The 60,948-nt window shown below is 44.7% G+C and overlaps 4 protein-coding genes across 4 annotated transcripts; all 4 read right to left on the minus strand.

Moving 5' to 3' along the window:
- Positions 1-23,086: 23,086 nt before the first annotated feature.
- LOC102563934 (olfactory receptor 6C74) lies at positions 23,087-29,772 on the minus strand. Its single transcript, XM_059731345.1, has 6 exons — positions 29,703-29,772; positions 28,613-28,692; positions 27,888-28,067; positions 26,480-26,483; positions 24,330-25,241; positions 23,087-23,190 (listed from the first exon to the last, which is right to left on the minus strand). The coding sequence occupies exons 1-6, from the start codon at positions 29,770-29,772 to the stop codon at positions 23,087-23,089; spliced, it is 1,350 nt and encodes a 449-aa protein (XP_059587328.1).
- A 6,349-nt stretch (positions 29,773-36,121) lies between these two features.
- Positions 36,122-37,060, minus strand: LOC132251515 (olfactory receptor 6E1-like). The gene has a single exon (XM_059731346.1). It carries the CDS (start codon positions 37,058-37,060, stop codon positions 36,122-36,124), a length of 939 nt encoding a protein of 312 aa, XP_059587329.1.
- Positions 37,061-50,082: 13,022 nt separating this feature from the next.
- LOC132251516 (olfactory receptor 6C74-like) lies at positions 50,083-51,039 on the minus strand. The gene has a single exon (XM_059731347.1). The coding sequence runs from the start codon at positions 51,037-51,039 to the stop codon at positions 50,083-50,085; it is 957 nt and encodes a 318-aa protein (XP_059587330.1).
- A 7,139-nt stretch (positions 51,040-58,178) lies between these two features.
- Positions 58,179-59,135, minus strand: LOC102558895 (olfactory receptor 6C74). The gene has a single exon (XM_019496707.2). The coding sequence runs from the start codon at positions 59,133-59,135 to the stop codon at positions 58,179-58,181; it is 957 nt and encodes a 318-aa protein (XP_019352252.2).
- Between the last annotated feature and the right edge of the window lie 1,813 nt (positions 59,136-60,948).

A 60,948-nucleotide genomic window follows, 5' to 3' on the forward strand; every position in this document is an offset into this window, starting at 1 on the left:
TGGGTGGAATGTAATAAGATGCAATTCAACAAAGATAAATGTAAGGTACTCCACCTGGGAAGGAGGAACCCCCAGCACATCTACAGGTTGGGAGATGTCCTCCTCAGCAGCTCAGAGGCTGAGAGAGATTGTGGCATCATAGTTGACTCCAAGATGAACGTGAACCGGCAGTGCAATGAGGCCATCAACAAAGCCAATCGCACCTTGTCATGTATTAGCAGATGCATGACCAACAGATCAAGGGAGGTGATGCTCCCCCTCTATGCAGCACTAGTCAGGCCGCAGTTGGAGTACTGTGTCCAGTTTTGGGTGACGCACTTCAAGAGGGACACAGAGGATCTGGAAAGAGTTCAGAGGAGGGTCACCCGCATGATTAGTGGTCTCCGTGAAAGACCCTATGAGGAGAGGTTGAGAGATCTGGATCTCTTCAGCCTATACAAAAGACGGTGGAGGGGTGACCTTGTAGCTGCCTATAAATCTATCAGGAGAGGACAGCAGGAAATTGGGGATGCGCTGTTTACCAGAGCACCTTAGGGAGTAACTAGGAATAATGGGGGCAAACTAGTGGAGAGTAGATTTAGGTTAGACATTAGGAAGAAATTTTTTACAATAAGGGTGGCCAGAGTCTGGAATGGGCTTCCAAGAGAGGTGGTGCTATCACCTAACTTGGAGGTCTTCAAGAGGAGACTTGACAATCACCGGGCTGGGGTTGTCTGACCTCGGTCCTCTTTCCTGCGAGGGGGAGGGGTTGTCGGACACGATGATCCATTGGGTCCCTTCCAACTCTATAATCTATGAATCTATGAGTCTTGGACTAAGTATTCTTCTGAATACTTTTGAACCATTATGATGGTGAAGGAGGTTGCGATCAATGCAGGAGAGAGCTTTCTCTGTAGGGTTTAAACAGGAATATATGAAATACCAGATGGATTTTTAGACTTGCTGGGAGTTGCAGCTTGAATATGACTGGATTAATTTCTCAGGCAATATGGAAGAGGTTGATGTACCTGTGATCACATTTCTGTGAGAGCCAGTGGGTGTGGAGGTGTTCTGTCAATAGCCATACCTTTTAACCTACTGAGTAAGCAGGCTCTGCTGATAATGTCTGTCCAGTGTCATATGTATGATTCTTTTGCCATTTCTGGATGGACTTTTAGTTCTTTTAAGACATTCTGCACAGGTTGTACGCAGTCCCTTTCGCCCCTACCCAAAGCCTGTCCTTCACCCCCTGACACCTTCATTTCCATTTTCACTGCCTGGCTTTCCTGCCTGCATTGTGGGCCAGGCCAGCCTCTGGCTTCTTTACTATTCCTTCCATCCAGGACCACCTGCAGGTATTTCCTCAGCCTGACAAAGGGGTTTTCAACCCTAAAGCTTCCAAAGATACATTTTTTAAGTACTCCTTTTTTTTCATGATACACATATAGACATAAAAACACAAGATAATCCATCACACACCATGAGTAACATCATATGTCCAAACCAACACAACACAACATCTTCACTTCTTGTTGTTAATTCCTTTATAAAATGACAGGCTCTGTAACAGTTCTGTTTGGGTACCTTTGATGCTGCTGCTGATGCTACTGGTGTTGAGCCAGCTAAATTATTGTACCTGTTGTCATGTAAAGTGGAGGACCAGGCTTGAGGCTATAGAGGAAGAGAAGGCCTCACTGGGGCACACTGCCCTGTTGTGCAGAGACCCCAGCACCAGGAAGGGTGCACCTTAACACACACACAATATTACCCACCCACATCACGAGTTTTGCCTGTCAGCAGCTTGAGGTGCAGTTCCTCCCAAACCTCTGCATCTATCTTCTTGAAGCTTGGCAGAGGCTACCACCCCTGGAAGTTTCACCCAAATCAGAGATAAAACAACAAAGTTATAGATATTTAATTGATCCCCCATTATAGCCTACGGCCAAATCTCCAAGGCAGCTCCAAAGCTTCGGAGCCGCTTCAGCCGGATCAAACCAGCAAACTGATCTGGAGGTCAGAACACTGACATATGAAGTGTCTGGATCTGAAGCTGGATTGAATACCTGCCTACTTGCACAGGCCTAAGTGATATACACTTGAGAGGTGGGAATGGATGCTGAGCAGGTGCAAGGCCTCACATCAAATATCAGGAAACTAGTACCTGTGGTTGGAGTTTATGAAGTCCAAGAGAAAATGAAAGTGAACCACATGATCTAGTCCTAGTTGGGCAGTGGCTTTGGCCAACAGCAGACCTGCACATTGGATAAAGTAAGCCATTTTGGTTAATTTATCCATGATCATCAGGATCATGGAATACCCATTAGATTTGGGCATCTCTACAGTAAAGTCTAGTGAAATAGAGGACCAAGGCCAGGGAGCAACAGGAAAAGGGTGAAGTTAGTCAAAAGGTTTCTGTGTGGCTCTTTTAGTGTGAGCACAAAGTTTTCATAGATTTCATAGATTTCTAGGGTTGGAAGAACCTATTAGATCATTGAGTCTGACCCCTTTCTCTGGGCAGGAAAGAGTGCTGGGGTTAAGTGATATCACCTAGGTCTAATCTCCACTTGAACACCTCCAGTGTAGGGGAAAGCACCACCTTCCTTGTAAATACATTGCATATTTTGGCAAAATTCCCTCTTCCTGATGTCCAATCTAAATCTACTCTCCTTCAGCTTATGGTCATTGTTTCTAGTAACACTTAGGGGTGCCCTGGTAAACGGAGTATCCCTTATTCCCTGCTGACCACCCTCCTGAGTTTGTAGATAGCCACAAGATCACCTCTCAACTTTCTCTCGTAGAGGATGATCCCTGCTGACTTCCTGCCACTGGCGCAGGGGGCTGGACTCGAAGATCTTCTGAGGTCCCTTCCAGACCTAATGTCTCTGAATCTGTGAATCTATGAATACATCTTGTAGAATAAAGTTCGAAATCATTCATTTCAGCATATACATAAGAAGGGCTCTGTGAAAATAAATATAGGAATATTTAAGCAAACATTCCCTTATCCAACAGAGGAATATAAGTATGAGAAATGTGTTCAGGTGTTGGTTACAAGCAATCTAGATCTGAAAACATGTCATGCTGATGGGGTTTCCAAAAGCTGAAGTGCCCTATAGCCATTGAATTCCAGTGGACCCTTTCTTTTTTAGAAAGCTGAAATGTCACCAAGACCAGAAAAGTCAACAGGTGAGGCTCAATCAATATTCTGCTCTCCTCATAACAGGAGCACCCCTCTTTCCTTTCACAGTGCTACACCACAGAGAGGAAATTAAAAAGAAGCACATCAGTTCTGGGAATAATCACATCTAGGACCCAGCTTCTAGAGATCTCAGGTCTTGAACCTAGCTCTCTAAGAGCTGCAAGTAAATTCATTTTCACCATGCTGCTACTGGAAACTTGACCAAAAAACAGCCCCAGCTCAGCCTTGATCTTCCTACGGGGTGAGCGAAGTGTCCCAATAGAGGACCAGGTGACCTGGGTGGACCAATAGGAGGCCATGGCCTAATTGGAGGCCTATAAAACCCTTCTACATGGTGGAGGGACTTTTCCCTCCGCTGTCAGGGTTGAGTAAAGTGTTGGTGGCTAAACCTAGTGGCTTGTCCCAGGAGATTTGCAATGTAATTAAAGGGTAGAAAACAATAAGGAGAATATGTAGGAGAAAAGGCAAGAATAATCTGAGATAATTGGGGTCAGCACAATGAGCATGGTCTTCTGTACAGGATAAGGGGAGAGAGCTGGGAGAATTTGGAGAAGTACTCTGGGGTGATCTTGTGACTATTTGGGGCACTCTTCCTCATAGGCAATGCATGGGGGGCGGGCACGTGTCCACCCTGACAGGGCCGCCACTGCTGCTGTGGCCAGCAGCACCTGTGGGAGCTTGTCAGCTCTGCCCCCATTGCTGATGCTGATGGTGGCACCTGCGGGAGCTCGCCAGCTCCGGCCCCACCACCAACACTGATGGCGGCACCTGCGGGTGCCCCCCCAGACTTGGGAGGCACCAGTCGCCCATGCTTTTCCCAAATAATGCTAGCTGAGATCTCTGACCATGTTGTGGGCCAGGTGTGAGTGGGAGTTAATATCTGGTAGGCACATGAAACCTGACGAAAATGAAGACAAATTTAACCTAGATTAAATGAGTTATAAGGGAATCCATTGAAGGAGTTCAAAGTAGTTCTGAACGCTAAGGTGACTTGAGAAATTGTTGGCAGCAAAGACTACAGTAGGGCCAAGCTTTCACATTCAGTGCCACTGTAATTTTAAGATGTCCCCTTGTACAGTCAAAACCAACCATTTTTTTGGCATTTGAGCTCACTAATGCTTAGGTCAGCGGGTATCAATTTCTTAGACTAAAGGCAACCCTCAGGAAATGTTAGTTCTTAGTTTTTACTCCTTTTTTGATGAAAGAAAATGAATAAACCAATTCTTCTGGGTCAGAGAACTCAGAAAGGCTGTGACAGGTCAGCATGTTTTTAACACTTTGAATTTCTGGGTTTATCTTGTGAGTCATATTTGCACACCTAACAGTGTTAATGCTATGTAGCACACTACAACACCCCTGAAAGTTTCTTAAAGCACCCCATGGTCCTCTGGGACCCTGTTAGAGAATCACTGGATAGAGAGTAAACTTTCTAAAGGGCAATCTCTTTGATTTGTGTGTACTAGACATTGAGTAGTGGAAAAGGTTGGGAAGAGATTTACCATATACTAAGGACAAGAACATTACCACTTTATATCAGTCTGAGATGTCCAAATTAAAGGTTACAGCACACCTGTCTGACCTAAGAGAATCCCATTTTATTGGAAAGTGAAGCACAGCCTCAGCTAGCATTCAATTGATGCAGTACAAGGAAAAAGACATACTTAAAACACTTGGGAAGGAAAGGTGTAGGGGACCTTTGGACCCTGGAAGTTGACTCCTTCGGTCTACCATGTGTGCTATTGAAAAACTTTTCCTTATTACGTTTGTATTTCTGTAGTTACAGGCTAGCTGTTAAGAGGTTTTATTGCCTTATCAGGGGGTCTATATCAATGTAAAAGCAGGACAGGCAAAGACTGCAGACCTTCTCTTTCAAGATCTGTGGTTCACTGGTGTTCCCTCTCACTCATACCAGACAATTAAATCACAGCCCATCTTCCAATAGAAATGCGTGTGCTAGTTTATTTAATGATGAATAACTTTTGAAAGTGCAGTTGACCCAATAGCTTCTGTGATAAAGCGTAGAGAAGAGAGGTCTAACAAGAGAAAAAACAACTTGGAGAGCAGGTCTTAAAAATAACTGTGGTTCTAGTTATATGTGATAAGTTCACTCATGATGAGGTTCAAATGCCTCCTAGTAGGATTTTGAACCAATGGTTCTTAATCTCAGATGATATATACAAGTGCTACAGGAAAAATATACTGCCGGTACTAATATTTTAACTATGACTGCTTCTATTGCTACTTGTGGCATCATGATGATAGAAAAATAATACATTACAATTACCACTATCACTAAGAGAAAGGGTGGCAACTTGAGGACACACTTAGCCACCCTTCTGGTCTCCCTATTCAGGCTGTTATATGACAAATGATATGGTGAATTAGGAAAAGGGAATGCTAGAAATATAAAAGAAAAAAAAATTCTAAAATATAAGAAGCATAGCCATTCGCAGGGGTGGGGAGGGGGGTGAGGATAATATTCCAAATAATCTTGGGAATCCTTCACCTGAAACAAATAGAGACTGGCATTTATTTTAAAATCAGAAATGTGCTACTGGGCTCAGAAAGACATTACTGCATGTGGTTCTGCAAGGCCTGTATCGTGGGATCAAAAGCCTGGTGTTTGCTTCATGCCTTGTAAGCTCTGGATACAGAAATCAAAATGTAGTCAGGCAAAATCAAGTCTTTGTGTCACTTCTGCCCCATGGGGTGCACTGCATGTAGTGCCCGGTGTGATGTCAGTGAAGAGCTGTGTTCATTACGTGCCTTTCTGGTTTCCTCAACAACCCCAGTTTCTGAGAAGATGCGGCCCCAGTGATCTCTTAGGGCTTGTTTGACTTGCTTGTTCCGGAGCGTGTAGATGTAGGGGTTGAAGAGCTGGGTCACCACACAGTAGAGAAAGGAAACCTTTTTGTCCAAATCCTGGCCCCCTCTCTGAGTTGGCCTGATGTACCTGAAGATGGAGCTGCAGTACAGTATTATAACTACCAGGAGGTGAGAGGAGCAGGTAGAAAAGGCTTGCTTCCTGCCTGCAGAAGAGGGGATGCCCAAAATGGTTGAAATGATGCAAATATAGGAGAAAATGGTTGCTGTGAAAGTCCCCATTAAGATGATTACAACTGCAACTAACATCATGACTTCAATGAAGGACGTGTCCGCACACGAGAGCTCCAGCAAGGGGGCGGTGTCACAGTAGAAGTGGTTTATGACATTTGGGCCACAAAAGGGCAACTGGACAATCTTAATGGTGGGGGGGAAAATCAAGAGGAACCCTGCCACCCAACAGCCCAGCACCAGCTGGACACAACACCTGCTGTTCATGAGAGAAGAGTAATGCAGGGGGCGGCAGATGGCCACGTAGCGGTCAAAGGACATCATTGCCACATGGAAAAAAACACAGGTGCCCAAATAGAAGAATAGCAACAATTGCAAGAAACAACCAGGGAGGGATATGCCTTTGCTCCCTGTTAGGAGGCTGTAAAGGGCCCTGGGCATGAATGTGCAGGTGAAGGAAATTTCCACAAGGGAGAAATTCCGCAGAAAAAAGTACATGGGGGCTTGGAGGCGGTGGTCCACCAAGGTGATGCTGATGACAACGAGGTTTCCCAGCAGGATGAGGAGGAAGACGATGAGGAGAACGGTGAACAGGATCATCTCTAAATTCCGGTCACTGGTCAGTCCTAACAAAATGAACTCCTCGACCGCAGTACGGTTCATCAATTCCAGCTCACCTTAACGAAATCAATGCAAATCTATTTGAAAAACTAGAAGCAGTCATGAGGCTTGTGTTTGTAGATCGGTCACGAAACCCAGATCTATAAATAAGAATCAAGTGTCTGGAGACAGGTTGCGAGAATAAGCAGGCTTGGATGTCCATGGACCACAATAAAGAGATAGGTAGGCAAAAAAGGGCACAGATAATTGCTACTGAGAGAAGCATGTGTGGATGCTTAGTTATATTGCAGAGAGACAGAAAGCCGTATTAAGCATAAAACTTTGAAAACATGCTCCATTTTGACTGCCTCTATAAATGGACTGGAAATTTTCAAACTGTAGACTTCCAAGACAACATTAATAAGTATTTTATTCTCTGCTTCAACCGATTTTTTTAAAGAAACAATGTTTCCTGTAAAACTTCACCACATTCCTAATCAGGTCATCTGACAGTAATGATAATTAAGGAGGTAAAGATCAAGCCAACAGGGCTGTAGCTCAGTTGTGATGAGCACTGCTTCAGAACGGATCAAGTCCTGTACTCTAAGCTCTGTCCATTGGCTTTTCTGTACGTGATATTTAATATTAATTGGAGCCTTAATAACAGTTGAGTTTCCACCCAAATCTGGTGGCAGGGGCAAGGAGCAGAACCTGGGACCTGTCCTTTACAGGGAATTGTTGGTCCAATAAAAATTATCACAAAAAAACCTTGTCTCTCATATATGTCCATCACAGACCATCATGGTTACACCAGCACTCCAGTCCAATGACAATCCATTTCTGCCAGACGTGGAAGTGAGATCCCAAAGAGGCAGATACACCAACATTTATATTTAGACAGCTTATAGAAGTGCCACTTATGTGGCTCAAATTCAAATGGGATTTGGCCTATTGTTTGTCTCCTTCCACCAAAATAATTCAAGGCGATCAAGGCATCTATGCAAATTCCTCAATTATTCTCATGACTTAATGTCCCAAACAAGTGAATGGGTGGTATTCATTTTAATACAGTTACATTTATGGCTCATCTTAAAAAGGAAAAAATCAACTGAAAAACATTATACAACAGAAACAACAGCAGAATATAATATAGAGTGCTTACAGAATATGAGGATGATGAGTGACCTTCTTCGAAGGGAGATAAGTAACTAACACACTTTCAAGTCCTTAAAACCTTTCTAGGACAACTGAAATAAAGCACATCAAGCAGCTTGGATAACTAAACGGAGAAACACAGAGACGTACAGGAAAAAGAAAGAGAAGTAGAATGATGTCACAAAATATATCCTCATTTCTGAACAGCTCTAGAAATAAGCTTCTGCCTTACTTTCCATGCTCTAAATATCCAAGTTTTTAATCACCACTTCTTACTCTGTGCCACAACTAGCTTAATCCCCAGGGAAACCCATATAAAGTCATATCTGCCATTAATTTGGATTTTAACATTTCTTGCAGCAATCTTTAAATAACTTGACACACAACTACCCCAAAATAAAAAAAACCCACCACCTATTTCCCCGCTATCCATAATGAGGATTTGTAGAACAACAGCAACAGTGTGATTTCTTCTCAGCTGACATCAATATTCAGCAGATACATTTCTTGTAGAAGTATTCCTACATCACATGTATCCAGGCATCTCACAGCTAGCGTGTACTACATATACTAGTAGGAACAGTACCTGAGGTGTCCTTCCCTCCACATCCCGTAACTTCCTCACTGTTATCTTCTGCTCCTCAGTCTGACTCTCACCTGAACAGGATCAGAAAAATCTGAATGAATATAAAACTCAGACATTTGGGGAGGAGGGAGACTGTTGGTGGATTATGATAGGACCCCGAGCTTCCCTGCACTAGTGTAACTCTTACTACAAAACAAAACCCTTGCAGTAATTATGAGAAATGGCAATTTCTTCAGGTCATAAACACTTGAAGCATCACCCCTTAAGCCTCAATCACAGCATGTGATGGTGGAAAGAAGAAATACAGGGAACACTAAACAAGCAATAGAGAATCTCCACACATGCCCCTTCTCCCAGATGTTACCAAATGAAAATGTTCTCATTAAGTGTGTGGATCAGTGCCTCGCTACAGAACAAAACCACTTAGATGGCTTTGCTCAAACAAATACCCCTCCTCCCTTTATCAGGTACTCCTTTACAAGTGTTGTGATATGGAAGTTCTTTCTCCCCCATTAGCTGTGACCCCAGAGACCAGTTAGCAACCAAGATTTCCTGGAGATTTTTGCAGTAAAGTAAATTAAAGCCGCTGTGATTTCCCCTTCAGAATGCTTGGGAAACAGGCAAGACTTTTAAAAACTTTTTTCTCCCCTTACTATTTCAGAAAACATTTCCCAAATTTTTTTTCTGAGTAAGGCGAATGGGATTGTTCATTAATTTGCCTGAATGATCTGGGTTTCAGACCTGGCTCTCTCACTGGGTTGCTCAGTGACAGCCTCTTCTGTCTCCATGTCCAACTTCTACAGACTTGAGTTCAGTCACAAAAGTGCTCTCTATCCTCCTTCATGGTTGCCTTCTCATCCTCATCTAGAGAAACTCTCTGCTGGGAGGAATACAACATACAGGAAAGTCCTGCTTGCCATCTGGGGATTGTAATTTTCAGGGTTGTGGCACCAGATGCATGCAGGCCTCACAATTAGAAGAGATCAACCACCAGCTCCACAATACATCTCTGCACATGGTTGTAGTTCATTTTGGCATCAACTTTTCTAGTGACTAAAGTTCTGACTTAGAGTTAATCCCTGACAGGAGACTGAGGGAAATGGGAATTGGGAGAAGATCCCTCAGTTTGGAAGCAGCTGGTTAGTAGGGCTGTGCGAAGCTTCAGGTGCTGATTCGACTTGGAGGAGGTCCCTTCCAGCCCTGATGTCTCTGAATCTATGAATCTATGAATACATCCTGTAGAATAAAGTTCCAAATCATTCACTTCAGCTGTACATAAGAAGGGCTCTGTGAAAATAAATATAGGAATATTTAAGCAAACATTCCCTTATACAACAGAGGAATATAAGCATGGGAAATGTGTCCAGGTATTGGTTACAAGCAATCTAGATCTGAAAACATGTCATGTTGATGGGGTTTCCAAAAGCTGAAGTGCCCTATAGCCATTGAATTTCTGTGGGCCCTTTCTTTTTTAGAAAGCTGAAATGTCACCAAGACCAGAAAAGTCAACAGGTGAGGCTCAATCAATATTCTGCTCTCCTCATAACAGGAGCACCCCTCTTTCCTTTCACAGTGCTACACCACAGAGAGGAAATTAAAAAGAAACACATCAGTTCTGGGAATAATCACATTGAGGACCCAGATGAGTCAGCTTCTAGAGATCTCAGGTCTTGAACCCAGCCCTCTAATAGATGCAGGTAAATGCATTTTCACCATGCTGCCACTGGAGACTTGACCAAAAAACAGCCCCAGCTCAGCCTTGATCTTCCTACGGGGGTGGGGGAAGTGTCCCAATAGAGGACCAGGTGACCTGGGTGGACCAATAGGAGGCCTGTGGCCTAATTGGAGGCCTATAAAACCCTTCTACATGGTGGAGAGTTTTCCCTCCGCTGTCAGGGTTGAGTAAAGTGTTGGTGGCTAAACCTAGTGGCTTGTCCCAGAAGATTTGCAATGTAATTAAAGGGTAGAAAACAATAAGGAGACTATGTAGGAGAAAAGGCAAGAATAATCTGAGATAATTGGGGTCAGCACAATGAGCATGGTCTTCTGTACAGGATAAGGGGAGAGAGTTGGGAGAATTTGGAGAAGTACTCTGGGGTGATCTTGTGACTATTTGGGGCACTCTTCATCACAGGCAATGCATGGGGGGGGGGGGGGGCACGTGTCCACCCTGACAGGGCCGCCACTGCTGTTGTCGCCGGCAGCACCTGTGGGAGCTTGTCAGCTCTGCCCCCATCGTTGACGCCGATGGTGGCACCTGCGGGAGCTTGCCAGCTCCGGCCCCACCACCAACACCGATGGTGGCACCTGCTGGTGCCCCCCCAGACTTGGGAGGCACCAGTCGCCCATGCTTTTCCCAAACAATGCTAGCTGAGATCTCAGACCATGTTGTGGACCAGGTGTGAGTGGGAGTTAATATTTGGTTGGCACATGAAACCTGACGAAAATGAAGACAAATTTAACCTAGATTAAATGAGTTATAAGGGAATCCATCGAAGGAGTTCAAAGAAGTAGTTCTGAACGCTAAGGTGACTTGAAGAGAAATTGTTGGCAGCAAAGACTACAGTACGGCCAAGCTTTCTCATTCAGTGCCACTGTAATTTTAAAATGTCCCCTTGTATAGTCAAAACCAACTATTTTTTTGGCATTTGACCTCACTAATGATTGGGTCAGCGGGTATCAATATTTTAGACTAAAGGGAACCCTCAGAAAATGTTAGTTCTTAGTTTTTACTCCTTTTTTGATGAAAGAAAATGAATAGACCAATTCTTCTGGGTCAGAGAACTCAGAAAGGCTGTGACAGGTCAGCATGTTTTTAACACTTGCCTATGAATGACTTGCCTATGATGCAGGCAGGAGATTAACCCCAGTGTCCTGTGTCCTGTTCTTTCCACTTAACTAAAATGCCATCTCTTACCAGGGCACCTTAATTCATCCACATTTCCTATAGACTTTCCCCCTCTTCCTATCAAAATAAATGAATCTACCAACAATTCCAAATTTTCCATGGTTAGCAATTACTGAGTGAACAATTAGGATTACATGTAAATGTTGTTCCTAATTCTCAAAAAGTGATCCAGATTAGACACACACATACATGCATTTCAGTGCTTTCAAAAACTCATAGGCACCTGAATTCATTTGGGGCTTACACTACATCTCACGAAGACTGCTCAGTGCCTAAGCTTATGCTTCTGAACATGCTCACATGCACTGTAGTCATCTACATTACTAAATACAGGGTAATCCAGAATGGAGCTGAGGGGATGTTTAGCTTTGATGTAAATCCCCAGGGAGGCCTAATCTGATGGGGTTGGGGTCATGACAGAGCACAGCACCTATGGCCACCATCTCTCCAAATGTGCTTTTGGAAATCATGTCCTCCTTTTTCCTGATCATGAGGGCTCTGCCAGTGAAGGTGGATTTCCATCTCTTGAGGCTGAGAAGCACTGTAGGACCCCAGGAACTGTATTGCCCTTTAGACTTCTTACATAAAGAAGACAATTTTAAGGCAGTTTCTAGAATCTATGTAGCAAAGAAGTCTCACAAAGTCCTCCCATTCCCTGAAGCTCACCAAAATTAGTTGGGAACAAACCTAATAAATCTAACCTAATAAACCCAGTTACACATTTGACTCTTTACAAGATGGGTAGCCAGGTGCATTAAAGGGCACCGATGAGGTATGAAATTAAAATCATGGAGAAATATGGTTTCAAAAGCAGATATTGGGAATGTGGACGAGTTTGGTAAAATCAGCAGAATGAGACCAGGAAAGAGAAACTGAGCAACTTAAAAAAACCAACTTTTTTAATGATGCAATGAGATGCTGACTCTCTCCTGGCTTCATAGTCTACCTCAACCATCCAATTCTCCATCCCTGTAAAGCAGGGTGGGCATTATTATATCCTTGAGGCCATATGGGGAATTTTGATGAACCATTGCAGGCCAGGTCAGCACCCTGTCCCTGGCCCTCCTGTCGCAACAACTTGCCAAAACTGCCTATGGGGCTGTGAGTGGCAGGGCGAGTAGTGGTTAGCAGAAGGAGAGGTGGGCAAAGCTGGGATCATGGGCCTGGGTCACAGGGCGGTGACAGCTCCGGGGGGTGTGGGAGTGTCTGCATGTGTGTGGGAGTGGGGTTGCCTGGGTGCTAGGTTCTGGGGGTTGCTCTGTGCTGTTGCACCCTATGCTCTTCTCCTTCTGTCTCCAAGGGCAGCTTATGCTCCTGATCTTGCCCCTGCCATGCCACACTCCTATTGGTGGGTGGGTGGGTGGGTGGGCAGGCATCTTCAGCCAGACAGCTCCTGCCCCAGTGTGTTGGATTCTGGCTCCAGCTCCTGGGAAGGCAGCCGAGAGCTGAAGCCAGAGCTCTGCCTGCTGAAGCAGGAACCACCCAGGTAAAGGTGCCCACCCACCAGGAGCAGTGCACCAGGGGCAAGATCAGGAACACCTGTGCCTCCACTGGCAGCTTCTGCCCCTGCCCCTGCTGTGCTGTGTCATGCCACTCCTGGCGGGCACATGGCTCCTGCCATTGCATATGGGGCTCTTGGTTCAGCTCCCAGCCACCATCCAGAAACTGGTTGCCTGGAGCGGTGCAGCATATGCAGCAGCAGCAACATCAGGAGCTGAAACTGCCACTGGGGCAGGAGGAGCAGAACGGCACCCATCTGCAGCCACACCAGAAGCTGCCCGCATTGGCCGGGGCCAGGCTTTGGGCGCCAGCAGGCACTCAGTGCAGGCTGACCCCATGCAGTGCATCATGGGGGCAGCATGGGCCGGACAGGCAAAAAAGCAGTGCCAGTGCTGGGACTTAAACCTGGAGATCCTGACTAAAGGGTCCTGTCCCTTCACTTAGGGTCAGACTGATTGTCCTATTTGGGGTCAGGAAGGCATTTTATCCCATGGTCAAATTGATAAGGCCTGTGGGAATGTTTGCCTTCCTCTGTAGTGGGGGCATGGCCATCTTCTTTAGACATCTCAAGTATTTTAAAACCTTTGCAGAAACAGGGCACTCGCTCCCAAGGTCCCCTTGCTTTACCTGTGGCAGATTAGAGCGTTATGTCCTGTGATTGTGTCGGGGATGACCATGTCGTTTTTCTAATAGGTTAGACAATGGATGTGTATAGGACAGTTTGGAAAGGCAGGATCCTTCTTCAGGGGTTGGACTACATGACCTGTAGGCATCTTTCCAGATACTACTTCTCTATGGTTTGATTATCTGAAGGAGTAAAAAAAAAAATGAAACAAACCATTTTATTGTGCAAAATCTGCCTTTGTTTAATGGAAGGTGGGTCATCAAACTGAGGAGAGAGAATGAAACTGGAGTTTATTTGAGAACCATCTCCTGAATTTGTAGGGATTGCATTGTGATGGAGTAACACCTCCATGTGCCTTCAGATTGCCTAAAACAATAGATTTGCTAGGAAGCTAAATATCCCATTTGTTCCACGCCTATTAAGTTTGGATTTTTTTTTACATAGGTTCCTAGGAAATCTCCTGACTCTCTGAATCAGTTAGTCTCTGAGGTGCCACCTTACCCTAATTTCTGCCTGATTGTCTTGTTTATGTGCTTGTGTCTGGTTGTCTAGGAAAGATTTTATCATTTTTCCATATTATTTAAAGGGAGGGGGCAAGGGGTGGGGTGGGGACAATACTTTTTGTTGCACATAACAATAGAAAACATACTACCTTCGTTCACATGACATTTCCAAGTTAAGGAAAAGGCTTTCATTAATGTCTTTATTCTTTCTTGTTTAGGAGTAACTGCTGAACCATACAACAGTGACAGAGTTCATGCTCCTGAGCTTAACCAATGGTAGTCAACTGGAGATGGTCCTGTTTGTGGTTCTTCTCATCATCTTCCTCTTGATCCTGCTGGGAAACCTTTCCATCATTGCCATGACCCTGGTTGTCCACTGTCTCCAAACCCCATGTACTACTTCCTCCAGATTTTCTCCCTTCTGGATATTGGCTTCATGTCCATTTTCATCCCCAAGACTCTCTACAGCCACCTCATGGAAAAGAAAGCTATTTCTCTCCCTGTTGTTTTATCCAATTATTGTCTTTCTACTTGGGCTCCTGTATATTTTTACACTTAGCCTAGATGTCTTTTCACCACTATGTGGCCAGCTGTTGCCCCTTGCATTCTCTCACCATCATGAATAGCAGGTGTTGTGTGCAGCTGGTGCTGGGATACTGGGTGGGGAGTTTTCTCTTGATTTTTTACTCCTACTCTTATGACTGTCTTGGTGCTGTTCTGTCCCCCCAAAGTCATAAACCACTTCTAATACTCATAATAGAGCTCCTTTGTTCCAGCTCTCCTGCACTGAGGCACTTCTCACTGAAATCATGATTTTGACTGCACTCATATTCACCATGGTTGGCACTTTCACAGTGACCAGTGTGTCATATGCTTGCATCATTTCTACCATTGCACAGATCCCATCTTTCATGCGTAGGAAGAAAGCCTTTTATATTTGTTCCCCTCACCTCATGGTAGTCTCATTATTGTATGGCAGAGCCATTTTCAGATGCATCCACCTGGGTCAGAGGGGCACTGAAGATGCCAGGAAGATTATTTCCATTCTCTATACATTTGTGACTTAGGGTTTGAACCCCTACATTTACATCCTCAGGAATAAGCAAGTGAAACAGGTTTGAAGAGATCTCTGTGGCAGGGTCTGTTCTCAGTTGTTGCAGCTGTTATGGAGTGCAAAGTAGGTGCACAATATCCACAGACATTGACTGACTCCATTCTAGAGTTGTCCATGCATTCAGTGGGACATAAGCAACCTGGAGGACTGAATTTGTTTCTAAGTCTCTAGGTTCATAGTCACAGATAAGGAAATCAAAAGGAATCCTTTTATCTTTCATACAAGCTTTTTATGAAAGCTGTGTTTTACTGCCTAACACAATAATCCCTTTGCTGAGCCCAATATCTCATGTTTAACTGAAGTATACCTTCATGAATACCATCCAATCTTGATTCAGAGGCCACAAAAATAGCAAACATACATGTTGCTTTGGTTATTGTTTTGTTTTTTTTTCACAAGACTTCATTCTCTTCTACATTAGAAATGTTTTCCTTTTTTCTAATTTGAATTTTCTTTTGTTGTTAATTTTATTGGGGTTTTTTGTCACTTTTATTTATGACGGTATATTTTTCCCCGTCCTCCTCCTGATAGTCACCAATGTTGGTATGGGGGTAGTAAAAACACGAATAGTTTGCAAAGTATTTAGATAGCTGAACTAGATCACTACCACATCATACAATGCATGATGCTACACACTTAGAGACAGTCCTAGCCTCACAGCTCTTTTCTGCCCTGCAGCAGAGGAAGGCCTTGAATTGAAACCTGCAATTTAAGTTTGTTCTTTTTAGACCTTCTGCACAGGTTGTATGCAGTTCATGGTCACACGTTATTGGGGCTGTGAGGTAGTGCAGGGTGTAGTTGGTAGTGCAGGGTGTAGCCTATAATCAGGACTCACAGAAATACCTTTAACTTTGTCATTTTTTTGCAGAATTGGATGAAAACAGCAGGGGCAACAGACCCTTCTGAGGGTATTGTCTGCCAAGTTTGAAGGAGATAGATACAGGCGTTATTGTGAAAGTGTCCATCAAACTGTTGAAAGCAAAACTCATGTTGTGTGTTTATGTTAAGGCAGAGCAAGGTGAAAGCAGCAGGGATGGTAGCCCCTTCTGAGGGTATGAAGCCTTCCAGGTTTTAAGGAGATAGGTGCAGGGGCTTTTGTGAAATTACAGCTCAAACTGTTCAAAGCAAAACTTGTGTCACTTGTGTGTATTAATTCGGTTTCTGGTTATAGCCATGTTGGTCTAACGAACAGGCAGGCAAGGTTCTTTGAGTAGATCTGATATCTTTTATTAGACTAGTTGAATGGCTTGAGAAATATATCTTGGGAAGCTTTCAGGTTTAAAAACCCTTTGTCAGGCTGAGGAAGCACCTGCAGTTGGTGTGTGTGCTCTTCCTGGATGGAAGGAATAGTAAAGAAGCCAGAGGCTGGGCTGCAGGCAAGAAAGCCAGTCAGTGAAAATGTGGCAAGCAAGGGGGGCTGATTTCCTCAGCATTGAGAAGCAGTTTCTGCTCAGCTGCTGCTGCTGAGCCCTGACTGGTGAGCCCAGAGCTGGTGTGGGGCCCAGACTAGAAGCTGTGGCAGGGAACAAACTGGTGATCACCATGAGGGAAAAGCAGCCACTTCCCCTCCCCAAGGCCGGCACCCCATGCTTCAGCCACTTGGAGCACTTGCCAGCCCCTGAAGCTATGGAAGCTAGGAAAGCATGAGCTGTGGGATCAGGAGGTGAGTGAATAAGAGGGTGCCTGACTCAACTGAAGGTTAGGAGCATGTGTACTGGGGTCTAATCCCCGCACTGTGCCTCTATGTCTCCTGGCATTGAATTAAAAAATAAATAAATAAATAACAAAGCTGATAGAAATACTGCAGAGAAGTAGGACTGAAAGCCAGGACTCAAGAGTTCCTCCCAGCTGATTTCCTAGAGCACTACATTATAATCTAAGACTCACTTTTTTTTCTTCCACTCCAGACATGATGGTTTTCCAAAACTTGATTGCAGAGACCTTCCGCTTCAGAGCTTACTCTTCTACAACCTGATGGTTAGGTTTCTTGGCAGGGATATGAAGGTGTTGGTCATAATCTACACAAGCTGAACGTGTAGTGTCAAGGGAACAGATCTCACTCCAAACTTTAGTAAGGGAAGTAGAACTAACGCAGGTAAATATAGGGGTGAGGGACAATTGCACAGATTTTAGCCCCCCCCCCCCCCTTTCAGGAAACCCAGGTATCAAATTTAGAGCCCACGCTGCAAATATGCAGTGTGGAAACATTGTTTCATTTTCAGCATGCCTGTTTCAGTGTCTCAAACTGGTTTGAGATGCTGCAACAGGCACATGCACATTCATCTGGATGCGCACTTAGAGTCTGTGGAAAACCACTTACATAGCCATTCATCATTCGTGGGGGTGAACTGTTTTTATACTGTGCCATTTTTGGTGGTTTTTTGTCTTTTTTTTTTCCTTCAAAGAGGTGCATAGAAGGTATCATAACCAGCAGGACAAGTATACTTTAAGCCTAGAACTACTTGTTTTAGAAAGAAACCATGATAATAATAATACTAACAAAAAGAATTAATTTTGGTTCCTTGCTGCTGCTGTTGCATGTTGATACCCTTGAAATGTAGAAAATGTCATCGTTCAAAAGCTAAAAGAATCTAAAAGAATCTTTTGCAGCTCTTACTGCTCTAAGCTAAATAAAAGTAGTTACCAATACATAGAGGCCTAGTCTTTTTCTATCTAGAAAACATCATAGAATCTAGGGCCTTTTTGTCCAGAACATATTTGTCCCACTCAGGAAAGAGTTTCCCCCTTCCAGTTAAGGAAGACAGAAATTACCCTAAACATCAGCCCGTTGGACAAGTAGAGCTGAGAGCTGCCTTCATCCCTTCAGTTTTGCTGGGCCTTGGGCAGAGAAGAGTGAAAGAGTCCTGAGTTCATCAGGAAAACATGAAAGAATGAGTCTGGTGCTGCATCCCACTAAGGTAGAAAACCTTGGTCTCTGCTTTCAAAGAGTATTTTGCATTAAAGACTCACTACATGCATCTACATGTCACCCTATGTCTTCCAAAATGAAGTACTAAAGCACAGCTCAGAAACAACGGTGCCATGGGGTGATGTGTTTATGCACCCACTGAGTAAAACCTTGGGTAGCAGGTAGGGCTGTGTGAAACGGCACTGTACCATTCAGCCTTGAGTTTTAATGGAGATGGAAAAGTGTTTCGTCTCAAATTTCATTTCGAGGTGAAACAGCTGTTCCGTTTCGTTCCATCAAAACAGAAAGGTTGTTTTGCTGCTGATTTGAATTTTGCTGGGGATGGGGAATCAGACCAGCTGGGCTGACATCCCATCCCCAGTGCTAGATTGCCCAGCGGGGCTGATCCCCGACCCCTGCACTTCATCGTGCCGGGGGGAGGTAGCCCAGCGGGGCTGCTTCCCCAACCCCCTCACTTCATCATGCCAGGGGTGGGAGGCAACACAGCAGGGCTGCTTTCTCAACCCGCATGCTTCATCGCACTGGGGGTGGGAGGCAACCCAGCGGAGTTGCTTCCCTGACCCCCATGCTTCATCAAGCCAGCACCACTGGGTTGCCTGCTGCCCCCGTAATGATCAAGCATGGGGGTCAGGGGACCAGCCCCTCTGGGTTGCTTCCCACCCCCAGTGCGATGAAGCATGCGGGTTGAGAAAGCAGCCCTGCTGTGTTGCCTCCCACCCCTGGCATGATGAAGTGTGTGTGTGTGTGGGGGAGGGGGGTGTCAGGGAAGCAACCCCACTGGGTTGCCTCCCACCCCCTGTGCGATGAAGTGTGGGGGTTGGGAAAGCAGCTCCGCTGGGCTGCCTCCCGCCCCTGGTGCAATCAAGTGAGGGGGTTGGGGAAGCAGCCCAGCCAGGCTGTCTCCCACCCCTGAGGCGATCTAGCATGGGGCACCAGGAAGCAGACCCACTGGGATGCCTCCTGCCCCCTGCCGGATCTTGCACTGGAGATAAAAAGTCAGGCCAGTTGGACTGATTTCCCATCCCCAGCCTATGGCTGAAACGTTTTGACTTTCTAAATGTTTCAATAAGCCTTGTTTTGTTTTGAGGCTATTTTGAGAGCCTTGGTTTCATTCTGATTTTGGTGCTTCAACCTTGAAATTGGTCGAAACAGTGTCAGAATGAAACAGCTGGCAAAATTTCCTAGTAGCAGGATCCAAAATCAAAAGCTCCCTCTTGCTAATGGCTACTCCCATTGCAATGAACCATGGTATCAGGGAGCCTTTTATTTCCCCCCTTCCTGGGCCCATGTTGCCATCCTCTCTGATGAAAAGGGCCATATGAAGTAAACAAGTAAGAAGGGAAGCAGGGACAGAGAAGGTATCAATCTGCCACAAAACACAGAAGAACTCTGTTCCAAAATACTCAAATAAGAAGGGTATTTAAAATATCACTTTCCCTCCAACATTGGGGATGTGTACCAGTGACTGACACAGTAAAGCCAAACCCAATCTGGCTTTCAAACCCCTACCACAGGTGCTTGTAGTAAAGTACCTACAAAGAAACAAGGCTGAGTGTTAGCACTTGACCCTCCTGAAAAGCTGAGACAATATGGAGGAAATGAGAGCAACCCGCACTTCATTATGCAATAGCTACATGAGAATGACTAAGTGATGGATCATAAAAAACAGGAGTCTGGTATATCCTCCATCTCTTGATGCTCTTGCATGAAAACTGGATGTATTTATGGGAGAAGCCCTTTCACAAGGCAAAAATATTTTGGTACAGTACTGGAGTAACTGGCACATATTAGATGGTCTGTATTATACAAGAACTCAGAATAAAGGATGTCATGTTTTTCTTACCATAATGTCTATGAATATATGGAACTGGCTATACAGATTCCAATACTTCTCAATAAAGAAGATAACTCAAGTCCCATATGCATCTGATGGACAATTTTCCATGGTGGCAGTGACAGTTCAGGTGGACTTCAGGTGAGGTTTTGAGCGGCACATGCTGCCCCCGCATGCACCGCTCTGCTTTTTTTGCATGGGGTTTTTTGAGCCTTTGACATCCAGGGGTAAAAAAAAAAAAGCCCCCACGCTACACCTGTTACTCTGTGGGGTCAGGACAACTCTCAGGATCTCAATATTGTGCTGGTAGACAGGACAGCGTGGTGTACAATTGCACAGGCACACACTCAAAAATCAATTAGGTGCATACACACACTCTAGGTGCATGCATCCCTACCAGGTGTGCACACACACACACACACACACACACACACACACACACTACCAATTCAGGCACATACACGTCCAGAATTACCGGCTTAGGCAAATGCACCCCTATCACTAATTCAAGCACCTACACACACTATACAGACCAAAAGAAATTGGACCAGAATCAGTTGTGGCCTGCCTTGAGAGGGTTGAGAGGAGGGCCACCTGCTTGGTTGGAGGGCAACAGGGCAGGCCCTATGAGGAGAGGCTGAGGGACCTGAACCTGTCCAGCCTCAGAAAGCGGAGGCTGAGGGGGGATTTGGTGGCTGCCTACAAACTCATTAGGGAAGATCAGTAGCACATAGAAAGGACCCTATTCCTCTCAGCAGCACCTGGGGTGATGAGGAAGAATGGCCAGAAGCTGCTGGAGAATAGGTTCAGGTTAGAGATTAGGAGGCACTATTTCACTGTCAGGGTGGCTAGGATCTGAAACCAACTTCCTAGGGAAGTGGTCCTCGCTCCTACCGTGGGTAAATTCAAAAAGAAGTTGGACGAACACCTGTCTGGGGTTGTGTGATCCCAGCATGTGCTCCTGCCAGAGGCAGGGGGTCAAACTAGATGTTCTGTTCAGGTCTCTTCTGACCCCAAACTTCTATGAAACTATGAAATTACCAATACCTGCACACCCAATACACATACACGGATCACTAATTCATATATCATGCACACAGTGACATACATGTATAACAATTCACATACATACCACTTACCTACACATACACACAGTTGAGTTCCTAACTTGGGTGTTGTGGTGTGTATGTATGTACGTGCTTGGTGTACTTGGGATACCTTGGAGAAGGTTAAGGTAAGAGAGAGAGTGAAATTGTAGGGGGTGAAAGTTCCCAGGACCGGGATTAGAAACAGTAGACTAGAGAGAGCCGGGCTGAGGAGCTGATGCTTGGGGTTACTTTAGGTTACTGCTGGTGGAGACTGAGATGAAATTTGCCAGTGCCAGGGTTAGAACCGGCAGGCTGGAGGGAAGTTGGGGTAATTTAAGGTTAATTGAAAGCAGAAAGCTGGCAGAGCAAGGGAGCAATGCCAGGGAGAAGCCCGGAGGCTAGAGCTAAAGCAAAGAGGCTACAGGGGTGCTGAGAGGTACGTAGGGAGAGGAAAACTGGGAGTGGGGCTGAGGTGGAGGGACTGGAGAACACAGAGAGAGAGCGTGAAAGAGAAGGCAGAGAGAAAGGGATTGGGTAGAGGTGGCAGGAGGCAAAAGGTGGCGGAAGCGAGGCTGAGAGCCTGCAGAAAAGGGGCAGAGGCAGCAAAAAGTGGTGGGAACAGGGCTAAGAGCCAAGAGGGAGAGAGACAGAGACCAGAATTTGAGATAGGGAAGGGACCAGGGCTCAGTAAAACACAACCCAACTCAGGGTTACAAATGACAGGGGTTTTATTGAAAAGGGGAGATGACGACACAATATTTTCTTGATTCTTTTGCCACACACACACAGATACACACACAGACAATGGCAGCAGGGGTTAAAGAGGCTTGGTGCAGGGGCTGAAGTACAGGAGGAGAGAGATAGAGTCCAAATTGGAGGAGGAAATATGCAGGTGATATCTACCTATCCCAGGCTGAAAGTGGGTCCTCGGTGGCCAGTCGGGGTCTCCTTCAGCTCAGTGTTGTCCAGAGGGGGGTCACTGGCAGGGCCTCTGGGGTGGATAGGCAGTGTGACGTGGAGCTGGTCTGGTCCAGATGGAAATGGAGTTCCTAAGGAGTCAGTCTTCACTACCCCTTTTTATGGGGCAGACTACTTCTGATCTCATATGGGGAGGGTCTGTCCAGGCAAGGTCAGTCCTGTTCCAAAGGGTTCTGGATGTACTTATTGAGCATGTGTAGCCTTGGCACAATGGTGAGTTGCCTCATCTTTTGTTTCTTGAATGCTGAGGGTGGTTCCAATGGCTGGGTCGTTGGTCCAGGTATTGGTGTTGATGGTTCAGTCATTCAGAAGGAGCTATTTTTAGACCCACTGCCATTGTCTCTCAAGCACCCTCATTCATCCCCATTCATTCAGGAACCAAGTTACATAGGAAGGGTAGTATGAGTCATTGGTTACACAACCGGGCCTGGGGACTGGATGGAAGCTTGACATTACAAGATGGAAACTTGACATGACTTATGCTAACTTACATATATAGGTCTAAAACAGTAATCACACAATATAAAAGCAGTAAAAAAAAAAAAAAAAATCAATACAAAACATAATAATTGTCACTTATAAAACAGTGACTATCTATATCAAAATAGCAGGGCACTTATTTGCAAAGAGGGGAGAGAAAAATAAAACTTACTACCTAAAATAAAATGTTAAAGCTTATCCTACATCTTAGCTTACTTATACTTATCTATAGGGAATAGAGAGGGAGAGAAAAAGTCAGAAATGATTGGGGAAGGGGAGGGAATGCATTTTAAAAGAAAAAAAAAAAGAAAAACTGTGGGTTTTGCTACACCCCTTGCAGTGTGGAGAACAGTGAAGGTGCAGTATGTGACATTGTAGATGTGTCTGCGGCCCCACATACTGCATGGCCACACTTGTCTGGACGCAGTCAGAGAATCTGAAACCTTTTGGGATTTGGAAAGCAGAATTAGCTAAATCAGTTTATGGATCATGGCAATAACTCATCGCCCAGTCTTAAAGGAACGTGCTATAAACCCGAAGTGAAGTGGCTGCAGCTAGTGATGGAAAATAGGAATCTCCACATTTAGCTTAGCACTCTGAAACCTTTTTATTGGTTGTCTTGGATTCTTTGTATTCTTTTTCCTACTGTTCTTAACATCTGAAAAGGAAACACAGAGTAAAATATCCATATAGATAGATATTAAAATAGTCACAGATAAAGATATTCTGCATATCTGTCAGTACATCCAAGATAAAGACCACATCATTTTTAGAGAGGTCTCAATGGGCTAACCAGCTAAGGACTAGTAAATTTCCGAAGTAGAGCTTTCCTTTAATGTGATGCCTACTAAAAAGTCAATGAAAAGTCCTTCAACTCTATGTTTTAAGATAGATTCTATTTATGCATAAATAATTAGGCTGACATGAATTGGGCGAACAACATAAAAATAAATATACAGGCATTGAATTGGTAATAAGAAAAAGGTGAATCAGAAAGAAATTACACAGATGAGTTTCAGAGACCCAGACAGACAAAACTCATTCAGTTTCAGTGGGACTTGGACACTCTATTCTTGTAGCTTCTCATTGAAGCTGGCAAAGAAAACCCAACAAGGTTTTGTCCACAACAAATTGATCTTATGCAGTCTGATATCCTTCGTTGATAAGGTGACAGGTTTTGTGAATGCAGAGAGAATAGTGGTTGTTGCTTTCCCATGCCAAATCCAGAAGCTTTTGTGTGTCCAGACAGAATTATAGAAACCATGTGTCTGATACCAATGTCAGTGCTTTCTCAGACTAGCAACTGTTGAGTCTCATGCAAAAAAAAATGTTTCCTTCTCCTCTTTTCAGTCAAATACACTGGGAAAACTTTCCGAACAGGTCAGCAGTGATTGGCAAAGCTCTGAAAGCCAATTATGAATGCACTTTTAAAGAAAGGGAATGGGAACTAAAATAAAGAGTGTTGAAATCTTGACCCTATTACAGTAAGTGGTGAATTTCTCAGTGACCTCAAGTTCCTTTTGGGAAGATATGCTTTAATCATACATGAATAACTTGGTAAGTTATTCTGAGCACACTTCTATAACCTGTATTACACAGAAGGTGACACTAAAAGTTCTCCTGCTGCCTTTTGAGTTTGTAAAATTAATAATCTAGGTCTATTGAAATTTTATCCTGTGCACCACTGCCTCACATTCAAGCAGCATACAAGTGGGAGGAATCCAATGATTATATATGTCCAGAGTATTCATGCCTTGGAATTTACAATAGCATTAGACCATTTAGAAAAGGCCTTACCTCTGAGGGCCTCTCTGACTTGCTTATTCCTGAGAGCATAGATGTAGGGGTTGAACAGCTGGGTCACCACTGAATAGAGGAAAGAAATATTTTTGTCAAAATCTCTCCCACCCCGCTGAGAGGGCCGGACATATCTGATGATGGAAGCGCTGTAAAATATGACAACCACTATGAGGTGAGCAGAGCAGGTGGAGAAAGCTTTCTTCTGGCTCGATGAAGAAGGGATGCGCATGATGGTGGCAATGATGCGGCCATAGGAAACAACAGACACTGATAAAGTTCCAAGTACAATAATGATAGCTGCAAAAAATACCATGAGTTCAATGAGGTGTGTGTCTGTGCAGGAGAGCTGGAGCAATGGGGCTATGTCACAGTAGAAGTGGTTTATGAGGTTGGGCCCACAGAACGGCAACAAGACAATCATGACTGTGGGAGGAAAGAGGATGAAGAACCCCACTGCCCAACAGCACAGCACCAGCTGAACACAGCGCCTGCTGTTCATGATGGTGGCATAATGCAGTGGGTGGCAGATAGCCATGTAACGGTCAAGAGACATTAGAGCCAAATGGAAATATGTAGAGGAGCCAAAGCAGTAGAGCAACAATAATTGCATGAAACAGCTGGGGAGGGAAATACCTTTTCTTGACATCAGGAGGCTGTAGAGAGTCCTGGGCATGAAGGTAGAGGTGAAGCAGATCTCCAGTAGAGAGAAATTCCGGAGGAAGAAGTACATCGGGGTTTGAAGCTGACAGTCAACCAGAGTGATCGTGATGACAGTGAGGTTTCCGAACAAGATAAAGAGGAAGACAATGAGGAGAACTACAAAAAGGAGAATCTCTAAATGGCGGTCGCTGGTCAGACCCAAGAGGATGAACTCCACTACGGTTGTATGGTTCATTGCTTCTGCCTCCCCTTAAGAGAAAAAACACAACTGAAACCAGTTAGACAGCACAGATACCTTGTGAAAACAAGATATAAGGACACAGTGTATGAGTACTGATTGTTAAGATAATTGGACTCAACATCCTAATGAAGTTTGGTCTACATAGCTGCTATGGATATGGTGAAGAGACAGATCAGGGCAGCTGGAACCACAGGCATGGATCAGGACAGATACATAAATGATATATCAATGGAAGGAGAGAAATTGTATGCAGCCAAAGGAAAGAAAGGGCAAAAAGGATCTTAAGTTTTCCTATGATTACACATGAATGGAGCCAGTTTAAATAGTATGTATCAAGACACTGTTGGACATGACTTTTTTCTTCTGTGCTCCCTCTGTTCTATTACATTTCACCTTCCTCTTAGGCACTTTATCTAACAGCCCTGAATAACTACACGGCCGGAATAATTTTCCTAGTTCTCAGTGCAAATTGAGACAACAACACAGAAACTTCTATTACATTCATGTTGTATGAATGTGCTAAAGTGAATGTTTTAATGTCGTGGCAGCTTAGTTAGACATTTATGGCTTATCAGGAAGAAAAATCAATTGAAACAAATGTAGAAATACTATTAGAATATGGCCCAGCTTATCAAAAAGTATGAGGATGATAACAGTAAACTTGAGTGTGAGGGGTGCTTAACAAACACATTTGGAAGTCATCGTTTTCTTTTCTGGCACACCTAGAAGGAAGTGCATCATGCAAAGGGAATAACTAGCCAGACAGAGAGAGAAAAAATACAATGCAGAAACAATTTATGCTCTCACTAATTTTATCCTGATTTTCTACCAGCCCCAGAACAGAACTGGGGAAGTTTGGATTGCAGCTGCCAGCTAGTTTCCCTACCTATTTTGCCCTCTCCTTCTGCATCCTACCTCAAAAGCAGTCACTATATCATTGTTGTCTGTATTGTTAGGCTGTAATTATGAGGTTTCTATTTTCCCAAAGTCCTTGCAAATTTGGAAGTTTTATTTTCCCTCACACATTGTGGCTTCATATTCTGCTTGCTGTTCAGTGCACAAGACTTCCTGTGAGCTGAAGCAAAGCATATTTGAAAGCTAGGCTTTACATACTCAGACTTATCGACTCATATCTTTTTCTCAGCTGAGGTAAAGCAACTCAAAGTCAATACTGATGCTACTAAAGTTTCCAGCTCTAGTTTCAGATCACTGCTGGTAATAATCAAGCCCATAGGATGGTACTTACCGATCTGGAGATGTGGACAGTGGACGATGCAAACACTTATTAGGGCAAACAGAACGCAGAAAAATGTAGGTGGTTTCCCTCAGCAAATAAATCCTCCTTGGTAAAGGTCCTGTTTATAAGAATTGTAATATACAGTGCCTCCTTCACATTGTCTCTGTCCCTGGAGAGCAATTAGGTTAACAGAGTTTGCAGAAGGCTTTCTAAACAAAGCAAAATAAAGCTCAATCCCTTGACTTTTCCCCCACAAGAAGACAGGACTAATTTTTTGCTACATGGGTTTTGAAATCTCTTGCCAAAACTTTCCTCCTTAAGCAAGGTCAATTGGATAGCTCACTGGAATGCAACCCAGATGTCCCTGAGATTTATTCCTGTCTCTCTCCTTCGACTCCTTGTTGCCCTTCTTTCAGTGGCCTGATTCCCCTAACTGTAAAATGGGGATCATGGTACTGACCTGCTGTGAGGGTCTTTCTTTATGGCAGGGAGGGTGCGTCAGTAGGTTTTCAGGATGACAGATGGGGGTGCAGGGTCTGAATCAGCACTGCCTTATGCCTCTGACTTCTGGAATATGGTAGTGGAAGAGGAGCAGGGTATGGAAAAATCTGGATGTGCCATGTTCACCCACCCCCTCTGCATCCCTTCTCCGCCATGACACTAAGCTAGGTGACAAACCAGTAGTGCACTCCAGTAAATAACAGTTCATGTGTTCCAGTCTTAAAATCTGAACCTAGACAGATGTTTGAAAAAAGGTATCATGACCATTTTTGAGTGTTAGGGATTTTATTTCCTGGTGGAGGGTTGAAGGGACCAAAGTGACACAGCTCAAACAGTTTATTGATTAATTTTATAATGACAAGAACCAGTTAGCAAGACCTAGAATGATACTTCACCAGTCCCAGAGAGAGCTCTGTTGTGATGTATGCAACAAAATAATGGAATGGAACAACCACTCACTATATGGCTTTACGTGAATCAATATTAATACCAAATGTCTTTACCATAGCTTTTACTATCATTTTATCATGTATTTTATTATAATTTATTTTTTCATAACTTGTACTGGTTATCTTAGAGCTTATACATCCTTTCATCTGTTTTCTTTAGAAACCCAAACTGGAAACATGCTTCAAACTTTTAATTCTTTTTTTTTTTTTACTTTCAAAGCATCGGGACCCCATACTTATCTTAAGGGTCTCAACAGCACAATTATAAAAGTAGCTATAGTAAACTTATGATAAAGTGGAGCTCAGCATAATTATAAAGCATTTTGAAAATATAGTTCATCACTCTTCCTTTGTCCTGCGAGAGGCATTTTGGGAAGAGGACAGTCGGTCATTTTGGAACTCACTCACACAGAAAGATGTGCCTCCTGAGCTCTCCTACCCTCTGGGTGTATAAGTTGGTAACTTACCTGAAATTTAGCTAGTATATTAGGGATATGTAGTTTAGCTGCATATTCAAAGGGTCCTTGAACCCCTTCTGTTTTGCTTAAGGTGCTTCCTCTAAAATCTCTTTGCTCTATATCCATCCCATTCTCGCTCTCCCTGAACAATAAAAGGCTACCTGCATGCAGTGAGCTGGCTGCGGATTCCTGTGGGGAGAGGGGTCAGACAGCTGTTATAGCTTCCTTGGCTCAACTAGCTAAGGTGGGTGTGGATTTTTACTGTTCTTCTGTAGAGGAAGCTACTTTTGAATGCGGCAAGCTAACAGAAGCACCCCAAGATACCGCAATGGGGCTAAGCACCCCCAAGGTCTACAGGGTCTGTGTAGCCCAGGCTGCACAGAGCCCTAACAAAGACCAAAGCCCGGGTGGTGGCAAAGGTTACCCCAGGCTTGCGGGTGTGCTCCTGGAAGAGGGTTGGCTGGATGGAGGCACCCCAGGGGAGGCAACTGAAGTGTGGTTTCTGGTTGGGCACAGTGATGCAGGTGGCTTAGCACAGGACCACCCCCTATTGGCCCACCACATTGCCTACTCTGAGCTACCTCAAAGATTTACCTATACAGGAACCACCATTGCCTCTCCAACAGAATTGATGTTGGCACATAAGAATGAATCTCACTACAAACAAAAATGTCCTTTGTATTTACTGAAGATGCCCCAAATAGCCATGTGTCTGGCACAAATTCTACTCTTACCCTCAAGTCACACAATAGTGTCTCAAGGAGAGCTTGGCTTTTTTTAGTCTTCTCTTCAGTCACTTTATTGGAGAACTTTTCTGAAAAGAGAGAGGATGAAAAAAACCATGTAGGCATGTCGAAAGTCAGGCTTTAATAGGAAATTCAAGGGATCTAATCAGCAAGGATGAAATGCCAGGCCCACTGAATTCAAAAGAAAACCCCGCATTGACTACAACTCCTGATGATCAGGCCAGTTTCTGTTCCATCTCTTCATGTAACCTACACCCCATCACAGAGAACAACAAAGTTTTGCGTGGAGTTCGTTGCTCTCTTTATTTGCTGTGTCCAGTTCAACTGAGAAAATGCTTTGCTGAAGAGATCTCTTTTAGATTATTTTACTTGCTTGTTTCAGTAATGTAGGGGTTGAACAACTGGGTCATCACAGAATAAAGGGAACTGTTTTGTTAAAATCTCTTCACAGCCCTCTGTCCTGGCCAGATGTCTCTGAAAATAGCACTGCAGTACAGTATTGTGACCATGATGAGGTGAGCAGAGCAGGTGGAAAAGCCCTTATTGCCTGAAGAAGAGGGGATGCAAAGGATAATGGTAATGATGCTTCAGTAGAAAGCAGTGGTCAACCAAGATGACAGTGACAATGATTGAGGTTTCTAGGCAGGATCAAGAGGAAAATGAAGAGGAGAACCATGAACAGGATGGTCTCTAAATGGCTATCATTGGTGAGGAACAAAGGGATGAACTCCATCACTCCTTCTGGCCCAACTTCTGGAAAAAACAATCACTAAAAAATATATGTTTTTAATTGGATATACCAGGAAAATTAGTAAAACCAAATTAACAATAAATAAATCTGCTGCCTTCTTAACTTGTGTGTTGCCAACCATATGTAGAGACTTTAAAAAAAAAAAGGAAAATTAAAAATAAGCACATGAACCAGATGAGATGTGAAGGGGCAATGGACAGAAAGGCAGAAAGGGTGCATCCAGACAAGCGCACATGTGCCTGTTAAGGTGTCTTAAAGCAGTTTGAGATGTCACAAACAGGCATAGTGGGAAATGCATATTTGCAGTGCAAGCTCTAAGTTTGATACCTGGGAATCCAGATATCAAAAAGAAACCCATGGAGAAAAAGTAGGACACGGCATAGTCCAGGAACACCATGGTCTCTATGGTTGCCCTCTTTTCTTACTGCCCCAGCACCATGCTGGGCAAATAGAAGTGGGGAAGGCTGTGGTGTGACCCGGACCCAGGTACCGTCCCTGGTAGGTAAGGTCGTGGGGGCGGGGGGAATTTTGTACGAGGAGACTGTGGGTGTGTTGGGGGGCTGTGGGTGTGGGGGTTGTGTTGGGGTGAGGGCTGCTTCTTGGGAGGGGTGGGTCCCCCACAGGGTGCACAGCCCCTCTCCCACAGCAGCAGCAGCTGTTGGGTGCTCAGGACCCACTGCTGACAGAGGCCCTGGGCTGTGGAACGGCCCCGGCCACCTCAGCCCCAGCACTGCCTGTGCTGCATGTCACGACCCAGCCCAGGCTCTGCACCTTTGGGCAGCATCGGGCTGGTCTGGCTATCAGTCAGGGTCCTGGCTATACTCAGAAGGGCTACACATCAGGCCAAGCTGGGTTCTGCCTCCCAGGGACCCAGTGACGACCCGATACAGAACTCCATTTATCACTTGGAGCCAGCCCTATTCTCATATGAACAGCCTGCCCTGCAATGTGTTAGGCCCATTCCCGGGCCCAATGGCACCACCCTGTCTTTGTTCTAAGACCTCACTAGTCTCTGGGTCTTGTCTCTGGGCCTCTCTCTGTTTTTTAACACTCATTTGGGGCAAAGTCGATTGGCTCAGAGCGATGTAATCCACTAGGGCTACTGGAACACCTGCTGGGGGTAAACCAAGTACCTCTGCTACACAATCAGTAATGCTGTCTTCTAAAGAGTTTCTGAGCCCTCCTAGGTCACAGTCCAGGCACTGGGAGAGGGCATCTGCATTTCATCGCTCAGCTCTATAGCACAGACTAAACTGGTAATCTGATAGGGCTGCCACCCACCGATGTCCGGTGGCATCTAGTTTGGCACTGGTTAGGATTTAGGTGAGGGGATTGTTGTCTGTCCACAAAGTGAATTTTGTCCCATAAAAACAGTCTTTGAATTTTTCAGTAATTGCCCACTTTAGGGCTAGAAATTTCAGCTTGTGAACTGGATACCTCATTTCACCAGGTGTGAGGCTCCAACTGGCAAACACAATAGGCCTTTTGGTTCCCTTATGCTCTTGATAAAGTACTGCCCCCAGACCTTCAAGACTGGCATCGATGTGTAACACATAGGGATTAGCCAGATCAGTGTAGGCTACCACAGGCACTCAGTCAAGCTGTATCGTCAGGGTTTAGCAAGCCTTCTCTCACTGTTCAGTCCAATGACACCCAAACAGGTCCAATGGATGGTGCAGAACTGCTGTGGAGGGGAGTGCCACCTCAGGTCGGGGGGGTTTTGCCAAGACGCTGGTGTCTCCCTGTCTGGTAGCCTTGTGTTAGTTCATTTAGCAGCCTTGCTTATACAGCATAATCTTGGACAAATCACTAAGAGTAACCAGTAAAACCAAGGAACCTTTTGAGATATCGGTAGTTCTGGGGCCGTGGCCATTTCATCACTACCTGTATCTTGTCAGGGTCAGTGCTTATTCCTTCTTGGGAAACTACATAGCCCACATACGTAACAGAGGTTTAGTAAAATTTACATTTGTCCAGTGCCAGCTTGAGCCTCGCAGTTTCTAGTCTGTCTAGAACTTTTACCAGTTTTCCTCATGCTCTTCAAGGGTTTTGCCAAACACCATAATATCATCTAAATAAACAAGAACTTGTGTCATGTTCATATCTCCCACCACACTCCCCATCAACTGTTGGAAAGTGCATGTCCTTTTTTTAAAAAAGACATGCATAAAAAGCATCATAACTAGTAGGACAAACATACTTTAAGCCTAGAACTACTTGTTTTACAAAGAAACCATGATAATAATAATAAGAAGAGGAATAGTTAATAATATTGATTTCCTTGCTGCTGCTGTTGCATGGTGATAGCCTTGAAATGTAGACAATTTCAGCAATCAAAAGCTGAAAAATTATAATAGGAACATTTTGCAATTGTTACTGCTCTAATCTGAACAAGATTAGTTACCGATACATAAAAACCTAGTCTTTTTCTGTCCACTAAATGTCTTAGAACCTAGGGTCTTCTTGTCCAGAACATATTTGTCCCACTCAGGAAAGAGATTCCCCTTTCCAGTTAAGGAAGCATAGACATTACCCTAAATATCAGCCCATTAGACAAGTAGAGCTGAGAGCCGCCTTCATCCCTTGAGTTTTGCTGGGCCTTGGGCAGAGAAGAGTGAACGAGTCTTGAGTTGAGCAGGAAAACATGAAAGAATGAGTCTCGTTCTGTGGCCCAATGAGGTGGAAAACCTTCGCCTCTTCTCCCAAAGAGTGTTTTGCATTAAAGAATCACTGGGCATGTCTACACATTACCCTATATCATCTAAAAGGAAATACTAAGGCACAATGAAGTAACAGCATTGCCATAGGATAATGTGTAGATGCTCCCACTGAGTAAAAACCTTCAATACCAGGGGCAAGAACCCAAAGTTTCATAGATTCATAGAAGTTAGGGTCGGAAGGGACCTCAATAGATCATCGAGTCCAACCCCCTGCATAAAGCAGGAAAGAGTGCTGGGTCTAGATGACCCCAGCTAGATACTCATCTAACCTCCTCTTGAAGACCCCCAGGGTAGGGGAGAGCACCACCTCCCTTGGGAGCCCGTTCCAGACCCTGGCCACTCGAACTGTGAAGAAGTTCCTCCTTATGTCCAGTCTAAATCTGCTCTCTGCTAGCTTGTGGCCATTGTTTCTTGTAACCCCCAGGGGCGCCTTGGTGAATAAATACTCACCAATTCCCTTCTGTGCCCCCGTGATGAACTTATAGGCAGCCACAAGGTCGCGTCTCAACCTTCTCTTGTGGAGGCTGAAAAGGTCCAGTTTCTCTAGTCTCTCCTCGTAGGGCTTGGTCTGCAGGCCCTTGACCATACGAGTGGCCCTTCTCTGGACCCTCTCCAGGTTATCCGCATCCTTTTTGAAGTGTGGCACCCAGAATTGCACACAGTACTCCAACTGCGGTCTGACCAGCGCCCGATAGAGGGGAAGTATCACCTCCCTGGACCTATTCGTCATGCATCTGCTGATGCACGATAAAGTGGCATTGGCTTTTCTGATGGCTTCGTCACACTGCCGGCTCATGTTCATCTTGGAGTCCACTAGGACTCCAAGATCCCTTTCCATCTCTGTGCCACCCAGCAGGTCATTCCCTAGGCTGTAGGTGTTCTGGACATTTTTCCTCCCTAGGTGCAGCACTTTGCATTTCTCCTTGTTGAACTGCATCCTGTTGTTTTCTGCCCACTTGTCCAACCTATCCAGGTCTGCCTGCAGCTGTTCCCTGTCCTCCGGCGTGTCCACTTCTCCCCATAGGTTTGTGTCATCTGCAAACTTGGACAGAGTACATTTGACTCCCTCGTCCAAGTCGCTGATGAAGACATTAAAGAGTATCGGTCCAAGGACCGAGCCCTGCGGGACCCCACTGCCCACACCCTTCCAGGTTGAGACCGACCCATCCACCACGACTTTTTGGGTGCGACCCTCTAGCCAATTCACCACTCACCGGACTGTGTAGTCATCCACATCACAGCCTCTTAACTTGTTCACCAGTATGGGGTGGGATACCGTATCGAAGGCCTTCCTGAAGTCTAAGTATACAACATCCACCCCTCCTCCTATGTCCAGGCGTTTCGTAACCTGGTCATAAAAAGAGACTAGATTGGTCAGGCACGATCTGCCCGCCACAAACCCGTGCTGGTTTCCCCTCAGCATAATCTGCCCTGCTGGGCTCTCACAAATGTGAGCCTTGATAATTTTTTCAAAGACTTTACCAAGGATGGAGGTGAGACTGACTGGCCTATAGTTGCCCGGGTCCTCCTTCCTCCCCTTTTTGAAAATGGGGACCACGTTAGCCCTTTTCCAGTCCTCCGGGACTTGGCCCGTGCGCCACGAGCGTTCGAATATTCCCGCCAGTGGCTCTGCAGTGATGTCGGCCAGTGCCTTCAGCACCCTCGGATGGAGCCCATCCGGGCCTGCCGATTTAAAGGCATCCAGTTCTTCCAAGTGACTCTGCACCATCTCAGGGTCTACACATGGAAGTCTGGCGCCTTGCTGCTGCCTCTCTACAACCCCAGTGAGAGACTTGTCGTGCCCCTCACTTAGGAGCACTGAGGCAAAGAACTCGTTGAGGAGTTCAGCCTTGTCCCCCCTATCTGTCACCAATTGTTTCTGCCCATTTAGCAGGGGTCCTATTCCTCCCTGGGCCTTCCTTTTACTCCCAATATATCTAAAAAACAATTTTTTGTTGTCTTTTACTTGGGTTGCCATCCTCAGCTCCATGGTATCTTTGGCCCGCCTAACTGCCTCCCTACAAGCACGAGCAGAGGAGGTATATTCATCTTTAATGATCTCACCCTGTTTCCACTTTTTATGTGCTCCCCTTTTGGCCCTTAGGCTGCCCTGGATTTCTCTGGTCAGCCATGGAAGCCTCCTGGCCCCTTTCCCTTTTTTGCCTCGCTCAGGGATCGTCTTGCTTTGTGCCCGAAGGATCGTTTCCTTCAGGCACAGCCACCCTTCTTGGGCACCCATCCCTTCAAAACTCCTACTCTGCAGTGCTTCCTTGACTAATCGCCTGAGTGCATTGAGATCAGCTTTCCTAAAGTCTAGCACTTTCACCCTACTAGTTACCTTACCCACTCGCCGTCTTATGTTGAATTCTATTATAAGGTGATCACTGTCTCCCAAATGGCTACCGATCTGGAGGTCCCCTATCATGTCATCTCCTGTTGCCAATACCAGATCCAGTATGGCGTTCCCCCTAGTGGGACCATGCACCTCCTGTGTCAGGTGGAGGTCCTGTATACAGGTTAGAAACCTGCGTGAGCGATGGGACCTTGCTGTCTGCGTCTCCCAGCAGATGTCCGGGTAGTTTAGGTCCCCCATGACTACCGCCTCTTTAGCTTTTATGGTCTCCGAGAGTTGCCTCAGGAGCCCCGCATCTATTTCTTCCCCTTGGTGTGGGGGTCTGTAGCAGACCCCTACCACCAAATCGCTTTCTCCTTGCCCCCCATGTAGCCTAACCCACAATCCTTCTACTTCCTCAACCTCGGATTCTGTCTTGATGAGGGTTGATGTATATTGTTCACTGACATAAAGTGCAACCCCCCCCCTTTCTTCCCCGACCTGTCCTTTCTATACAATCTATAGCCCTCAATATGTACCGCCCAGTCATGGGATGAATCCCACCAGGTCTCTGTTAGCCCCACTAAGTCATAGGTGTTTAGTGCAAGCAGGAGCGCTAATTCATCCTGCTTGTTCCCCATGCTCCTAGCATTAGTATATAGGCACTTGAGCCCTGCGACTGGTGCCTTTGCTGCCCCCCCGCTCTGAGTCCCAAGGGACCCATTGTTTCTTACCTTCTTATTTCTTACCTGTTCTGTAGTGCTGGTCTCCTCATGGCTTTCAGGTTCCCAATGCTCTCCTTCTTCAGTCTGGGCTGTCCTTGTGGGTGCCACATGGTTTGGTGGTCCACAGCTTCCCCTGCCCTCGTACTCCCCTCTCCTCTCCTCTTGTTCCTTCTTGCTAATGTCTATCACCATTGCAACGGGCCCTGGAATCAGGGACTCTATTCTTTATTCCCCACCCGGGCCCATTTCACCATCCTCCCTGATGTAAAGGGCCATATGAAGTAAACAAGCAAGAAAGGAATCAGGGCCAAAGAAGAGAAGACGTAGGTCTCGGATGTGCAACAAAACATAAAAGAACTGTATTCCAAAATACTCAAATCAGAAAGGTATTAAAAATCCCACTTTCCCTGCAATATTGGGGACATGTAGCAGTGACTGGCATAGTAAAGCCAAACCCAAACTGGCTTTCAAACCCCTAGCTCAGATGCTGGTAGTAGAGTACCTACAGAAAAACAAGGCTGGGTATAAGCCTATAACCCTTCTGAAAAGGTGAGAGAGTATGGAGGAAATGAGAGCAACCTACACTTCATTATGCAATAGCTACCTAACAGTGACTAAATGATGGATCATAAAAAACAGGGGCTTGGTATATTCTCCATCTCTTGATGCTCTTGCATGAAAACTGGATGCCTTTATGGGAGAAGCCCTTTCACAGGGCAAAAATATTTTGGCACAATACTGGAGTAGTGGGGCATACTAGATGGCCTATATTATATAAGAACTTACAATGAAGGATTTCATGTTTTTCTTGCCACAATGTTGATGAATATATGAAGCTGGTTATACAGATTCCAATTATTCCTAATAAAGAAGATAACTCAAGTCCTATATTCATCTGATGGACAATTTTCCATGATCGCAGTGACAGTTCAGGTGGACTCAAATCCTGCAGTGTTGAATGCTCCTACCTTATGAAAGCTGCATTTTAGAAACCCTCCTATTCCAGGCATCTTTCAGGGCCTCTTTCACCTGCTTGTTCCTCAGTGAGTAGATGTAAGGATTAAAGACTTGGGTCACCACCGTATAAGAAAGTGAAGTGATTTTGTCATACTTCTGGCCACCCCGTTGAGTTGGTCGAATGTAAGTGAAGATGGAGGTGCCATATAAAATGGCAACCACCATGAAGTGAGCGGAACAGGTGGAGAAGGCTCTTCTCCTGCTGGTGGAAGAGGGCATATGCAGAATGGTAGAAATGATACGACTATAGGAAACAATGGTAACTGTTAATGTACTGAGTAGGGTAATGACAGCGGTAATGATGCACATTAATTCCATATTTCTTGTGTCTGCACAGACAAGTTGGAGCAGTGGGGGAGCATCACAATAGAAATGATTTATAACATTGGGGCCACAAAATGGCAACTGGGCAAAAATAACACCTGGAGGAAACATCAGGACAAAACTCACTACCCAGCAGCCCAGCACCAGTTGGAGACAGGCTCTGCTGTTCATGATGGTGGCATATTGCAGGGGGTAGCAAATGGCCATGTAGCGGTCAAAAGACATCATAGCCACATGGAAAAAGCCACAAGTGCCCAGGAAGAAAAAGAAAAAATTCTGAAGCAAACAGCTGGCAAAGGGAATTGCTTTCCAACCCTTCAGGAGACTGTAAAGGAACCTGGGCATGATGGTGGAGGAAAAGAAGATTTCCAAGAGGGCAAAGTTCCTGATGAAGAAGTACATGGCAGTGCGGAGGCGACGATCCACCAGGGTGATTGTGATGATGACAAGGTTGCCTGTTACAGTCAAAGAGAAGGTCATTAGGAGAAACAGGAAGAGGAAGACCTGCAAGCGGTGGTCATCGGCGAGTCCCAGAAGGATGAACTCCTTCACGGTGGTGTGATTCATCGTTTAAGGCACACCCTGAGAAACCATATATAAAAAATATGCTCTTAGACATAAGAATTGTGCCATAAGGACAAAGCTTTTTGCACACTGGGGCATAACAATCTATAGAAAAATGGTTTTCAGAATGAGTTTGGTTCCAGTACCTTTCACAACTATTTGACATAACTTGTCACCATGACCTACCAAACAGCATGAAGGGGAGAGACAGAATTAAAAAAAAGAGAATCAGAAAGACAGATTCCCAAGGAGTGAATCACTGACACCCAATCCTACCCAAGTAATAGCTTCCATGCTACTATCTCACACCAGATGCCCCAGTGCTGAAAAAAATGGAATGGCTCTGACTTCTCCCTAGTGCTTGGATGCGTAGCAGACAGCAAAGTTGACACTCTTGAGGCACTCAAATAGAGAGCAGAGTAAATTAGCCCAGGTGAGCTCCATACTCCTGCAGCTTGTCTAGAACTCATACCTGAAACAGTCCTCTGTAGCTAGGCTGGCTATTTTTTAACTGCATTGAAGTCTGTAATGGAGAAATTTACCTTAGAGAGCTGCAATTTGGTTGATTGTCACAATAAAGTGAACAGGAGGTTTTCTAGCCTCTTTTTAGAGTTATTTTAAACTCTTGTCTTGGGTGGATGCCTGGTGTATCAATGTTGATGAGTTCCAAGTTTGGATGATTTCCTTTGCATGATTCCTGGCTTCTTCCTTTTTCCCTTCAGTGCTGACTGCCCTCAATGCATTAAATGAGGACATATATTGGATGACTCATTTTAGTGTCTGAGGGGCAGGGCAGTGTTATAAGAGTGACCCAGAGAAGGTGAAAATGAAGAGAAAGACTCCTATTGAACCCAGCCAACTTGATTTTGTACCACAAAGCAGAAGTACTACTTACAGGTGTGACATTGTATAGGGTCCAAGACACAGATGTTTCTCTAATGTACAGTCTGCAAACAGGATGTAGAAGAGCTCCAATTCTTTCCACGCATCTCTGCAAATCCTTCTCTCCTCCAAAAGATCTGTTTCTCACTATACCTTTCCCAGAGATGAATTCCTCAGGACAGGATAGTCCCTTGACTCTCATTACTATCCATCCTGAACCTGACCTCGGTAATCTATGAGGCGGGGTAGAAACAAGCAATCATGGGGTTCCTTAAAATCAGCTTTGGATGCTAGAACACCTGTTGTACCTTGCAGTGCAAAGAGAAGCACATGAGGATTTTTTTTCTTAAGTGCTTCTTTCAAAGTTTCCTACAAGAATGGCAATGGGCTTCTCTCCTTTCATCTGCTCGGGTGAGAAAACCTCACTCATGTCATGCTCTGTAAAAAAAAAATCTGCAAAGCTGCCCAGGTGCCCTACTCACAGCATAAGAAAGCAGGCCTGGAACAGACTTCACAAGATCATCTAGTCCATCTGTCTGCTCACTGCTTCTCCAAACATACGACAGCCATCATACCTAAGAATGGCAGCTAGTGGTTATCACCGTTCTGCAAATGTTCTCATTCCCATCTTAAGTTTCTGTTCCTTATACATCTCAGTCACCTTCCTTTTTCCTGTTGTTTTTGGCTCATTTTACACACAGAAATAAAGTGAACAGCAATCAGATCTGCCCGAGATAATGCTTTCTAGACTCTTAAATGAAGCAGTAGCTGGAACTGTAAGAGGAGCAATGATCTACAACACCAACGAGTCTCTCCTCAATACTCTTGAAAGCCTAATCACTTCAAACTGACTCTCTAGAAATGATGCTCTGATCTTCAGCATCTCGTTGATGAGGGAAAGTCTAAAATACAGTGAAGACACACACACAAAAAGAAATAAAACCAGCATTGAATACAGCAGAATGTAAGGACATCCCTATGGACAAATTTCTTTTACTTCTCATTTATAAAAGTTCAGGTGCATGGGGTTTCTTGTGTCTCTCCCCTGCTTCAGACCCCTGAGACTAATTAGTTAATTTACTCCCTAAAAGATGATCAAAGTAAACACTTCTTCTCTTTCTCTTTTCCTTCAGAAAGTTTGGGACAGGATAGCACCGAGTTAAGTTTCTTTACTCATTATGGACAAACTGATGAGTTTGATCACCATTTCCCCTTTCCTTTCTTTTCATGGCAGGACTGGAAAAAGCAGCAAGAAATCTGGATGCAATCAAGTCCCATGGAAGAGAGGTCACTTTCATGACAAATCCTGGAGTTGGGCTCAAGAAACAAGCATTAAATTCCTGACATCCTTGATGGCCATGGGATTCAAAACTGGATCTGTAAAGGGGATTAGGAATGACTTTGCTTAGCACTGAAAGGCAAAGAGCGATGCAAATCCAAGGGACAAAACCAGGTCCCAGGTCTCCAGACTGTGGAGAAGTGAGCTAAAATACCTCCATTCCAGCAACAATGAACCTCATTAGATGCCTAAACATTAGCTTGAAAACATCCTGAGGTGCTAAACTTGTCTTCCTAGGCATTGTTAAGTGAAGAAATGGGATTCACAATTAGTGTTAATGGATTGCCACAACAACTCGTTCAATGAATGACAGAAAGGCTTTTTTTACTACGAGTATTCCCTGTTAAATGAGCCTAAAGCAAAGCAAAGTCCAGGATTTAGCTGTAAAAGGGATAGTATCTCAGCCATTACAGGCAAAAGAGGTGGTCTTTATCTTTTCAGCTTCTCAAGGTGTGGATCCATTCACTTAGATCAACTGGGTATGGCAGCAGTTTTTGTCAGAGTGATTTCTCATTCTGGAGGAGCACCCTGTTAGCTGTTTTGTTCCTCTTTTATATCATTTAGCTCAGCATCTTCAGAGAATTCTTGTAGTTGGGTAAGTCAAGAGAGAGTCCCAAGCAACAATTAATAGGAAATCCTGTTAATCAAACTGTTCATTATTGGTTATCAGAAAGCCCCAATTTTGATTGAATTACCTTCCTCAGTAACAGGAGGTTACCAATTTCTACTAAGTTGGAACGTATCAGGAAATTTATTAAAAACCTGGAAAAAGACAAGATTTTTGAAGAATCTTTCTTGGTAGATTAAGGCAATTTACAAGAGTAAAGCAGGAGGAGACACCTATCAAAGCCCATGTGGAGAATATCTCCTCCAACACATAAACATGAGCTAATTGCAAAAAAATCTATACTACACTAATTTATCAGAGATTGCACAGTTACATACCAGACCAATAGCAGTCTGCTTAAAATCATCACAAATATAGTAAGAAAAGATGGACGAGATGCCTCATTATTTCTTTTCAGAAGGTTCAGCCACACATTTCCATCCTCTTGCACTATTCAGGTGTCACCAATATTTTGTATTTTAACTTTTGCAAGTAGGCCCAGCTCAGCTTGAGCTTCACAGTCATCAGGCATGCATAGTCTAAGAAGCTAGGCACTAAAGCCACATATCACCTCCTTTAAAATCTAACTCATGAGCTAGAGTAGTGGTGCTCAACTTGTGGCCCATGGGCTGCATCTGGCCTGAGAAGCCCATCAGCAGTGTAAGCTCACTAACATATCAGCATGGTTTCTGCCACAGGTTTACATACACAGCAAGCTCTCTGAGCTCACTGGCCCATCAGAGTAGGCTCCAGAGCCCCAGGGTGAGCACCACTGTGGTAAAGATATGGCAGTTTGGCTCTCTTGTAGAAAGGAGGAAAAAAATGAAAAGGTTGAGTACTGCACTCACTTTCACTCAAAACATAAGAAGGAACACACCACAAATTGTTATGATAATACAAATATAAGCAGTGCCATACTGGGTTGGATCAGTGGTTCATCTAGCCAAGGATTTTCCCTTCCACGGTGGCAGGAGTGGATATTTTAGAGGGAGAGCAAATGAACAGCGTTCATCTAGAGAGATCTGTCCTGTGATACCCCACATTGTGGATGGTGCACGTCATTCCCTGCCATGGGAGACAGCTGTGAATGTTGAATAGAGCAGAAAGCAATTTACTGGTGGGGTACCCAGTTTCTCTACAATGGCCACCCCTTGGAAAGACACAACACCAGATATTCTCAAGCCATCCATTGTCTGGGCTGGTCCTTACTTAAAAAAAACCTGCCAAAAAAAAAACTCTGGATGCTGATTCCATGTCTGCAACTGCTCCTTTGTGGGGCAAGTCATTGAATAGGTGATCATCTGACAGCTTATCACAGCCCAAACTTGTACATCTCCCAGAAGTCCTTTTTATTTGGCCAGGCTTTTATCAGCTGGGGTTAAATTTTGGGGTATTGTTTGGGGAATTGTTTTATCATTTACTCTTGAATTTACCTTTTTGTGACTTATCTTGTTTTTATTCTAAGCCACCTTGAGCCTTTCTCAGGTTGGGGTAGAACTGTGCTCAGTTCTGTCCACAGCATCCAAGTTGTCAAACTTGCCTCTCACATTTTCCAGAAGAGAATATTATCTGCCAGATTTACAATTATGTGAGCAGAGAGCTGGGGGAGGGAGTGTGGGAAGACACCTGCTCTCACCCTACTGAGCTTGAGCCACAAGAAAGGAACAGAGGTTGTATGGGGCCAGAAGACATCTAGTAAAGGGGTGCCTGACTCAGCCGCTCAATGAGAAGGGGGCACTCCCATATCATAAGCAAAGCCTCAAACCACCAAGCTTTTAGATAGAAGCTGGGCAATTGAGCATGATGAGGCATTGGGTCAGACAACTCCCTTTGGCAGGATATTCCTTGATCTGAGTGGCAGGTGGATGGAGGTGCACCATGCATGGTCCTGCATCACTGAAACAGTGTGTGCAGAAATGCCAAATAATTCCCAATCAACATTTTGGCTTGTGAACGCAGGGCAGTTTAATGCAACAGAACTCCAGACAGCCATCATTAGATGTGAAAAACAATTGTTTCCTATCTCTTGCACCGACGTGCAAAGTCCTGTGTAGAGAATTACTACTCTGTCTTGAAGGCCTGTACTTGCTAAGGAGATAACCAAAGGAGCAATGCTTTTTCTAAACGTGACTCTGAGGCAAAGTAGAAAAGGTAGATGAGAAGAAATCCTTATCAGACCAATTTATACAAGATGACAAACAGGTCCAAATTCTACTCCACCTATTAGGTGCCTAACTGGACTTAGGCATATAAGCGAAGTTCACTTCAATGCTACCTGAGACCCTGGAAAATGCTTAATGTAAGAGATGGGTAGATATTTCTCTTCCTCCTCCCTACTTTTTGTGATTAAGCCTTCAGGGTCAGAAGATGGTGTCACAAACAAAGAGGCATGAATGGATTTTTCAGGGACTGAAACAACATAGAATAGAATTTCACTTTGGATACCTAAATCCACTTTAGATATTCATTCATTAAATAGAATATATTAGTCTGGCCGAGGTACCCAAGTCTAGGCTGACTTCTCTTTGCTGGACTCTGACCAGGCTGTGTGCTGATTTCTAACACTGATTTCTAACACTGATTTCTACACTTCCCTGAAACAGGTCTGTCAGGAGGTGATGTGACTCCACCAGATTGTTGTTTGGGACATTACGTGACATGACTACCAGTAAGTGACATTTGGTGATGCAGTGGTGGAGGAATGTGACCTTAATATGCACCATCATGCGGACAGTGCGTGATCGCTCATAGCTTAACCAGTCAGGGGTTACCTCTAGAGCGTGACTGGCTGGACCAGCATGCTGAGGCCTCCAGAATGTTCCATCAAGGGGGCACCCTGATTGGCTAGGGAGTCTATAAAGGGGACTGCACGCCTCGGCACGAGGTCGCCAGACGTCCTCAGATTTAAGATCCTGAAAAAGTGAGGAGGACGGGGTTGATTATGTGTCGTTAAACTGCCCCTGGAGAAGCCGTCGACGGCCCCTGGTTGAGAGTACCACTGACTTGCAAGATCATGCCCGGTACCACCGAGCTGTAACAGGCCCGATTAAAGGGTACTTTTCTGTAATTGCCGCTGCGAACTCCAAGGGCAAGAAGGAATGGGCCGTGGAGGGCCTAACTCCGGCCGCATTCGCCTGCCTAATGTCGAGCCCAGCGGCGAGGTATCGGCCTTATGATAAAGCCCAAGATGTAATTCCTTTTATAACATCGCCGACAACAAAGATTGAAGATTGAACCAAGATCTGACAAGAATGCAAAACTGGCAAGGTTAAAGTCCCAAAATGGCGGCAACCCTGAGGAGAAAAATAAGGCGGGCGATGAAGAAGCAGCTCACAAGATGGGAGGGGCAAGTGACATCACCCCAGGAGGGGAGGAGCACACCGGCCCTCTAGCGCCCCCTACTGCTTCACCAGGAAATGTAGGGAATAATGCTTCGGCGCCCCCGATGGTGTTAACAAAGGGATCAATCGCCGACCCTCTAGCACCACCTCCCTCACCGCCACCATGCAAAATCCCCTCAGTATATCCCAGTCTTCCCCAGAAGGCCGACACCGTGAGTGCCCCCACCTTCCAAGTACATCCAATTGCCGCAGTCAAAACAACGGTGGAGGGTGAGGTAACCTGGACGGTTGCGGTTTACCGGACCCGGACAAGGGGGGAGATGCAAGATTTAATCAGGGAGACAAAAATCAGCCCAGAGGAGACCCCAGTAATGTGAGTGGGGCGCCTCGTACTAAATCATGGAGGCGAATTACTCAACATGAAGGAGGCCAGTACCTTGATGAGACATCCCGTCTGGAGTGGGGGAACATGCACGGACCAAACCCAAATTGCTAACAACTGGGTATGGCCGATACCAATAAGTGCAGTAGTAGTCCCGGCCCTTTTAGCACAGATTCACAAGTGGCATGCAAACCCACCATCTCACCCGACGCCGTTACAGTTGCTTTATTCCATAGCTGGCATAAGTTACCTGATATGGAGCACAGAGGTACGGCCAGTGATGCTAGACGAGCAACAGCGATGAGCGTACTGGCCGCACCGTTGGTGCAAGCAACCAGGCAGAGCTCCAGTGGAGGCGGATGCGGTAAAAGCCTGCGCAGAACTATATGGGGGAGACCAAACTCCCTTGCTAAAGGTAACACTACACACCCTGATAGGGATCCCAGCCAGGCATCATACTTGTATTGTTATTACTCTCAGCTGCAGTCAACCCTCATGACTCCACCTGCTACTGTAAATAGTCCTTGTAATTAGTTCCTGTATTCATCAAGTTACCTCAACTTGTTAATCATCTTGTTGGCTTGTAAGGAAACTTATGAATTTTCTTCACCTACTAGTTGTCGCGTTTTTTCCTCTCTCCCACTTGGCATCCCCGAGCGTGTCTGTGTTGGTGTCACTACTCAGTGCCCCACTTGACACACAACTGAGGCCATTTTCCAAACACCATCCTTGAATTATGGCCCACAAGGTCTAGGACAAAAATGGAGCTGCTGAAGGTTATAGATTCATAGATTCATAGATGTTAGGGTCGGAAGGGACCTCAATAGATCATCAAGTCCGATCCCCTGCATAAGCAGGAAAGAGTGTTGGGTCTAAATGACCCCAGCTAGATACTCGTCTAACCTCCTCTTGAAGACCCCCAGGGTAGGGGAGAGCACCACCTCCCTTGGGAGCCCGTTCCAGACCTTGGCCACTCGAACTGTGAAGAAGTTCTTCCTAATGTCCAGTCTAAATCTGCTCTCTGCTAGCTTGTGGCCATTGTTTCTTGTAACCCCCGGGGGCGCCTTGGTGAATAAATCCTCACCAATTCCCTTCTGTGCCCCCGTGATGAACTTATAGGCAGCCACTAGGTCGCCTCTCAACCTTCTCTTGCGGAGGCTGAAAAGGTCCAGTTTCACTAGTCTCTCCTCGTAGCGCTTGGTCTGCAGGCCCTTGACCATACGAGTTGCCCTTCGCTGTACCCTCTCCAGGTTATCCGCATCCTTCTTGAAGTGCGGCGCCCAGAATTGCACGCAGTACTCCAACTGCGGTCTGACCAGCGCCCGATAGAGGGGAAGTATCACCTCCCTGGACCTATTTGTCATGCATCTGCTGATGCACGATAAAGTGCCATTGGCTTTTCTGATGGCTTCGTCACACTGTCGGCTCATGTTCAACTTGGAGTCCACTAGGACTCCAAGATCCCTTTCCACCTCCGTGCCACCCAGCAGGTCATTCCCTAGGCTGTAGGTGTGCTGGACATTTTTCCTCCCTAGGTGCAGCACTTTGCATTTCTCCTTGTTGAACTGCATCCTGTTGTTTTCTGCCCACTTGTCCAGCCTATCCAGGTCTGCCTGCAGCTGTTCCCTGCCCTCCGGCGTGTCCACTTCTCCCCATAGCTTTATGTCATCTGCAAACTTGGACAGAGTACATTTCACTCCCACGTCCAAGTCGCTGATGAAGACATTAAAGAGTATCGGTCCAAGGACCGAACCCTGCGGGACCCCACTGCCCACACCCTTCCAGGTCGAGACCGACCCATCTACCACGACTCTTTGGGTGCGACCCTCTAGCCAATTCGCCACCCACCGAACTGTGCAGTCATCCACATCACAGCCTCTTAATTTGTTCACCAGTATGGGGTGGGATACCGTATCGAAGGCCTTCCTGAAGTCCAGGTATACGACATCCACCCCTCCTCCTGTGTCCAGGCGTTTCGTAACCTGGTCATAAAAAGAGACTAGGTTGGTCAGGCACGATCTGCCCGCCACAAACCCATGCTGGTTTCCCCTCAGCATAATTTGCCCTGCCGGGCTCTCACAAATGTGAGCCTTGATAATTTTTTCAAATACTTTACCAAGGATGGAGGTGAGACTGACCGGCCTATAGTTGCCCGGGTCCTCCTTCCTCCCCTTTTTGAAAATGGGGACCACGTTAGCCCTTTTCCAGTCCTCCGGGACTTGGCCCGTGCGCCACGAGCATTCAAATATTCCCGCCAGTGGCTCTGCAATGACGTCGGCCAGTGCCTTCAGCACCCTCGGATGGAGCCCATCCGGGCCTGCCGACTTAAAGGCATCCAGTTCTTCCAAATGACTCTGCACCACCTCAGGGTCTACGCATGGAAGTCTGGCGCCTTGCTGCTGCCTCTCTACAACCCCAGTGAGGGATTTGTCGCGCCCCTCGCTTAGGAACACTGAGGCAAAGAACTCGTTGAGGAGTTCAGCCTTGTCCCCTCTATCTGTCACCAATTGCTGCTGCCCATTTAGCAGGGGTCCTATTCCTCCCTGGGCCTTCTTTTTACTCCCAATATATCTAAAAAACAATTTCTTGTTGTCCTTTACTTGGGTTGCCATCCTCAGCTCCATGGTAGCTTTGGCCCGCCTAACTGCCTCCCTACAAGCACGAGCAGAGGAGGTATATTCATCTTTAGTGATCTCACCCTTTTTCCACTTTTTATGTGCTACCCTTTTGGCCCTTAGGCTGCCCTGGATTTCTCTGGTCAGCCATGGAAGCCTCCTGGCCCCTTTCCCTCTTTTGCCTCGCTCGGGGATCGTCTTGCTTTGTGCCCAAAGGATCGTTTCCTTTAGGCACAGCCACCCTTCTTGGGCACCCATCCCATCAAAACTCCTACTCTGTAGTGCTTCCTTGACTAATCGCCTGAGTGCAATGAGATCAGCTTTCCTAAAGTCTAGCACTTTCACCCTACTAGTTACCTTACCCACTCGCCGTCTTATGTTGAATTCTATCATAAGGTGATCACTGTCTCCCAGATAGCTACCAATTTGGAGGTCCCCTATCATGTCATCTCCCGTTGCCAATACCAGATCCAGTATGGCATTCCCCCTAGTGGGACCATACACCTCCTGTATCAGGTGGAGGTCCTGTACACAAGTTAGAAACCTGCGTGAGCGATGGGACCTTGCTGTCTGCGTTAATGGAGCTGCAATGCCTTCTGAAGACTCTTTGGGATTTGAGTCAACCACCCCTTCAGGGTTCAAGCTGCTGCTGCTGGACCCCTCTAAATTACAGTGTAAGAGTCTAACCTTAGGTGCAAACCTGGGTGATCCTATTCTACCACGTACATTCCCAACCATATTGGGTATGCACATAAATAACTGAAAGGCAAACCATGCCTGTGGGCCAAAACCTGTAATTACAGAGATGCACGTGTGCTTTTTGGGTCCATAAAGCAAAACAGTTTTAATATGATAATGATGATATAAATATATTTCCTGCCCTTTCCACAAAGGCTTATAGCAGTTTAGAACAACAGGCAAACAACCCACAAGCTCTGAAAGGAGCAGACTTTCCAATCAGCATCAGTCTTTTAAACTACTACCCAACCCCACCCACTTCACTTTCCTGCCTCTTACCTAGGAGGGCAAATCCTCTGCCCATTCCAACTGTGCTTCCTAACCCCCATTCACTTCAAGGCTTACAAAACCTCTTCCTAATTACTTCTAAAATGCATAAATCTCCCCTCTCCTCCAACATAAAAAATCATTCAATTAAAAAAAATGACAGGGAAATAACAGAGACCCCTCCATTTCTTCCTCTATCCTCACCAAAGGGGTATGCCACATGGCATCTTTGAGCATCACCATTCATCTGTGTCACAAGGCATCACCTGCCCAGTGATCTGTGTTCAGTCTCCTTTCTGACCCCCTAGTAAACACAGCTTCCCTTTCTATGAAATGTCTCTTTTTCTTCCTTCTTCCTCTGCAGAGCTTCTTCTGGGACTGACTGACAGCAAATATCTCCTGCTTTGCAGGGGCTGTAAAATGATCTCACTGTTCTGTTTCTTCTTCAAGATGGAATTAATTCCTTTATAAGTTGGCTTTCTACCATTATAACAGGGAAAACTGATTATCTGAGGTGCCATTTTTCTAGGAAAGACACGTTTAGATGTGATAGTCTTTACCCATGAATCTCTTCATACAGCTATATCCAGGAGTTACTCCAACACTTACTCAGCACAAGGAGTACGAGAGAAGAATAGCCATGCATTTTAAATACACACTCATCCTCTCCAACAGCAGTCTTAAGATGGACATACAATTAAATGAATTACTCATTTTTTAGTATTAATGGAAGTCGAAGGGCAAGGCTCTTCACAATTGAGCAGCTGTTCTACAGTCTACAGAGAAAAGATCCTCATCCCTCTTGTAGGTTAAATACCTATACAGTAGACAAAGCATGTTTATTGAGTGCAGACCAAATTGTAGAAAAATATGTAAGAAGAAGCTATAATAAACAACTGAACATGAGAATAATTCATTTTCTAAGTAAAGCTCATTATTTTCTTAAAACACCACTCCAGTGTTTAGAAAGGGAAGTAGAACTAATGCAGCTTAATGAGCCATGAAAGTGGCATTGGGGGTGGGGGGTCACTTACACGTTTTTTAAACCTCACTCTCCCCCAGGAAGGCAGGACAATCTGTAATGGAGAGGCGCACTTTCACCTTTAGTGCTGGATTCTAGTGCTAAGAGTGGGAGACCCAGATCCAGCCCCCCCACCCCCCACAGGGCTGGCTGAACCTGTGTCTCAGCAAAATGCTCCAGTTACCAACCCATGGGTTAGGCATTGACAAGAACACTTTCTAGTCCTCCATTTGAAGCTGATCCTTCTGATTTTGTAGAGGCATAACAAAATGGAGTGCAACTCTATAAGACAAATCTTGACCTGGGGACTCTTAGGGCTCTGCGTCCCTGTCCCTGTCCCTGTCCCAGTGGTGCTCCTGTGTTTAGTAATCATTCAGCAATGTATATAGGTGGCAGTAGGATAGCTTCCACTCCTTTAACAACTTGACCTTGTGGGCCTGGTGTGGTACACTTTACCTCTACAAAGACATACGATGACCAACATGAAAAGACATCAGAAGCCAGTTCCTTTTCCATCTGGGAGAGTCAATGCTCTCTCCAAAACCAATGTGTAAGTCAAGGAGTGCCGTTTGAACACATTGAGTCAAGTCCCCTGCTTAGTTCAGGGTCTAAATAGACTGGAAGGAAGTGTTATCATGAGTTCCTTTTGGAAAACAGAGGAGCTATACTTTGGGAGAAGAAGGAATTTACGTATGGACACTCACCATGTCTCTGAAAGAGCAAGAAAGGGACACCCGATTCCTGTAACCTCTAACCAAAGTTTCATGTTCTTATTACTTTCCTTCCTGAAGCACCCAGCCTTTGGGAACCTTTTAAACACAGGGCACTTCTAGTCCCCCCTATGAAAGCATGGCCAGTTTTTGATTCTGGATGAATAATTGTCTTTTCCTTGTCAGGAATCTCCATCACATTTTTTGAAGTCATGTTTCATTTCCATTTCAGAAAAGAACTATTGAAAAAATCTAATAATACCATCACTTTGAAAATGAACTCTTTCAAACATGACCATTTTTCTTTTAAAAGAAGTGTAACTGGCGATTAAAACAACCAACAAAATACGTCAGGACAGAAATGAGTGGTTTGAAAGAAATGAAATATATTCTTGTCATGGAATAAAAGATGTGTAAATGCAGAGAATAACAGAAGTATAAATGAATTTGAGCACCCCAACCCGACGAAAAGCTAAGGAAATCTGTGGGCTAAAACTGAAGCATGCCCATGACGATGATGATGGCGAGCATAATAGACAGGATTCAATACTAAAGGACCATTAAAAAATAACATTTTCTTGGTGGACCAAAGACCTTTTTACACCTAAATGAAAATGCTCAAAATGTACATTAATACTTTCAGCAGACAAGATTCCTTGGGTGAATTTGATATCTTTTATTAGACCAACCCAAGTAGTTGGAGAAAAGTTAACTTGGGTTGGTCTAATAAAAGATATCAAATTCACCCAAGGAATCTTGTCTGCCTATGTCCTTAGACCAACACGGCTACAACCTAAACCCTTGCATTAATACTGTGGAATTTATTGTAGAGCAGGAGATCTCAACCCTGAGAAGTGTAGCAGCCATTTCCCATACTCACATATACGGTCCCCAAGGCTTTGGTCTTTCTGTAGGGCTATTGAAATGAAGATGTGTCGCGACAGAACTGTATACCATCAGTTTGATGACAATTGACAATTTGACGTCAAGCTCCTTACGGCTGGCACTTTCCTTACACAGAGGGAGAGAGAGTAAAAGCATGACTAGATTACAGAAGAAGTGAGAGGGAAAGCCTGAAAAAGAGAGTAAGAGAGAGGTCTTTTCCTTTACTGGGTGCCACTTGTCACTGCCCAAGGCATTGTGAATTCTTAAAAAACAGGATGATGCAGCTGGCAGTGTTTCTCAAGGCCTCTTTAACTTGCTTGTTCCTCAGGCTGTAGATGAAAGGGTTTAGGAGAGGGGACACCAAATTGTTGAGAAGAGCCACAGATTTGCTAAGATCCACCCCACTACTGCCAGCAGGTTTAATGTATATGAAGATGCAGCTGCCATAGGTGATGGAAGCCACAGCAAAATGGGAGACGCAGGTGGAGAAGGCTTTCTGCCTCCCTGATGCAGAGGGGATGCGCAGCACAGTGGACAGGATGTTGATGTAGGAGATGATGGTGATGGCAAAAGTGCTCAGTATGCTGCCGGTGGCTAACAGGAAAATCATGAGTCTCAGCTTGTGGGTGTCTGTACAGGAAACATTCAGCACAGCCACAATATCACAGAAGAAATGATCAATTGAGTTGGAGGTGCAAAAGGGCAACTGGACTAGCAGAATGAGTGGAGTGATCACATACAGAAAGCTGGTCACCCAGCAGCCCAGCACCAGCTGGCCACAGAACCGGCTGTTCATGATGGAGGCATAGTGTAGAGGCTTGCAGATAGCCACGTACCTATCAAAGGACATGGATGCCAGCAGGAAAAACTCAGCCGTGCCCACAATGACATGGAAAAAGCACTCAGTAAAGCAGCTGGCCATAGAGACAGTCTTGGTGCCTGATGCCAGGTTGAACAAAGCCTTTGGGATGGCAGCAGAAGTGAAACCCACTTCCACTAGAGCAAAGTTTCTGAGGAGAAAATACATGGGGGTCTTAAGGTGCCGGTCCAGCAGGGTGATGGTGATGATGATAATATTTGCCATAAGAGTCAAGAGATAGATGAGGAGTAGCACAAAGAAGAGAAGGATCTGCAGCCAGCGAACATCAGAGAGACCCAGAAGGACAAATTCTGTCACTCTTGTTTGGTTCTCCATTGTGATGGCTTGGTTCAAGCTCATCCAAATTCAAAATAAAGAAATAGAAAGCAGTAGCAGTCTTTGATGGTAAATTACCTATAGTCTACTACCAATAGGTATATAACCCCTGTGTAACTCTTCTTTTAAGTATTTGTAATGATGGAGATAGAAATTAACATTTTCATTGCCTTTTGCCTTTGAAATCCATGCCTCACAAGGGAACTGGAGGTGCAGGTGTTGACATTACTGATGCCCACAGCAAAAGGGCCCTCCTATTTCCATCGCACATTTATAATTTCCCATTTGTTTGGAGTGCCCTCTCTCTCTATCTCTCTCTTTCTACTAGTACAATTCTTCCTTTTGAAGTTCTTGGGCTAATTACACCATTATTCCACTGGGACACTATGAAAAGCACTGTGCTCATTAATCATGACATCTGGGTTTCAGAAACCTTAGAACTTTTTTTCCTTTTCTTAAAATTCAGCAATTTCTTAGATTTGAAGGGAAGCTTTCTCACTTGACTTTTATTTTTATTGTCTCTAGAAAATATTATAGTTGTTCTTGGTGTCATGGATGCTGTTAATTGTGGTATTATGGGACAGAAACCTCCTTGAAGTATAGAATATGGCAGGATTTTGCTGACATGCAAGCACTATAAAAAATCAGACCTGAAGAAAGTGTAAACATTTCTGTTATCATCTTTATTGTTTTTTCCAGATGTGTAGAAAGAACTGCCATTACATACAGGTATACCTCCCACTCAGTTTGCTACAGGTCTATGGCTTCATACTCCACTTATCCCCAAAATGTTAAATGTAGCCTGGGGACATGATCTCCTTCAACCTGGAGAAGTAAAAAAAGCTCCTATTCTTTTATTAATCAGCCTAGCAGGGCTCCGGTGAGGCCAGGTGTCCCACCCTGCAAACACTGAGCTCTCCCATTCTGACAAAAGCAACCCTAGTGTGACTCTATGGACAGAGCCTGTTGCACCCATAGATGCCCACACTTTCTCCCATCTCTCTGCAAGTAGCCTTAGCAAAACCTTGCTTTAATCCATCATGTTGCAACCAACTTGATTCTGATAGCTATGAAATGACAATATCTCCTGAACCACTGTATCCATGCGACAGAAAACAACATTGGTATCACTGTAAGGGAAAGCTGATGTTCCCCCACTTTTGTAAGGGTGAAGAACTTTCCTACATTTTCTCCATAGCCTCTGTGACTAAGGCACTTGCTCTAGAAGTGGGGAACTTGGCTCCCCCTGGATAAAGGGGTCTAAAAAAATCAATGTTTAAAAAAGCGGGACAGGGCATGGTCCCTGACTGTGCCCTGGACTGTGCCCTGAGGCAACCAGAGGCTGGGTACTCCATGAAGGTGCTCTGGCTGCCAGAGCAACTCTATGGTTGGCTCTTGCCCTGGTGCTGAAACACTAGGGAGGCCAGTGGCAGGACCCTGCTTGCTCAGAGCTGGCACCTGGGACCCAGCTGGCTGTGGCTGACCTCCTGGACAAATGGGGCCAGGAGGACATGCTTTGACAGTTCAAAGCAGGCCACCACACCCAGAACATCTTCCAGGCGATAGCTGCCCAGATGGCCGGGCAGGGGCACACATGGCAGTAGTGCCGCACAAAGGCCAACCCTGCAATCGCAGTCCACTGGCAGCTGGCCCAGAGGGACAGATGCCTCTACTAGCTCTGCAGTCCCCATCTGAGTCTGGCAGGTGCACAGCAGGTCACATCCAGGCAACAGCCCCCACTGCCGGACTGCTGCAGTGGGTGGAGGGTGCAGGGAGCTCTCAGGGCTGCTTCAGCAGTCCAGCTGGCACAAAGGGTAGTGTCCCCAGGAACCAATTGGCTGGGGCCCAGGAGATCCTGAGAGCTAGTAGCCCTAAGCTACTTCCCAGGGTGGCTTTTTATACTGCTGGGGCCAGCACAGGTGCTGACCCTAGGCTCTAGCTCCCCCTGGTTGAAGATCCAGGAGGAGCCAGGCAGGGTTATTTTGCCACAAGTGGCACAATTTGATCCACAACAAAGTGCATGTATGAACACATGTTCTGAAGCAAAAAGCCCTGGCTCAAATTTGCATTGCTTCTATTTGAGCTGCTGCAAGCACATGTGCTTGCATGTGTGGACGTGCCCACAATGTCCATAAGCAAGAATAGAAGCAAGAACAGAGTGAGTGAATAGTTTGTGTCCATTCTCATTGATAGAACCTAGATTTCAACCATGTTCCCAGGAACCCAACTGCATGTGACAGTCAATAGATTGCTCAGCCTCCAAGATTGGGTACATCTTCCAGTGACTTTTCAGATAAAGCACCTTGGGTCATAGCCACAGAATCACACAGAAGCACAAGTCTGAGTATAGGCTAGAAAACCTACAAAGTATGCTGGGTCATTCTTTGGGGGTGAATCTCCCCTCTTCTCCCCAACTCCACTCTCCATGCTGCTAGACTTTAGGAATTACTTGAAAGGGCTTGTGTACAAGTCCACCAGTTGCAGTTCTCTCTCTGACTGCAGAGCAGAAATGCACATACTTCTTGACTTAATAAAGCTTTTGATAAGGTCTCCCACAACAGTCTCACAAAAAAGCTAAGGATCATCAGGCTCAGAGGGTAATAATTGATGGCTTGATGCCTTGTTGGCAGCTGGTATCAAGTACAGTGACCCAGGAGTTGGTCCTAGGTACAGCTTTGTTAAATATCTTCATCAACGACCTGGAAGGTGGGATAGAATTCACCCTTAGCAAATCTGAAGATGACACCAAGCTGGAAGGAGTATTACATACACTGGAGGGTAGGGCTACGGTTTAGGCAGGTTTTGAGAAATTGGCAGATTGAGCTAGAGCTAAAATAAATCTCATGAGGTTGAATAAGAAGTGCAAAGTCCTTCACTGAAGATGGAACAATCCCATGCACTGGGATAAGCTGAGGACTAACTGCCTAAGCAGCAGCTCTGCAGAAAAGGGTCAGGGGCTTACAGTGGATAATGAGCTGAATATAAGCCAACAGTGTGCCCTTGGTGCAAAGAAAACTAATGGCATACTGGAATGCATTGGCAGGATCATTGCCAGCAGATCAAGGGAAGTGATTATCCCACCAATTCAGCACTGTTGAGGCCACATCTGGAGTGCTGTGGCCAGTTTCGGGCCCCCACTACAGAAGCGTTGTGGGCAAATTGGAGAAATCCCAGTGGAGGGCAACAAAAATGGTTAGGGTGCTGGAGCACATGATTTCTGAGGAGAGGCTGAGAGAACTGGGCTTCTTTAGTCTAGAAAAGAGAAGACTGAAGGGGGGATTTAATAGCAGCCTTAAAGTACCTAAAGGGAATTTTCCAAGAGGATGGAGCTAGACTGTTTATCGTAACAGCAGATGACAGAACAAGGAGCAATGGTCTTAAGTTGCAGAACGGGAAGTTTAGGTTTGATATTAGAAAAACTGTCTTACTAGGAGGGCAGTAAAACACTGGAACAGGTTACCCAGAAAGGTTGTGGAATCTCCATCCTTGCAAGTGTTTAAGATCCAGCTAGACAAAGACTTGGCTAGGATGATGTGGCTGGGGATGGTCCTGTTTCTAGCAGTGTCTACATGACCTCCTGAGGTCCCTTCCAACCTGCATTTTCTGTGATCCTATAGACTCTGAACTTCTCTAAAGTCTTGTTAAGGAGGTTGTAGTCAGAAAGTTCATTCTCTTACCCCCTTGGGTAACTGTTCCTACTGCTCAGTTTATTCCTCTTCCAAATAGCATTAAGTCATTCACAGTTAGTGTTATTAACTGCCAACCTTTTGGTTTCCCTTTAGAACGGGATGTGAAAATGTAAATGGACCTTACCTTCCATACCCTACCTTTACATAAAGGGTCTGCCCCAGTTATCAGATAAGATGCCTCTGGAGCAAGTGGATAGGGCAGATGCTCACCAATATTTTGGACCAAAGGACCACTTTCATCCCTCATAAATGTCTCAGTTACTTCCAGAAACCATTATTTTAATTATTATAGTTTTACTGTAAACAGATTAAAGGCATGCTATCATCTGCAGACCATTTACCTGGGTCAGTTGGTCCTCAAGCATGGTCCATGGATCACACATGGGAAACACTGACCAAACGAATATTAATGTTGCAATGGAGATACCATGGAATGGATTGCAGATTGGGTCTTCTGAGAGTTTTTCAAAGATCCATGGTTTCTTTTTTCTCTATGTATTTTTTGTCCTCTGAAGAATTGCTACTGCCCTTTGTTGAGGGGTAGGGAAGGGAGGGATTGTTTGTTTTTCTATGGGTTTTTTTTTTTTTTAATATCAATTATCTTTCCTTAAAACTAAGAGAGAACTTGAACAAAATTAGAACACAAAAAACCTCTTTTCTTTTGACATTAAAGTTGTCTCTCTAAGTATAGTACTTCTGGAGACAAGGGACACACTAGTTTAACACCATGGAATTTGATGCAGACATTTTGTATCACAACATAACTACAGTCTTCATGTTTCTTCACTAATACAAGCTACTTACGCACGAGACAAGGATTTCTCATTCTTCCTCAGATCTGCTGAACAATGTCTTGCATTCAAAAGCTTGTTTATCTGTACCCAACTATATAGCTGGTCCAATTAAAAGGTATCACCCTAAGAAATTCTTGCCTCTTCCATCATTTCTAGACTCTAACAGTTACAACATCACTCCTACACTACCACGACAAGTTATATGTGTTAATAAAAGACAGAAAATTTGGCAAAAATATATAACTAGGAACTTTTGTATTGGGTTGAACTAACACTAATTTCAAGTTCAATGTTTAATCAGATTAATTATATCGAGACAATTTGTGATGCTAATTTTAAAGGACCACTGAATGACAACACATCTTTAGGGTGTACTCAAGGATACTGAAATCTTGATGGTAAAATGCATATTAAAAAGGCATGGGTTTTTGTGTCTACGTTGGAAGGGTCTACACAAGGCATTTACTGTGCAGTAGATTAGCTACCTGTGCAGAAAGTATTTTGCATCTACACGTGTGTCCCTATTAAGCTGGAGTAAACTAATTTACTCTGCAGGAGGATGTAGGAAGTCCTATCTTGCTGTAGAGTTTTTTACTCCACAGCAGCACACATGTAGACACTGGCCCAGATGGCTGGGGCATGAGGGTGCTTCAGTTCTGGGTCCACCTGCCAGCTAAGCCCGCACTGAAGCACCCTCAGCCCCAGCCAGCTCGTCCACAACACAATGAGCTTGGAAACAGGCCCGGGCTGGCAGGATGAGCCCCCAGGCTCTCCATTACATGCCTGCATTTTCCACCATAAAATGGTGGGGTCAGGCTGACGCTCAGGATCTCAATATTGCTGTGTTAGACAGGAGGGTGTGACAAAATTGCACATATACAAACACACAAAGTGCTGCCAGACTGCAATGTGTTGGGACCAAAAAACTCAAAGAGCTAAGAAAGGAGATGTCCACTGCACTGAACTGACAGACTGTGGCATCAGCCTCATCCTCCCCAGTCAACTATCGATGCTGAAATGAAATAAGGCTCATCCTGTGGAGTCTAACATGGCAACGGGCAGCTGCCCACTTTCATTTTTGTGGCTTGTCCTGTGGGCACACATTAAGAAGCAGCGGGCATTGACTATGTGTGCGCAGTATGCCCTGCAGTGTCTGGGCACAGATGTAGATGAATATGCATGCAGGACAGAAATGAGGGACAAAGACAAAAAGTTACTTGCTCTTTAGCTTATGGGAAGTTGGTGCCAGACCTAAACACTGATACCCTTTCTATGGTGCTTTTGGTCAATGCCCGCAGTGCTGGAACACACTGATTGTCCCCACGAAAAAAGAAGAAAAGGGAAGAAACGTCTTTGTACTCATCACTAGTTACCATTACCATCAGTCATAATGCATACTTTTTTTTTTGTTTGGTTGGTTTTTTGCTTCTTTTTCCTGCTCTCTTTCTTTTGCATGGTGCTTTCCCATTGTCAGATATTTCAATACCATTCTTTCCTGTAAAATCATTTTATTGTGAAAACAAAACCAATCAAACAATGTTGGGGTATTATTCTAAAGTACATGCCATCACCTAAATAATGAAAACTGTCAACACAGTAAAATGAAAAATCAACCCCCCTCCATCCCAAAACCTTGCTTCCTATTTAGCTGAAAATGGAAGGAACTTTTCACAAGATAAAGGATGCACAAAGAGAGAAAAGTATAGTGTATGAAAGCTGAGAACAAAAAAAAAAAAACATTCAAAGCAGTGAACATCTCTTGAGCTATCTGGAAGAATGAACATTAAATGTATTTCTCAATATGTGAAACTGAGCTTCTCAGAGGAATCTAGCAGTTTTGATTTCCTCAACGCTCCAGATATTGAATTTTTTTTAGTCTGAGAGGTTTATCAGAACAAAGGAAATGTCTTACTTAAATATAAAAATAACTTTTAAGAACATAATTTGCATGTTTTTTCAACTGCAATCAGCTAGGTGCCATTGAAGTAAATCCAGGTCTGGAATCAGATACATAGCTTGAGTACCTAAGATTTTAATTTAAAGACCCATTGAACATGACTTATTAAAAACGATTGAGTTGGGGTTGTTTAGCTGGGGAAGACTGGCAGGGAATTTGACAGCAGTCTTTGAAAACCCGAAGGGTAATAATATGGAGGATGGTGACAGACTATTCTTTTGTGGGCACAGGCAACAGGACAAGAAGAAATGGTTTCAAATTGCAATGGGGGAAATTTTAGTTAGAGATCAAAAAAGAACATCCTGGGAATTTTCAAGAGCCGCTGAATAGATACTGAACTGGGATGGTCTAGTCAGGGCTGATCCCACCTAGGATACTGCAAGCAATATTTCTGGATAACTGAAGAGGCCCACATACTCAAATGGGACATCCTGGTTTTATACAGGCAAATGAAAGCACTATCAACTGTATTGTAGGGGGAACATGACTGAAGTAAAGAAATGGATGGTCAGATTCTAATAATCATACAGAACCACACAGAGAGAACAGCAAAATCATAGGATATTGACCCCTTTATGGATGACACATTTCTTTAAACACAGAGATAGAGAGAGACAGAAAGGGAGAGAGAATAAGGACAATTTAGGAAAGAAGAAATCCTTAGAAAGAAGGGTCTTCCCTTTTCTTTGTCTCCTTTCATTACCTCCCAAAACATTTGGGCATATTTGAGAACATCACAGTCCGGAGGACAGCATCTCTCAAAGCCTCCTTGACTTGTTTGTTCCTCAGGCTGTAGATGAAGGGGTTGAGGAATGGGGACACCACACCATTAAGAAGAGCTACAGTTTTGCTAAGATTCACCCTGCTGTCCTCCGCGGGCTTGACGTACATGAAGATACAGCTGCCGTAGGTGATTGAGACCACTGTGAGGTGGGAGATACAAACAGAGAAGGCTTTCTTCCTCCCAGAGGCAGAGGGAATGTGCAGCACAGTGAAGATGATGTTGATGTAGGAAATAATGGTAATGGCAAAAGTACTCAGTATGCTGCCAGTGGAGAAGAGGAACACCAGGAGCCCTAGCAACTGGGTGTCTCTACAGGCAACTTTCAACACAACCACGATGTCACAGAAAAAATGGTTAATGACATTTGGTGAGCAGAAGGGCAGCTGGAACAGCATAATAAGAGGGACAATCACATACATGAAGCTGATCACCCAGGAGCCCAGCACCAGCTGGCTGCAAAACCTGCTGTTCATGATGGTGACATAGTGCAGTGGCTTACAAATGGCTATATATCTATCGAAGGACATGGCTGCCAGCAGGAAGAACTCAACGGTGCCCACAAGGACATAGGCAAAGCACTGAGCAAAACATGCAGCCATAGAGACAGAGTTAGTGCCTGACGCTAGGTTGAACAAAGCCTTCAGGATGATAATGGATGTGAAGCCCATCTCCACAAGGGAGAAGGTCCTGAGGAGAAAATACATGGGGGTGTGGAGGCGCCGGTCCAGCAGGGTGATGGTGATGATGACGATGTTTCCTGTCAGGGTCAAGAGGTAGATGAGGAGAAGCAGAAAGAAGAGTAGGATCTGCAACCAGCGGACATCTGTTAAACCCACAAGGATAAACTCCGTCACCTCTGTCCAGTTCTCCATAGCTACTGCTTTTTTAAATCTTATCTAGCCACTGTTAAAAAAAACCCCAAACAGTGACTTTTCAGGTGTTAGTCATGAAGTACCCGCCTAACTGATTTAATCACTGTTAAACCAAATAGAGCTGCAAAGTTGTAGTGGCTTGTCTTATAGCTGCGAAAATCTTGTCTTGCAATATATCTAAGCAAGGAAGTCTTTCTGTCTGATTGCTTTCCATGGCAAGTGTCTCCTCCTATTTCCAGTGCCCATTAATAATTTCTGTGATTTTTCCCCCCAATTATTTATTTATATCTACTGCCACAACAGTGCCTTTGAGACCATTTGGCTAATGAGCATGTCCACATCAGCTCCAAAACATTAATGAATCGTGTGCTAATGGTCTGTCTTTTAGAAATAGATGGAAAATAATTTCCCCTTTTTGTGTTTTACGCCTACACAATAACCACTGCCATCAGCACCGCCACCACCATCATCGTGGCGATGCTTGTCATGCTTATTATAATTTCTCCTTGAAATATAGACAAAAAGATGATTTCAGTCGTTACGAGAAAAATACCAGAATTATGGAATATTAAACTTTTTTTTTGAGCTAAAGGGACCCACTTGCATAAAAGCCACAAAACAAAAACAACAATTGTGTGAGGATTTATTTATTTCTTTATTTATCATCACCCAAAATGTGTCAGTGAACACTTTGTATGAAAAAGGAAAATATTCTCATTTTTTGTAAATCATGTATCATTTAAACAAAGCCTTCACAGTGTAATAAAAAGTCATTTCCTATCTATCTCTTTCTTTTGGCTGTATTGGTGAATTGAGGAATCTGGCTCTTTTCCATAAAGTACACAGTGCCACATGTACTCCATTTGGGTAGTTGTCCAATCTAGACCTAGTCCCATTAGCCTCTTTTATCCCTGTACAGCAATCCACTGTTGGTCACCTCTTCTGAAATCCTGGGGAAATTTATGAAACTTATTCCCACACCCCTCCGTATGAGAGAGAGAACATATTTAGTCATAGAGGATAATTCAGATTCCCCCCCCCCCCCCCCCAGCTTTTCTAATGAGATTTCCTTCAAATTTGGTAAATTGTTGGATTTTTCTAAAAAAAATCTGTATTTGATGTATGTAAGTATATATTGTTTATTCATTGTTTTATTTATTATTCATATCAAGGTCTTTTTTATTATTGCTGTTTGTGTTCATTTGTGTGTTGGCACGCTGATTTTTAATTTAAAGGTTCCATTGCAAAAACAGGAAAAAAAGATGGTGAACTCAAATGAAATGCCAGTAAAAACTCTGTACGTTTCATCGAACCCTTTATATTAAAACAAAAATTACAAACCTTTAACAAAAAATGTAACAGTAAGAAAAAAAAGAAAAGAAAAGGAATGTCCTATGTGACTCTGTCCCTTGGTTCATATATCTCTGCAGTTTAAGTCAGTTTTCATGGAAAAGATTATGGCAGAACTGTAGTTTCTTATATACCACATGCCACCAAATAAGATGCACACCTTGTTTTGGGGAGGGCAGAATGAAGAAATATATTTTGGGGGTTTTTTTTTGGTTTTTCTTCCAAAGCTGTGGCTGCATACAGCAGAAAGACAGCCTAATCTCTCCTGTTCACTCACCCTGCCTCCCTTTCCTAATTAACCAAGAAAGGATAACTTAGCTGTTGCTAGGTTAACTCTACTATTTTTAAAAGATTTAGAAACAGTCACCAATTGAAATAGGAATCCATAGTGCCCTTTTTCCTATTTGAACTATTTGGGTTTATCTTGTGAATTGTCATGGTGCCCTGGCTAAGAATCACTGCC

Source organism: Alligator mississippiensis, chromosome 7, assembly GCF_030867095.1.
Source record: "Alligator mississippiensis isolate rAllMis1 chromosome 7, rAllMis1, whole genome shotgun sequence".
Lineage (NCBI taxonomy): Eukaryota > Metazoa > Chordata > Crocodylia > Alligatoridae > Alligator > Alligator mississippiensis.

What these genes read in the sequence shown, in the direction of transcription:
- LOC102558895 (XM_019496707.2), bottom strand. Translation starts at nt 59,135, where the DNA reads ATGGAGAACTGGACAGAGGTGACGGAGTTTATCCTTGTGGGTTTAACA.
- LOC132251515 (XM_059731346.1), bottom strand. Translation starts at nt 37,060, where the DNA reads ATGAATCACACCACCGTGAAGGAGTTCATCCTTCTGGGACTCGCCGAT.
- LOC102563934 (XM_059731345.1), bottom strand. Translation starts at nt 29,772, where the DNA reads ATGGTGTTCCTGGACTATGCCGTGTCCTACTTTTTCTCCATGGGTTTC. An exon ending in TTTGATATCTGGATTCCCAG is followed by an intron (nt 28,693 to 29,702) that starts GTATCAAACTTA and finishes CTCTCTTTTCAG; the next exon opens with AAAAGTTCTCCAATAAAGTG. An exon ending in AGTCAGAGAGGCCCTCAGAG is followed by an intron (nt 23,191 to 24,329) that starts GTAAGGCCTTTT and finishes TTTCCTTTTCAG; the next exon opens with ATGTTAAGAACAGTAGGAAA.
- LOC132251516 (XM_059731347.1), bottom strand. Translation starts at nt 51,039, where the DNA reads ATGGAGAACCAAACAAGAGTGACAGAATTTGTCCTTCTGGGTCTCTCT.